Below are 53,090 nucleotides of genomic sequence, written 5' to 3' on the forward strand. Positions count from 1 at the left end.
GGAAACTGAACCCTTTAAATTATCTAGGCTGAGTCAGTACACAAGCTCACAAGATGTATTAGACCCAAAGCCAGATAAACAGCACTTTATCTAGAAGTGGGCACTGTAAAACCAAGCTCAAGGATCAACCAGAAATTAAAAAGATAGAGGCTATTCTGTGACATCCAAAGCCCATCTGCTGCCTCAGCAAGTGCTGATGCTCTCTGTTCAATCCTGCTTGGTAATTACACCTTCACATGAAATCATGATTTGATATTTCTCCAGTCCTCATATTCAGTAAGCAGATGGGATATTAATTCCGGTTTGAATTTGCAACCAATACCGAACAGGAAGAAAACCAATTAAGCAATTATGAAACGTGATAACAGTGTTTAGCAATCCAGCTCTGGAGCTGTGTGGGAAGGGGAAGGGTGTGCAGAAACACTCCCTTCCTCTTTTTATCTTGCTCTATTTTCCCTCTGGGCTTGCTCCTTCCCTCTTTTTAGTCCTGTCTGTGTTGGCACAGCATTATCTCCAGGACTTGAAAGTAAGGTGGAAGGTATGGGGGAAGAAGAGTGTGAGAAAGCATCCCTTTCCATGCTGTAGTTCTCCCTACCTCAGGATAATTTCTTATCTTGGGAAGGGAGCAGCCTCTGGTGCTGCTGTTCTCATGCTAGCTGTAAGCTGGCTCAGACATCATCACTTGGTGAAGTCAGAGCTCACCTTATTCAGGCTCCTGGGAGGCAGCTAGGAAGCATGCTTCCCAAACCCTCCTGGATAAGCTGAAACTCAGTGAATAACAATTAATTCCATTTCCAATGGAAACACAACCTTCAGAAACAAACAAAAAAAACCACAACAACAACAAAACAAACAAAGCTCTAGAGGACAAAATTATTTCAGACAGACCAAATTGCTGAAATCCAAATAGCGCAGAAACTTCAGTTTTGACAAAGATTTCACAGAAAAAGCTTATGAGGCACAGGAACACTGATCAAAACAAATGTGATATAACCGTGAACAATCAGGAGGTACTAAGTGTCTGTGCCTCATCTAGTATTTAGCTCAGGTCTTGAATCTTGTCTGTTTTTGTACCCTGTCTTACACATCACTACCGCCCCCAAAACCACCACCTGAAACAGTGACTATTTAGAGTACTCTGGAGATGTACAAGTTGAATTTCTAACCCTTACCTGGGACAAAACTTCAGGAAAAGCTCATTTTCATTCTCAACCAGGTAATTTTGAAGCCTTAAAAGGCTTTGCTGGGCAGGAGAACTGTCTGTTGTGCAGCTCCCCTACCTGCTAACAATTCAGATAAGCAGAAACAGATGCCTGGTAAGTAAACACATAGTAACACCTACTTCAGGTTCAGAGCAAATAAGTTATTGCTTTTGCCATGTTCCTTCAGATGAAAGCAAATAGCTACATATTTGAATTCATTAACTAATGGATTAAATTAATATTTTGCTTAGAGCCAGTAAGCTAATTCTAGAAAGTGAAAAGAAGCAACATGCTTTCTTTAGCACATACTGACTAATAAAAATAGCCTGTACGACCTTCTTAATTATTAAAGTCTTATTTTTATTTACAAAATGGTAAATTCTCATATTCCCCTGAAGAACAAATGGAAGATAGAAAAACCTGCAACAAAAAATAAGGTACAAGAATTACAACATGGTTAACAGGGCAAGGGGCTATGTTTTGGTGGCAGTGTGAATTCTGTCTTATGGCTTTTGTCCATCTCCTTTTGTATCGTAAGCTCATTTGACAACTTTAGATGATTTAATTTTCTTTATGTCACCACTTTGTAGAATCAAGGTTCCATCTCTGAATTTTCCGACTTGTCCAGCAGCCCAAATGCTAGGCACTGATTTCTTCCTTTTGGCCTTCCTGAAATATGAGGGGGGGAAGAAATGAATCAAGAGAAACAGCAGAAACTCATGAAAATACTCAATTTAGTGAAAAACATCACTTATTTATGCAGTCATTGTTGATATTATGGAATACCAAACCAGAGCAGGTAACAACCCCAAAACATTTATACTACCATTCCCCATCCAAACATGTAGCACATTACAAAATGAACTACATTAAAGTGAGCTTAAAACCACAAAGACTTTCAGATAGACAAAGGAGATAAAGAGTTTCACATGTCAGTGAGCCTGCTGCACTATAATTAAGGATGTCACTTTACCTTCCAAGCCTCTCTATGTGGCAGCTTGTGTTTTGCAAAAGTTATTTCTCAGGGCAAATGCTCTCAGTGGCATATTGTAGGTCCCCACACAGGCATTCCCATCCATCCCACTTCCAGCTGCAGTCTTAAACATGCCAGGGCAGAACTGACACATTTTCAGTTAAGCTGCATACCTACAGCCTCTGGAGCTGCTAGACACGGAACAAGCTCATCATTTTGCAACAAAGAGTTCTGCAGTTTGAGAAATGCACGTGTATGACTTGTGGTGTAAGACCGTGCATAGTTACACGGGAGCAATACACTGGGAAAGCTATACGAAATAAATTTACCAGCCTTAAAAATGTCTCACCTCTCCTTCAGGTCTTTCTTCTTCTTCTTCTTCAGAGAATCTCCTTTGTGTTCCTGTGTTTAAATATACATATTCTAATGGCGAAGGAACCGAGCATCTCAACTAAACAACCCTTGCACAAACAGCACACAGTTCTCTTCGCTTCAGAGCGCAATGCATTAAAACAGGCTGGGAGACCTGACAGGACAAGTGATGCAACGCATCTGGAGGCACCACACCATGCCCAGAGCCCTTCTCATCACCATGTGGAAGGCACAGCCCTCTCATGGCCAGAACGCTGCCCCTGCCACATTGAGGAGGTGCAGATCCAGCTACACAAGGGGAGAGACCTGCCTTTTGGGTATGTGATAGATCTTTGGGTCAGAAGAGCCACTTGCTAGCAGGCGAAGACACCTAGCTGCCTGCCTGAGTGAGCCTGTCACACCACAGGGCTCGCCAGCGTTTGGCCATGCACTGGGTTGTGCTTTGAGCCACGTGACAGAGGAGGAGAAGTAGGTCCCCTGGAAAAGGTGGCAGGAGACAGGCTGGTGGAGCAGAAACCTGCCCTGCAGCCTGCTCCCATCTACAGCAGAGGCAGGAACAGGCTTGGAGCCAGAGAGGCCATGCTACGGGATGGATGCAACAGAAACCTCACCCTTGCTTTAAATAGTGAGCAAGATCCTAGATGGAACTGTGCTGATAGAAAACCAGCTGAAGATCTGGCTTTCTGTGGTTATTCAACAAGCACTAATTGGAGGTAATATGCCCTTGAGAAGCATGAAAAAAATAAATAGCTGCTGACTTCATGTCATCAGTCTACCAGCCTCCAAAGATGGGGCACTGTAGGTGCAGAATTTTTGCCTGCACTTTCACACTGCCCACAACCAGCTTGGACTGACGAGGTGAGTCCTGCTGGAGTCAGGAACCCACTCCATAGGGAGCAGCAGACATCAAGCCCAGGCACCCCTCCTGTGCCTGAGGCATTATCTGTCAAGCTCTTGGGCTAGCTCTTACACGCTGAATTGTTAAAGACAAAATTTCACACAAACCTTTTCCTTATCGTCTTCCTTCGCTGCTTTTTTCTCTTTCATTTTCTCTTGATATTCCTTGTAGTTGATGTGTTGCTTTTTGGGGGGCTGCAGAAAAGATTGGGAATGATACCAGCAATGAAAATTTTCAAATAGATTCAAAAATATATTCACATTTGCATGGAAATAATTTTTCAGGTGGTGGGGAGGACAGAAGACATAGTTTATTTCATTTTGGATGAGAGGAAATGACTTAGGGTAGATACATAGGAACATACGTTTCTTGGCAGAGAGGGATGTTTATGTTATGTAGCAGACCTACAGAGTTTCCACAGTAACACTGAGCCTGAAAAAAACACAGTCCCTTCCCCACTCCCAAAGACCTAGGAAAACTGTTAACTCACTGGGAGAAAGAGGCTTTAAAAAGCTTAAGAATAAGTTCCTCCTCCAGCCATTTAGTTTTGAATGGCCTGATTAAAAATTGGTAAATGCTGTTTTCCATCCCAACCAGTCCTATTTCACCTAAACACCTCTGATAAGACAAGCATACTAATTTTCCAAACGTCTATAGAAAATAGGCAAGACTGAATAAAAAATGTAAAGTCAGCATGAGGTGGGAGAAAGGGCATGGGATGGAATCTGGTGTTTTAAAGTAGTGCCCAAACCCCACAGTGTTTATCACCTTCCTGCATTGTAAGAGCTGGGTCACCTCCGAGCACAAAACAAGCAAGAATTACCTTGGCTCCCAGCATGATGGCCCGTTCCCGTTCCCATAAACGCTGCTCTTGCTTCTGATAGCCAGTGATCCCAAACTTGTGCACTTCCAAGCGAGCCTAAAACATCATAAAAAAATTGCAAGCATTTTGTAATCGTCTGACCTGTTGTAAAATACTTGGCAGACCACAACAAAGTCACGCTCCCAGAGAAACCTTAGCTAAAACCTGAATTTGGCATGCTATAAAATAATACTGAGTTTTGAATTATACTGCAGAACACTTAACTGCTGTCCATCTAATCTCTGGACAATGAGGACTACCAGAGGGTCAGTATTTGATTCTCATTTCACACAGAACTAGACACATGGGAGGGACCTGCTTTGTATAAAAGTGAACTATGTTGTGCTGTACAGACCTGAACAATAAAACATGCTACCCACAGCACCCAGCAACTGCAGAGCACTCCCATTCCTTGGCTGCAGAGCTTTTGACCAGTGAGAAACACAGATGGGCATCTGGTGCAGTGGTTCAACTACGTAAATACACGTACAGAGTTGCCACTACACCAGAACTCCCTGGCAAAACCAGCAAGGAATTCATAACCTTTAGAGAGGTAGTAGTTAAAGCCCCAGTGTTTCCAGCAGTACCGCCCTCCACACAGAATCTCCACTGGAAGGTCTTGCTGGATCACAGCACGACCCTGGGCAGAGATTGGGCATACAAAACAACTCGCACAAATCTGCAAAAAAATCTGTAGCTAAGAAGGCAACTGCTTGCTACACTTACAGAACAGCACAAAAAAAATAAATGGAAAGAAGTCATCTTTTATTTCAAAAATGGAAGCCAAGCTGCTTTTTTTTTTTTCTTCATTTCCATATGGGACCAGAAATGCAAATTTAGCACCATGTGCCTAAAACAGCATATGCTACGCATCATGGATCCTCACAGAGCTTCACACTGCTGACATACAGTGCAGCTCCTCAAATTATCAGTGAGGGATCAGAACGAAAGGACACCAAGTTGTAATGTGCCTCTGTCCATACAGAGCTGTCCACACAGTCCTCCTCCAGCACAGCACATGGCCAAAGTAACATGAAAAGCTAACTTTTTCTAGCAGTGTTTCTCCTTGGTCCCACCGTAGCTTTTCCAAGCATATAGATACACAGACATGCACAATAAAGTGCTGAGATTTGACAGATCCCGGTGACTTACTTTTTCGAAGTTAAATTCCTGCTTGTTCACGGTCTTCTTTTCAGCCACTGCTTTGGCCTATAAGCAAAATAAAACATTTCCATTGAATATGAGAAGTAAAATCAATTTAAAAACCGATTCTGATGGATGTTCAGAAAGCAGTGAAATGCTAAAATGGGTGGTTGTGGTATCTTTTCCTGGTTTTACTACCCTGATTTATTAAAAGACAAGTCTCGGGTATTTTAATATGTAGATATTGTGGGGTCTTTCTGGAGCAGCCTCGCACAGTTAGCGGGGTACCACCACAGCCTCCTCCCCGAGCTGATGCTGGGGCAGCTCCCGAGAGCCCAGGCACAAACAAACAAACATAAAAACGAGAAATAAAGAAAGAAATCCACGCTTCGAGCCCCGTGCCTACCTGTGGGCCGCCGTGGGGTGGTGGCGGCCGCCGCTTGCCCCCGCGGAACAGCACCACCTCCACGGGCTGCGGGGCGGCGGGCGGGGGGGCGGCGTTGCGGAGCTCCTCCCGCAGCCCCTCGAAGAAGCCTCGAGCACCCCGCTGCCCCCCCGCCGCTCTTCCTCCTCCTCCTCCTCCTCCTGCTACTGCTGGTGCTGCCGGCTCCTTGCTCTCCTCCTCCACCTCCTCGCCCCCATCGCCGGGCTCCTCACCTGCGCGGAGAGGAAGCCATCATTCCGCTCCAGAGTGAACACCCCCCCTCCACACACACCCCCACCCTTAATTTTGGGGAGCCTCCCGCCGCCCCCCGCTCACCCACCCAGGTCGTAGAGAGCCCCGAGCACCGCCTCCAGCCGCCGGCAGGGCTCCCTGGCCCCCATGGCCGCGGCGGGGCGGGCGGAGGCACCGCGCGGTCGCGGGCGGCTGCCGTCAGCCCTAAGATGGCGCCGCCCATGGCGCGGCTCCTCCGCCCTCCCCCGCGCCCGCCCCAGCCCCAACCCCAGCGCTGCGGGCAGCCGGGCCGGGACCGGGGCCGGGACCGGGGCTCCGCGGGGCCATGGGGGCCGCAGCCGCAGCCGCAGCGGCGGGGTAGGGCGAGGCGCGGTGCTGCTGCTGCTGCCGCTGCTGCTGGCACCATGGCGGCGGCGGCGGTGCCCGGGCGGGCGCGGCGAGGGACGCCCATGTACTCGGTAGGCTGCCCGCGGGGGGCTGCCCGCCTCGCCCCCTCCCCAAACGCTGGGACGGCCCCCCGGGGGGATTTGGGGATGGCTGCGGGGGCAGGGCGCCCCGTCGGGTCCCCGTGCCTTCTGGGTGAGGGGGATGGAGGGCAGGGGGGGAGTCGTGGTGTCTGCGGGGATCCCCGATCTCCGTGTCCCCTGGTGCCACATGGGTGCGTCGTGAGTGCTCCCATTTTATTGTTTTGGAAAATATGGGGAAGGCAGAGGTGTTCCTGGCTCCCACCGCCTCGTTTCTGTCACTGCCGGTGCATCCATAGCCGCCTGCCCCACTGGCTTCTTCGCCTGGAGGCTCCCGGGGGGGAGCCCACGCAGCGCCTCGGCTGTGGGGCACGAGAGGAGCGAGGCGCTTCTCCCGGCATTAGCTCAGTGCTGCCTCAGGCCGGGACACGAAAATACCTACTGCTGTGGGAAGAAACCCGTGGCAGGTCAAATCCAGAAATCTGAAATGGAGACGAGTGGCAGGGAGGTGACTTGGCCTTTGGCTGTGGCCTTGGTGAAGCCCCGCTCGGCAGACGCGTCCTGCAACGGCTGTGGCAGCGCAGCGGCTCCTGATGAGGCTGACAATACCGGGGCTGAGTGCTGGGTTGCTTCCTTTTTTGTTGTTTCTTGTGTTTTTATCATGGGGTTGCACGCTGTAGGATTTAAACTTTGGTGATTCCAAGAAATGTTGCTTAAATTTTCTGGGTAACGTCTTGTCTCGTACTGACCTAAGCAGGTGTGTGCTTAGAGCCGACCACTGTTTGCTGAGGCTATTTTGAGCTATCGTTCACTGTTATAAGGCATAAGTGGTTTTTTTTTTTTTTTTTCCTGTTTTATTTTTAATCAGGAGGGTTGATATAAGGTATCAAGGCAACTGATGACTAATACCAACTATTTCCAGCCTCCTTGTCACTTTGTGGCTTGCATGGCTCTTGCAAAATATAAGCCAGGTGAAAACCATGGGAGAAGACAGATTGAAAGCTGTAATACTAAACTTCCACGGTATCTCATGCTGATGAATGGACAGGAGCAAAATGTTTGCTCTGTCCTCACTTTAAATGTCAGCTGCTCTCGATAATGTTGCTGATGTGGCTGCGGTCAACCAGCAGTGAAAGCTGACTCCCTCTCCTGAGGCTGAAAACCTGGCTGCTGCTGCTGCTGGGCATTTTGCTTATCTGTTCCTGGAGTTCTCCTGTGCGTTTGCTGGCCAGGCTTTCATCTTGAGGCCAGTGAAGGTCACTCTGACAGCCCGTGAAGCAATGTGTTCTCTCCTTCGCTTTCAGACTGGTTCTGCACAGGTTGTAGAGGGGGAGAGAAGGCAAAATGAGTGGAAGGGGTGCCTGTGCTGCCCTTCAAGTTGTGCTGAAGAGGAAGACGCGAGCATTGTTATCTTAGCATCTTCTACTAATAAATGTGCTTAATCATAACCATTTCCTTTGTGTTGTGCTGAGCCTTGCTTGCCTGATGACTGTTGCTGCTGTTCTGAAGTGTGAAGGAATACGATTTAAAGACTAAGGGGTCATTCACGTGATCTGTGCTGTGAGAGGAGATAATAGGAGACATCTCTCTCCAGCATGGGAGATGCCCACTGACTCAAGGAGAAGAGTTTTGTCACTGAGATTTCTCAGCTAGCTGTGCATGTACTGCTAGCTTTCCTACTTACTAGTGATGCTGGTCACTCAGGGACTGTGCTCTCTTTACACCATGTTGCTTTTTGGTCTTCATGTGGCTGGTAATGTTTTTTTTTTTGGTTCTGTTCCTACCTGGCTATGCGTTCTGTACCTTATGTCCAAGCCTGGTGAAAGCCAGCAGCGATCACCGAGATCCCACATCCAACTTAAAGCAGGATTATTTCTGGTGTTGATGATTGTGTTTTTATAATGTCATGCATGTTATTGCATTCATGCAGCTGCAAGAGTAGGGATCAAAGCTGTTTCAGTTAATACCTCTTAATCACGAGGAGGCTGGAGGCAAGGCATTTTAGCTTTAAAGCTTAGGTGTTTCCTCAGCCTCTTCCTGTTGGACAGAATTAAGTAATGTGGCATATGGTGATTTGGGGACCTTTGTGGAGGGAAACGGTAGTTTATTTTGTCTTTGGTTTCTTTTGTTTTTAGTTTCTAATTGCAGCATTGTTCCAAGCAGGCAATATTTGTTCATGCACACAGAGCATGGAAAGGAGATGTTGTAGAAAGGTTAACAAAAAAAAAAAAACATTACAAAAATTGTGCACGCTATTATTTTACTGCTGTAGGCAAGCAGATCACTGAATCTCTCGAGACAGTGTCTCATTCTTTATTTGTATGTTCCCAGCAGAAAGAGCTCACGTCAAAGAAAAGGGATGAGTTTGAAGATATCTTGGAGGAAAGGCGATTGTCCAGTGACTTGAGATATGCAATGAAATGTTACACTCCTGTGATCTACAAAGGACTTTCACCTTGCAAGCCAAATGCTATTAAAACTGCTGTTCTGCAGTCAGAGCAAGTTCAGTATGTTATCAAGCAGGTGAGTCTGAACACTGAGCTGGAAGACGAAGTAGATTGAACAGAGCCAAATTTTGTGTGGCAATGAGGGAAAAAAAAAGTTATTGCTGGTCTCGTCAAACACCAGAGCTGTAGTTTGAAAGGCACTCTGATAAATCAGTAACTAGGGAGGCACACTCTTTTGGCAAGAAGAACAAATACTGGTTTACCAAAGAGTTGCCACTAAAGTTGTTGTGTCGTAGTGTTTTCATTTTCTGTATACGACATTTTACATCCAACTTAACCAATGTGCTTGACTTCTTTTTTTTTCTCCTCCCCTGTCCTTGATACAGAGCAGCATTGAAAAAGATTTTACTTAGTAGTTTTTGTATTTTGAGGATGTTGTAGCAATTTTATAGGCTAGTGATTTATTTATGAATAAGTCATATTCCCTAAAATGAGAGTTATATTTTGACAGAAATTTTTCAGACAAGTGTCACGTGGTTAAAGGAAGTTAGTTCTGCCATTGCAATCTAGTTCTCAGCTTTGGACTAGAAATTACTGAAAGTATTTCTGGCCTCTAAACTGAGCTGTGCTGTTTGGGAAGCTTTTTCTTCTGTCACTCTTCTTCTTTCTTCCTACTTCATGTGCTATAAAAGGCATGTTCCTCATTCTATAACAGCAAAAAAACCCCAAACTTTTCAACTAAATATTTATATATTTAGGAGAGAATGTAAATCTATCCCTCTATGTAAATAGAAGAGATAACCGTTATTTAAGTCCGTTTTAAGAAACTTCAAAAGGGAATGTGTGTAAGGACAGAAAAAAAGAACATTGATATGCAAAGCTGGTAGAGACAGCGCTTTGTATGCATTTCAGCTAGCAATTGCAACAGTAATACTCTACAAAGAAAATCAAGCTTGATAGGGCCGAGGTTCTTCAGCCAAGTTTGAAAATCCAATCCAAATGCACTTCAGAGATTTACTGAAATATCTCTGCAAACATAAGTTTCTTTTTCCTGGATAAAGGAAATTGCACACAGCCTTCTTTAGACCAATAGTCTATGAAATATTCTTAGGACTGAGCCTGCTCCAAAGACGCTACAGGCTAAAATATTCAGATGGCGTGTTTGGGGGGGGAGGGGAGGAAATGTTACTACCCACCCCCCATTGACAGCTAAGCTCACCATGGATTTTGAACAGCTTTAACTTGGCTTTCACTTGCTGGTTGACAAAGAACAGATTCTGTGAGATTAGAATGTCCATATGAATGTCCTGTCCCATAAAATAAAATCTTCCTGGCTATTGCATTAGTGTTGCCATAATTGTTGTGGCACATTGAAAGGTGTGCACGGGCAAGGAGAAAGAAACCACATCTGACTGCTCTTTTGTTTGTTTTCTCTTCAGTTAGCAAAAGAGATGGGAGAATCACCTGATATTATTCAAGAAGAAGCCACAGAAATCCTGGATGAGATGGGTCACAGTATGCAATTAGGAGCCGTCAGATTTTTTGCCTTTACTCTGAGCAAAATATTTAAACAGCTTTTCCAGAGGGTTTGTGTGAATGAAGAAGGAATGCAGAGAGTGAGTACTGCTGAGGAAAAATAAAAAGCTGTAATGTTTTCATGCTGGTTGCTTAGGCAAAGAATCCCATCTTCACTTCCACTAAAAAATACAAAAAAAAAAAAACAAAAAACAAACACTACCACCAACAAAAAAGACTGCACTTAAGTTTATTGCAGCTTTTCTAAATAAAGGGAGGGAAAGACAGATGATATGTAAGTTTTTGAGGCAAACAGTCAGCATCGGTTTTTGTACGCTTTTCCAAATATTTCTTGTGGTAAGAAGATGTTTTACATAAAGCATCTTGCAGCTTTTGCAGAGATTATACAGGCCTTCATTTGGGATACATTTGGCAATGAGGAATATACGATCTGTAAGATTTAAATGAAAAATAAAATAATAAAAAAAAAAAATATATATATATATATATATATTGCTTGTGCCATGTATTTTGATGCTTAGAAGAAATTTGTTTAAAACTTTTTAGTAGGATAAGAGTAATTGTGATTTTGCAAAAGTGAACTGTGCACATTATTTATGTTTGCATTTTTTTCCAGAGGGTTGTCATTAAAGGTAAATAGTTTTCAAAAGAAGACACAGGTGACTGTCATCCTCTCTCTCTTGTTGCTTTTTTTTCACTTCTGTAATTCTTTTGCCAGCTCTTCAGGGATTTGAATTCCTAATTTTTTTAATAAATTTCTCTGTATGACTAATTTTGGTCAAGTGATTTATGAGATGTAAGATGAGAAACCTGTATTCAACAGTTTTGTTTCGAGAATACTTTGACCTCTTTTCTTTTAGTTTGATTTGCCATTTAAAATGGCAATTAATACAGTACATTCTTGAAGCAATTTCCATGTGGGTTGGAACATGACAATAGCTACCTGAGCAGTAGATAAATAGAAATGCTGGAACTGTTTCTGGAGGGAAAGAATGGTATGTGGCCAAGAATATAAAAAGAAAAAGTTAAAGTTTTTTATTGCTTAATTCTATGTGGCTGAGTGGGTTGGCTGTTCTGCCAAACCTTCATGCAGCTAAGATCCACGAAACACTGTGTACCTCTGAGGCAGGAGATGCCTGAAGTTTGCCCCAGTCCGGTGGGGATTTGTTGTGCCCTGTTTCATTGCAGGTTGTCACCCCTCTAGAGGAGGGTACAGTCTGTGTCCTGAAAGACTTAACAATGTCAACCCTTACAAGCCCTACTGGGTTTCCCGTTCCCATCAAAAGGGATTTGGATTGTGCCATCATGTAATGAGGTGGCCCTGCCTTTTGAGTCTTGTGCCTACAAATCACAGGTTGCTATTCTGGAAGCTACTGCTCCAAATTTCCTTCGACTCCATGCTGAAAAAGTATGAAAAGTACGTGGATAGAGAAACCACCCGCATCAACAAATCACCTTTTGTTTGTCTGAAGCCACGTGAAGATCTGTATTTGCAAATTTCAACAGTTGTTCTGCAAATATTGGAGCAATATTGTTTGTTCTGGTCTTATTTTTCAGCTGCAGCATGCCATTCAGGAGCACCCAGTTGTACTGCTGCCCAGTCACCGAAGCTACGTAGACTTTTTGATGCTGTCTTACTTGCTGTACACGTACGACTTGGCTTTGCCTGTCATTGCTGCAGGAATAGGCAAGTATGTTGTTTGAACGGTGTTTTCAGGATTCAGAGTACTGATAGCAACTGGTCTGGTATTTGCTGCTATAAATACTTGTGTTTAACTTCTGTTCCAAATACATTTTGTTAGAACCCCCTTGAGTTAGATGTTTGCAGTGTACGTGCCTCTCCTCTGTGCTGAGTGCCATCATAAGTGAATTTTTTCATAGCAAGTTCAGCCAGAAGCACCTCACCTGCAGACCCAAAGCTGGGCAAAGAAAGGTGTTTGAAGCAGACTTCTATATTACTGTCCTCGCCCAGAAACAAGCAAAAACTTGGCCATGAGCTCCTGTGTACACAGAAGGTTTTGCAATACCTGATATAGTTCTAAGCACAGTCATAGTAGCCAGATACGAAGTGCCAATCGCCTTGTGCTGGTTGGTGGTGTGACCGACTCCCTTGAAAGCATTGGCAGAGCTTCATTATGCCAAGTGCTGAGAGCAGAGCTGGCTGAGAAACAGAACTTTGTCAGAGGGCAAACTGGCAAAGTTTTGAACGTAATTCTAAAGCAGATTAAGCTGGTTTTATTTGTGGGAAGCAGTTACTGAAAACCAACAGTATCTTCTCAGTCAATGTGCTTTTTGAAACTCCTGTTTCTATGGCAGCATTTAACCAAGAAGCCTGATCTTGGAAGTCTGGAGTGTCAACCAAGTCTTCTAAGCAGGCATTCTGGGATCTGGTGCAGTGCTGTGCATGCACAGGCAAGCTAGCAAAGATCTGGGAACCTAGTACTCTCCTCTAGTTTGCTAGATTCTCTCTCAAAGACTGGGGAATGAATGAGCTTGGAATAAACAGATAAGGTGCTCCTCCCCATGTCACTTTTGTCAGATGAAAAAATGTTGCAGTGCTTTTGATGGAAAAGTATGTGAAGATGCTGCCATCAGCCTAAACTGCTTTCCATTTTCAGTAGATGATGTTTGATATCAGGAGCTTTGAGGAACCTCTCACACAAAAGGTGTCACAGATTTTTTAGAACTGTTTTAAGTAAGCACCTGTAATGGTGAGAAGTTGTCTGTATTTTTTTCAGGTCTGTATTATGCTGACCTTTCCTCCCATTAAAAAGAATGGGGGCAGGGGTAATTTATGCCATTTTTGGAACAATTTCACCTAATCTTCTTCTGATGCTGTAATACAGATTGGATCAGATGGGAATCTTCCAAGGGTGCAGGCTAGATCTTTACTGTTTTTTCCAGTTGGGAGATTGAGAATACCAGTAAAAAATCAGAGGAAGCTGGGAGAATAAGGAAGACAAGATGCTGCTGATATGTGAAGTAGGGGTATCCTGCCTTCTGTGTGATGCAGGTTAGCTTCAGGTGACTTCAGAATTTGATGTCTCATAGCTGCCTTTATCAAGGTGCTACAGCTACTTACCTGTCACATATTATTCTGAAGCTGCTCACATGCCAACGCAGATATCGGTGTGGTGCTTTGTTAACTTTTGGATTAGACCCACTTTAAGTTTGGGGCCTCAGAGCAGTATCTACAGATACTAGTACAAAAAAGATATTGCGTGTGTGTGTTATTTTAAGTTCCTTAAGTGAAAATACATTTGTCTGATTGTAGTCACATGTACAATGTGTTGTTAGAGGTTCACAAGATGTGGTACACAAACTAACTCAAGGTGGTACTTGTGCTGAGTCTCCTGATTGAGGAATAAGTGCCTCTGCTTTGTTAGTTGTTGTTTGGTTTCAGGTAGCGTACACCTAGATCTGTGGGGATTTGCTGCTATTGCCACCCAGAGTCCTGCAGCCAATTTCCTTTTATTTATTTTATACAGTGAGTGAATCTCCATTCTCAAATCTTTCATTGATTGAGGTAGCAAGAAGGCTGAAGCAGCAAATAGCCGGCTGCTGTGTAGGCTCATTTTAAATGTCTCATGAATAAATTTAAATGTTTCCAAGTTTTGGCAAGTTAAACACTGGTTATGATTGCTTGAAACTAGAAAATTACCAAAAATTTTAGCTGATTTAGTCTACCGTTCCTAAATTGATGAGTGAGGCTCTCAAATGGTATAATGTAACATAATTGGTCAGTTAATTTCCAGGGTTAATTTCTGTGTCTTCCGGGATATGTTCAATGGTAACTGAAGATGAGTGAGACAATGTACTTGAAAAAAAAAATACATAGTCTTCATTAGGGCTGAAATCTGGGCATCTAAATTATTGAAACAAATTGCTCTAAGTGAATGCTCTTTCCAAAAATAAAATATAAAACATTGAAAGCATCTTATAACATGACAATCACGTCTTCCAAGTACTTGCAACAGAATCCTTGAAAGAGATCTCCTTTATCCTGGTAATTGAATCACTTTATTACATAAATTGTTTGTTTCTGCTGAAAGATATTAATCAATAAGTTTTGCGTTTGTGGTTTTGTTTTTTGTTGGATTGTTTTTCAGATTTCCTAGGAATGAAAATAGTTGGTGAGCTGCTGCGAAGGGCAGGTGCCTTTTTTATGCGGCGTTCCTTCGGTGGGAACAGGCTCTATTGGGCAGTTTTTGCTGAATACGTAAAAACTATGTTAAGGGTAAGTAAATTACTGAACTCTCAAAGTGTATGCTTCAGAAATAATGTATTGCAGCGATTCATGTTAAACGTGCATGATGTGGGCAGGAGATTGAAAGTCTTCATCGTGGTCTGAGGAAACGGATTTTACCTCAGAATTCATTTGTGAAGAGCATGTTTGCAGTCTCTTCCTGCAGTTCATCAGTGGGTGATAAACAAATTGCTGAGCTTCAGTTTCCGAGGCTCATGCGTCCGTATCTCATAACAGACAAAATATTTTTATTAATTTAACTGTATGTTGTGGCAAATACAATAGATGAATATAAGCTTCAAAATGACTGAAGTTAGAGATGCATGGCTTCCATTAAAAAAAAAAAAGATTACTTTTTAAGTACTTAAAATTATTTGTGAGTGGTAAAGATGAAATGTTTTTATGTTTCTGACAAGCTTTTTTGTTTGTTTTACTTTTGTAGAATGGTTATGCCCCAATTGAGTTTTTTCTTGAAGGGACAAGAAGCCGCACTGCCAAGACTCTGACTCCAAAGTTTGGTGGGTTTGTTGGACACTTGGAACTTTTTATGATTAATGTTTTCCGTAGTGGTTATGTTATTCTACAGTTCCTCAGATAGGAAGGGATGTTGAAGTGGTAGGAAATTGGCGAAGTCTGTCATAATGGAAAAAAACACTATAGCTTGATTTCCAAGGCCAAATAAAGAAGGGCAATACATGCCTCTTGCACTCTGTTTCTTTCTCTCCCATTGTGTAACTAATTGCATAACTCTTCCCTTTTTTCTTTCTGGAAAATAGGCTACCCCGTACCTGCACAGAAGTATTTTGAGCTGTTTGTAAAAGACAAGGGGAATCTTTAGAAAGATGATGATGAGCAAGTGCAGAGAAGTGCTGTTGAAAAGAGCACAAACAGCTGTCCAAATGCATTGCTTAAATTTACCTTCTGTTTAAAGCTTGGACAGTGTCTTCTGCTTCTGCTTAGTGAAAGAGAGAACAAACATAACATTCACCTATTTACAGTTTCTAAAACTTACTTAACTTTGAAAAAGATATCTTGCAGCTGCTTTTCACTTGAAGACAACTGTTTCACCTTTTTTTTTTTTTTTTTTTAATCCACTTTGCAGGTCTTCTCAGTATTGTGATGGAACCATTTTTTAAACGTGAAGTCTTTGACACGTACCTTGTTCCCATCAGCATCAGCTACGAGAGGATATTAGAAGAATCTCTCTATGCATATGAACTCCTAGGAGTCCCAAAGCCCAAAGAATCTACATCTGTGTGTAAATTCCTTAAGAACAGAATATAGGTGAATGCATACACACCCTGCAGCGCTAGAATGTTATTTCTGCTCTTCCCATTTTTTTAGGGGTTGTTAAAGGCCAGAAGGATCCTCAGCGACAACTTTGGTACCATACACATCTACGTTGGCCAGCCGGTGTCACTTAGAACGTTGGCTTCTGGGAGAATCAATCTCTGCCCGTATAACTTGGTTCCCAGGTACCAGATCTTTCCATGACTTATGCACAGGAAAAACATTTGTTTATGTGTAGTCCTCAGCAATGTAAAAATAATTAAGAAGGTTTTTTTTTTTTCTTTTTTTTAACTTTGGTTTAATTTCTCTCCTCTGCCCTCCATTTGACTACTGAAGATGTTTTGTCTGCACTCGTAGCTATCATGTTTGTGACTGGCTGTTTCTGAAATAGGTTGTTACTTCCATTGCTCTGTTCTAGGTTGAAAAGGTGCCATTTTAAAAGTTCATGGTGGTGTATGAGTCTGGCAAAACTTTATTTTCTCAGAATTCGGTGGTTTTGTTACTTTAAAAATCTACTTTCTTTCCCTTCTTGCTTTATTACTGCTAACAGTTAGGTGATTGTGTACCAAGAAGCTTCAGCTATGGCTAGAATTGGGTGAATTTGCAATTTGTTATATAAAATTATAATGCTTTCGAATGTTTTTCAGGATAGCAAGTGTATAGCATCAATACAGAGTTCTGTTTCAAATATTTTTGTGAATCTACTGATGTTTTTCTCTGTACTACATAGTGCATAGGTAGAATTACCCTCCAGACATTAGGTGCTGTAAAGTAGTTATGGATCTTGGAGCAATACAGAAGAAATCTGTAATATAAATCATACTCTTCCCTATTTTGGAGCTTTTTAACCTTGAACTGCATGGTTCTTTTCAGACATCTTCCACAAAAGCCATCTGAGGATATCCAGGAATTTGTCAGTGATGTGGCGTATAAAATGGAGCTCCTGCAAATCGAAAACATGGTTTTGAGCCCGTGGGTGCTAGTTGCTGCCGTCCTGCTCCAGAATTTGCCAGCTATGGATTTTGAACTTCTAATAGAAAAGACACTGTGGCTGAAAGGCTTAACACAGACTTTTGGAGGTTTCATTGAATGGCCTGGTATGCACAGAATGTGTTATTTCTATTTATTTATTTTTTTGTTTGTTTGTTTATGAAGGATAAATTATTTTTATGTGGAAGCAGTGTATAGTGACAATGTTACAGATTTGTTTTCATGGGTGCTGAGTCATAAATGGATTTCAGGATATGCCAAAAATGATGCTAAAATAGAAAGGGTTTTGCCCTAGGGCTATAGAAGATGCTACTCTGAAAAACAGTTAGGTTGAGGCAGGGCAGGTATTTTACTGTTATTTCCTGAAGCGTGTAATGAGCGAGAAATTATAGACTGTTTTATAACGTCTTTCTGAAGGTGGTCTTAAGTCCTAGGCAATTAATTACCAAGTCTGCAACAGTACCTCAGTAAAATGCTACATTTATTGCTTGATATTGGCTATGAGTTGGTACTGTGATAAAGAACTAGCGTAAACAAATGTGTGAAATAAATAAAACCAAAGCTATAATCTATAGCTATTTATTTTTAAATTTGACTTCACCCTTTCGGGGATGCAGTGATGACTTTTGAGGTAGTGGCTTCTGTGTTTTTATATTATACACACACATACATAAATAAATATATATATATGTATTTGTGGAAAGGTTGATTCTTCTTCCTCTTCTGAACACTTGTTTTAAGCATCTCTCTTTGAGCCAAGCTGACACAGGTAATTTGGTTTGGAGCCTCAGGACATAAGTGGATTAGCTGGCAAAGAAAAATAGTGTGTGGTGCAAAAACCTTTTCACTGTAGGTATATTTAAACTATGGATCTTCACTTTTGTACTTGTGTATAATCAAGGATCACTCTCAGTATTGCAACAGAGAAATATGAGCAGGCCACAGTTATAACAGAGCTCTCAGTTCTGGAAAAATATCACTTCTCCTTTCAGGTATCTTCACTGTAGTAAATGGGGATGCAGTCTGCTCCTGCCAGACTGTGAAAGGAAAAATGTCATGGTGGTGTTTAACATCATTTAGAATCTTACTGCTTAGTAAACTGAAGAATATACTGCATTTGGGTCTGCTTATTTATTTTGTTTTCTTAGTAAAAATGAATAAGCTTTTGCTTTAGTTGCAGAGAACGGAATATAGGCAAGGTATTGAGATGGAGGAAAAGATTTTGTTTGAGTGCGTTGGCCTTGCACTAGGTGTCATTTGCATAGAAACAGAGTTGTTTGTTCATTTGGTTTGAATTGTCAATAATTTGAAAGAATAAATAATTTTAAAGGTTAGTTTGGAGACGTCACCATGTCAGCAGCTACATGCATCCTGTCTGTGCTGTTTCTCCTGCTACCGTGCTGGTTGTTGGTTACAGGCAGAACATTGGCTTAGGTTATAGAAATTTTATATTAGAAACAGGAACTGAAAAATGGCCCTCTCTCAGTTATTATTACAGAGAAATTTGTGAAAACATTGCCAAAGCTGGAATACAGTAGGCTGAAGGAACAAATAAGGTGCAAAGAGGTTCTACGTGAAAGCTAGTGTAAGGGGAAAATATATTTTTGTTTTCCAGTCAAAGTCTGGATTGATTTGATATGCTTGTGTTGCTCTGGTCATGTAAATGGTATTTTCATGTTCAGTTAAGTTTTTGTTGCTTCTTTCCTTGCTTGCTTAGTGGTTCACAATGTAGGGAATTTTGGTAGAGTTTAAAGCCTAAGATATTCTAAAAAGATGACTGTATTTTAAGACTTGAGGTGCTGTTCTTTATCTGCCTAAAGTTCTTTGAAGGACTAATGTAAAAAAATATAAAAAATAACAAACCCTAAACCCACCCAGTTCCTTGCTTTAGAGTTTTTAAAAGGATTTTAATGAAACAAAAGTATACTTGGGTTTAAGTGCAAGCTGTTTTCTTTTTGAGCAGGTACATTATGCAATGAACCCTCAGTTAGGATTTTTTAAACTTAATTATGATGAGGGATTCCTTGTTTCTGAGAGTTGAAGAAAAACATCTTAAAGACTTGTGCATCTGATTCAAAGATTACAGTGTCAGGAATTCCTAAGCCAAAGTGTTTCCTTAACGATGACTGTTTCCATCAAATAGTTCTAGCCTCTTTTATTTGGAGGCACAGAACCTTTGTTCCAGAGACAAAGAAATTACTTGTTACTGTTAGCAAGTGGAAGAATTTGACAGAAATGTTTGAAATTTGTTCTCTCTGTTGTATACAATGCCTGGGCTGAGAACATTTTTCTAACTGAATGTTTGATGCAATAATTGGTCCTAAAAATAAATCTTGATGAAATACTAGCATACTTCAGACAGTGTCAACACAGACATATTCTCTTTTGCATCTTCCTGAGTCTTGCGTTTTCTTGCTAGATAATCTTTGTGCCAAAAAAGCAGTTACGTCTGCCCTCGCCCTGCATTCCAACATTGCTCGCCTCGTCAATGGCCACGTGGTCCTTAATGACAAAGGAGAGGAAGATGGAGCCGTAGGGGAAATTGTCTTCAAGCGAGCTCTGGCCATCCTCATGTGTGGTAACTACAGAAACCAGTTACTGAATGTCTTTGTGCGTCCCTCTCTGGTGGCACTCGCCTTGCAAATGACGCGCAGCTTCAGGAAAGGTACGTTTGGGTAGCTCGGGGAGCCCACTGGCTTTGCTCCCTGTCATGTCCTCAGTGAGAGGAGCAGGAGATTCCTGTGATTAATAGTGGGAGCTACTTAACAGCTTTGTGCCAGGACTCTGAATAAGGTCCTGTGGCATAAATTGGGTGTGTTGGGAGGGGACTTTGTTGTTGTTGTTTTTTTTTGCCATTTTTGTTTACCCCTTGATACTTTTGAAGTATCAGGGCATATTCCGGTGAGACAGCAGGCACGAGGTGATTCCAGTTCTTATTTACACTGGTCTACAGTCCAGAAGTAGTTGAGTTTAGAAGCACATATTTGGGAGTGCTTAGGTTGCTTCCCTCGTGGTATACGTTATGAAACTGCCAGAGGGTGAAATGGCCCTGAAAGTGGCAAAAATCACTTCTTGTATTTCAGCTGTTAAATAAAAGCATGCTAGGAAGTGTCTCTTGTCTCTGTAGTGCAGCTTCCTTTCATGGCAGTGTAAAATAAACTACAACTGTTAAGTTTATTGTTTTGTTGGCATTTAGCAGACTGGCTTTTTAGGTTACATATTACACAAAGCTCACATTCACATACAGTGCAGCCAGTTCTCAGCCTTCGTTCTCTTCCCAGTGCTGTTCCTGAAGTGTTTCAGTGCTTTCCAATACTTGGATCGTTAAGTAAAACTTCAAAATATATACCTTGGTTTTGTGCAGCATCTGATAGTATGGTATTTAATGTATGTTCTTAGAAGCTACAGTCCCCTGTTTTTGCCTTCGGTAAAATCTGAACCGAGTACTTTGACTACTTGCTGTTTTACTGTGGTGATTTCTGTTGTATATGTACTCATGGTTTTAATGTCAAGTTCAAATTTTATTTGAGGTAGATATTCTCTTTCAGGAATAATACTAGAGAGTAAATATTTTCTCTAAAATAAGGAGTGAACGGCTTTTCAATGGCATCTGTTTAAATTATGTTTTTTAAAACAACACTTTTACATTATTTTTTTCAGAGGAAGTCTACAGCTGCTTCAGCATCTTGAGAGATGTGTTCTCTGACGAGTTCATCTTCTTTCCTGGTATTTCATTGAAGGTAAAAGCATCCTTTATACAAAAATACTGATTGTGCATAGCACAGCCAGTTAAAATAGCATCTGATTTTGGGGCTCTGCTTAACACATGCCTTGTGATAAATACCTGCAGAGATATCAGCTTAATCGGTAAGTGGGAGGGAGAACTTAAAAGAGGGTCATGGTGTAGGTAGTCATTAGGTTAGTTGCAAAACATTGTGTGAATCCACAAGGTTGCATATGCAGTCTTTTTTTAATTCCTCCACTGTGTTTAAAAAAAAAAAAAAAAAAAAAAAGCCTGAAACTTCCTAGGTCTGAACTATTAAAGTGAGCTGTAGCAGAAGTTTGGCTTTTTTTTAAAAAAACTACCAATCTTCTAGAATGGATATAAAAATTAGTAGAGCAGTCTTTTTTTTTTTTTTTTCTTTATAATGAAGTGTAAATACTGTCCTGTTCCTTTGCAGTTATGAAAGAGACTTTAGGCTATGAAGAAAGTGTTAATGTAGGTCTAATTGTCTAATTGGACTCTTTCGCAGAGTGGGTATGTTCTGTCAGCACAGAAGCAAAAGAGGAGTTTTCATTGAGGTTATAGCAGGGTCATTTTTCCTTAAAGCTCTTGCAGGCTGTGTAGCAGAGGGGGCACTGCTGCTCTTTCAGAAAGTTAAGCTATGGGTCCTATACCAATTACTGATCAACCATTGTATGTCCTTGTTATCTTTGACAAATAGAGTATGCAGTTCTAAATTTAAGTCCTTATTGTCTTCTGGTTGATTATAGTCCTTCTAGTGCAGCTGTGATCGGCTGCTTTGTGTAGCGCGATACGTGTGGTCTGTGCTGCTGGGGCTGCCGGAGCACTGTGCCAACACCCAGCACTGTGTGTGTTAGAGCACATCTCCCTACCACCTCTCCTCCAGTGCTGTATCTACCTCTGCAGCATTTATACAGCAGCTGGTGTTCCTCTTATACCTTGAAATCTGAACATTACAGTGCATAGGTACACTTTTTTCTAGTGTATAGTGTTAATGGCTTTGAGCTCTTTTAGACTTTTATTACTGGCAGTGTCTTGTGTGGATTCAGATATTACTCTATGAGCACTAAGAAGGAAGTACTTAGAGTAAAGCCTGGTTTAAACCTCTGCAGATGAAATCTTACAGAGCTAGGAAGTACAGCCTGTGAAAGTTTTTGAAGTGAAAGCCTCACTAATTACACAACGGTGTCCCTAGCAGAGTCTTAGGGAAGCTTGAGTTGCATTGTATTTGCCTGAAAGCAGCTTCCCCTCATTCCACCCGCCTTCCCATATCAGCATTACTGAGACAAAGCCGGTATTGTTCATGCGTGCTGCCTTGTTACAGCACTCTGTGTCTGCACGCTCTCCGAAAACAGCTGGACACAGAAAAGATGTGAAAACTGCAGGCAGTACTTTGATCCCTGCAGGACACGCTGTGTCAGTTTGTACACGTCCTGCAGGGTTGGACCTGGCTCTGGTCCAGCCAGCTTGAAAAGCAGGTGAGCACAAATTTATTAGTGAAAATTGGTTTGACGTCATACCCAATACAAACTGTAAGTCCAGGTGCAGATTTTATTTGGGTTTAAAACAGCTTAAATGTGACTTTTGTTAAATGTTAAGGCCAAATATCTAATAGCGATATTTAATTGTGATCTTTCCTGCATTAAAAAAAAAAGAAGGTAATTTACGTAACAATATTCAGGATGCACGACTGTATTAAAATCTCAGCAAGACACCCCTCTAGTCACCCACGTGTCTGTCATGTCCATTCCCTCCCCCTTCTTTTCCTCTGGTAACGGAAGGAAAATAATTTTGTCACTGACATTTCCACAGTCTGTATCTTTTGGCCATTGTGTTGCCCTTTTTTTGTAGACAGCAGGTCAGTGAACTGTGTTATCATTTATTGCTAACAGTGTGCATGAGATAAAAGAAAGCCCTGACTTAAAAATAAATAAATAAAAAAAAAAATTAAAAAAAATTCAAAAAATCCACCACCATCACCAAACAAAACAAACAAACAAAAAGTCCTTAAAATAGACAACTTGTCTGTATTCCGACAGAATCCAAGGGAATACAAGCTGGCTGTTACAATAGCAACCACAGCATCTTTCTAAGGTCCTAGGCTTGTTGTACTTCCAGATTTGCTCTAAGATTGTGTTTCCACTGCCTTTTTTAGAAGGGTGTTTCTGGTGTATAGGAAAATTTTGGTTCATGCTTCCAGAGAACCAAAGTGAGAAATGGAAGAAGTGTCATGTTGTGTTTTTGTTGTGGTTTTGTTTTGATTTATTTTTTTGTGTTTGTTTGGTTGATTTTGTGGAAAAAGTCTCTGCACTTGCTGTAGATGTTAACATTTCAATTGTGGTTCTCTCTCCCAGGATTTTGAGGAAGGATGTTTTCTACTCACAAAATGTGATGCAATTCAAACAACTCAACAGGAAATCTACCTTACTGACAAAGGAAGTGTTATAGTATCTTTCTTGTCAGCTATGTTCAGACCTTTTGTGGAAGGTTATCAGGTAGGCTGTTTTCCAAAAATTACCTTTTTTATCCTGTGTTTTATATGAAAAGTAGTAGAGTAGTGATAGTTCTGCAGTACAAGGAGCGACTGTTTCCATGGCTGGAGAATGGAAGAGTTGAGAAATAGCAGTAACAGGTATCTTAACATTACCTTCCCTCTAGGAACCTGATTTCAACTTTTGGCTCGGACTTCTCAGAATGACTAAAGCAGTAAGCTGCTTTGTATTGTGACGAGCTATTGGGGGTATATAAGCTTCACAGGGAGTATGCTGCTGGCAGGCTCCCTTGCTCTTTCATAGAGGAACTCTTGCTTAATTCATTTTGTGTCTCGTGTCTCATATCTGGTAGGATTGTGTGTGTGTGTTTGTTTTTTCCCCCAAAGGTTTTAATATGGCTAAACACTTACAATCCTGTAATATATAACCTGCACAAAAAGAGGAGGCTAAAATCTCTATGTCAGCATAACATTGGTGGGAATGTAGATGTTTGAACCTCGTAGATGAGGGAACTGTTAATGATCTGGTGTATGACTTAGGCTGGTCTGTACTGATTTGCCTGATTTTATTGCGATCTGTAAAAACAGATAGTGCTTTAATAGAATTATACTGGGTTTGATTGCAAGAACAGAAATGTTAAATTGATGTCTAAGGTAACCATTGCAGTAATGTATGCTGAGTCTTTTAATATTAAGATTCTAATGCACGCTAAACAGTAATAAATTTTTCAGATGTGCTATTTAACGATACCTTTTGATTTCCTCCCCTATCTTTTCAAAGTGTAATAACGTTATTTCCTCTTGGGGACGTCTTTGTAACTAATAATAAATTGACAATCACAAGGAAAGAAGTGCTGATGTTTATTTTCTTGTACTGTTAGTTAATTTTCAGATACCTATCAAAGGAAACAAGAGAAGCCTTTACGGAGAAGCAATTTGTACCTGGAGTCCGCAACTTTGTTTTTCAGCTTCTTGAAAAGGGTGTGTACAGCTGTCATGCAACATGATTTTATGAGCTTAATCTGTTAATGAACAGTGGTAAAACTTTTGTTTTTTCTGCTCTCTGTAGGGAATACGCAGTGTTATGAAGCGCTGTCTTCTGACATGCAGAAAAACGCCTTAGCAGCTCTCGTGCAAATGGGTGCAGTGAAGAAGAAGAAAATGTGAGTAACGTTGGCTTTTTGGTATATAAAAGACAATGTGGGGTTTTACTGGAAATTCTTAATGACTGATCTGTTAGCATTAAGCAGTACAGCACACACCTGATCACCTGAGCATCAGTCAACTGAAGGTTGATTGGATTTACCTGAGTCGTGGTGAAGACCCAGGTAGTTGCTTTCTGTTCGCATTGTGCAAGCAGAGTGGAACCCCTCAGAGTGAAAACAGTCCCACAGGACACAGCAACAGAATTTAATAACTCACTACTGGGCTTCTTCTGACTCCCTTTTCTAAACCTTTTGGTTTTCAAAATCTTTACCAGGGCTTTGATAAGCAAATGGAACAGCCCTGCTTATTCTGTGTGTTACAGTAAGCCTCATCAGGCAATGTAAGCAATAATCAGGAATACTAATACTTTTTTGTGTTTTGGCACTGACATCTCAAATCAACTCCAATGAAAGCTTAGACGTTAAAGTTACTTAACACAGTTCCCCAGCCTAATATTAAACAACAGCTACATGTATGCTTATACAGAAACATGGCTACATATATTTCATGTTATCAGATTAATTTGTGTTGAGGTGGTACTTCTTATATTTAAAATTATAACCATAGAAGACCCTGCTACAAGTCCCCACATTGTCTTGACTGTTTCATAGAACAGTGTTGGCAGCTGATGACCTAATTTTTTTTTGTCTGTCGAGGAAATGAATTGGTTAAGGTTTGTATTGCTCTTGGAAAGCGCACAAAGTGCTGTTGTTGTATGTCCCCCTGCTATGTCATTATGCTAACTAAATGTCTGTAGCTGAATTCCCCTTTCGAGTAAATGGAATAAATCAAGTGCAACAGATTTTGAGATCAGCAGAAGGTTTGATTCAGTTTCAGTGACACAGTCTTGAAAATTGTACCACTGAAAACAAACAAACAAATGTTCTCTTCTTGTGGTTATCCCCAATAAAAAAACGAGGGAATACAGACACAGGGGGTGTAAATGAGAGGAAAGATAAACCCTAACATACCTTGAATACACTTTTGTTTAAAAGTCTGCTGTGACCTAAAAATTGATAAGTATGCTGGTAGGATGAAGAATGTGATGACATTATGAAAATGTTTCATTCAGATTATTTGTGTAGAAATGACTGAAATAAGAGATATTCATTGAAGTAACAATTTTGTGTTTTTTTTTGTTTTTGTTTTGTTTTAACTGTAGGTCCAATGGATTCACTTACAGTGTAAATCAAGAGGCTGTTAATAAAATCCTGGATGTGTTTGGTGAGTGTCTTGAGCGGTCTCTAGTTCATTTGAAGAGAACTTCTGAAGTTACAAAGGAGTTTGGTTGTTAGGCATTGGAACAGGCTGCCCAGGGAAGTGGTTGAGTCACCATCCCTGGAGGTCTTTAAAAGACATTTAGATGTAGAGCTTAGGGATATGGTTTAGTGGGGACTGTTAGGTCAGAGGTTGGACTTGGTGATCTTGGAGGTCTCTTCCAACCTAGGTGATTCTGTAATTGTGTGAGTTTGGACAATGAACTCACATTGTCCTAGTTAGACCTAGTGTTTTTCCTAAAAAAGGATAGACCTAGTGTTTTTTCCTAATAGCTCCTCATATAAACCAAAAGGTAATTTAATGGAGCAGTTGCAAGTAAGTGATTTTTTTTTTCCTTCTTCTTTTTGTCAGATGCCAGGATACCTGTACAGAAGCCTGTGGCTGCAAGACTTTAAGTGGTTTTTGATGCTGTGACTGGACATGAGTACCTGCTGGGGGCACAGACCACTGCCGGAGTGGAGCGGGGACGGCAGCAGACCAAGCTCACGCCTTGTCCGTCTGTCTGGACGTTGTCAGCGTGCGAGGCAGAAGCAGGCACCAAGGCTGTGGAAGGGTGGTCTTCACCTGGGGTACTTCCCCTAACCACTTAGAGACTGCTGCCGCCGCTGGCTAGAGTTGTATTTGTATACTCACCTGTGGTTTGCTTTGTAAAATGGATTAAACCTTTTTTTTTTTTTTTTTTATTTGGATACCTATTTAAAGAGAAGCGCACAGTAACAGCTACTTAAAATACATTTTTTAGACTCGTAAAGAGCCACCTGGTCAGTCTCAAAGCTTTCCCTGGCGAAGCTGTAACGGGGGGCACCGACGGCTGCGCATTAAAACGAGCATCCAGACAAACGCCTTGCCGGCTGCCTGTGTGCGGGACGCGGCCCGGGGGGTTAAACCCTTGCGGGGAGCCGCGGGTTTTACCCCGTTGCGGTGCCGAGCGGGGCCGCTGGGGGCTCGCTGCGCTGAGGCAGCGGGGCGGAGCCGTTGGCGGGCGGCCGTTGGGCGGCCGTTGGGCGGCGCTGAGGTGCGCTCCGCCCGGCCGCGGCGATGGCGGGCGGCGCGGAGCTGGGCTTCGCGGCGGAGACCGGCCCGGAGGACGCGTGGCGGCTGCGCAGCCCCTACTTCCCCTGCAAAATGGGCGGCCGGCCGGCCTGGCTGGGCGAGGACGGGCTGCCGGGCCTCGGCGACCTGCGCTGCGCCCGCTGCCAGCAGCCCCGCGCCTTCCTGCTGCAGCTCTACGCGCCGCTGAATGACCGCCGCGACGCCTTCCACCGCAGCCTCTTCGTCTTCGCCTGCCGCGGCGCCGCCTGCTACCGCCTGCCCGGCCCCGGCGGGCCGCTCTGCGGTGAGCCCGGGGGGTGGTGGCGGGGCGGGGGGCGCCCCGCTGCCCGGCCCGGCCCCGCTGCCCGGCCCGGCCCCGCTGAGCGCCGCCTCTCCCCGCAGTGTTCCGGAGCCAGCTGCCGCGGCGGAACCGCTTCTACCCCGAGGAGCCGCCCCCCGAGGATCCCCCGCCGGGCCCCCTGGCTCCTCCCGAGCGGCTCCACAACGGCGCCCGCCTGTGCCGCGTCTGCGGCTGCCTCGGGCCCCGCGCCTGCGGCCGCTGCCACCGCGCCTCCTACTGCGGGACCGAGCACCAGGCGCTGGACTGGCGCCGCGGGCACCGCCGCACCTGCGGCCAGGCCGGGGATGCAGGTGGGTCCCCAGCGGGCCCCCAACCGGGCTGGCTGTGAGAGCTCGGGGGGGCCGCTGGGGTAGCGCTGGTGGAGGGCTGCGGATGGCGGTGCTGGTAGGGGTTGGCTGCAGGATGGAGGGGTGTGGGGTCGCTGTTGTTCCTGACACGCTGCTTGTGCCCTCTGCGGGTTGCCTTTAAAATGCCTTCGTAAAGGAGCACACGAGGTGATGACTAAAGCGACACTGTGCAGGTCAGTAGAAAAAAAGTACTTCAGATTTGTTTTAGAAGACACCCTTTTCTTACGCCAGCCCTTCCCTCTCACTCTGACATCTCATTCACACTTCTGGGATGTTCCAAGGACAAGTACAGAGTGTTTAAAGTATTTGATAGTGTGATGTGACTTGGTGAGCATGTGCTGTGGCTCTGTTCAGGCATTGAGCTAGTCCCTCCAACCGGGGCTGCAGGAAGTGGAAGCAAGCAGTAAGTAAAAGAAAGTGATTCATGCAATTCAAGTAATGGGTCAGGCTTTTGAGTCACGTAACTGGAATTGTGAGAATATGAAACAGAACACAGCTAGTGCTATTGTTACAGAAGGCATTGTCGATGCATCTGTGGAAACTTTGGCTCCTCAAAATATGCAGTGGGCAAATATGAGGAATAGTGTGGCCTCAGAGTACCCAATGCAGACTTGACTTGTGTGCATATGCTGCTTAGAATGGGATATGCACAGAGGTGTCAAACTGCAGTTCTTTGGGATTTTATAAATGCAGCCGCTAATACTGTCTGTCTTCCATGTCACGTGGAGTTACAAAGGCTCAGAGCAACACATCATTTACTGTAGGTTTTCTACTCTTGTTAGAATTTTTCTTATTTTCGTATCAGATTTAACAATGATGTAGGTTTGTTTTTTTTTTCACCCTTGCTATGTTTGGGCGGTATTATCGCTTCGCAGCTTGCTGTAGATACTTTTGGTGAGAAGAACGTGAAATATGAATTGGTGTTGTGAAGTGGTGTTTTCTGCTTTGCAGATAACTCTGAGAATGCGGCGACAGCTCCAAGCGAGGACAAATTCCTGTTCCCAGAATATGAGATTGTGATAGAATCCGAGGAACCAGAATTTCCTGCTGACGATGATGATGACGAAGGAGCTGCAGGTACATCAAAGGAAGCGGAAGAACAGGAGGAACACAGAGTTAGTAGCAGCACAGGTAAGAAACATGACGCTGCAAGTCTTCTTAACGAAGCCTGTATTACCTCTTTAAAATACCACATGCTGTTATTTTTAAGTGTTCCATCTAAGCTACTGGTGACAAAAAGCTGTAGTCAGTAGCGGTGCAGGCTTTTTGTATACATCCCATATTAATTAAGTGTGTTTATGGGAGAGACTCACTGGGCCCCAGCCCTCCTGGGAGTTGTTAGAGCAGCTGCTGCAGATAGCTGGGAGCATACTGTGCCCTTGCGTGCTTTCCTCAAGTAAGGAAAAACTTCAGTGAAGTGAGCAGGGTCCTGAGCATCTGCTTCTTTCTGGACACTGCTGGAATCAGGAGACTGGGTTAGAGGCTCTCAGTTTAGCGTGTTTTAATACATGGAAAACGCATACTGAACCTCATTATCTTTGCCAGAAGGAAACTGTCCTGAGGTCATTTTCGTTGCCCTTGAATTCAGAACTTGAAGTGCAGGCCCTTTCTCCACAAAATTAATGTGTTTGCAGTCACCACACAGGCTTTGCACACACCCAAGGTTTGCAGTTACAGGGGAAAGCTGCTGGGTTCCCAGCTGGCCCTAAAGCTGGCTGGAGGCTGCTCGATGCTCCACATTGATGTGAAGGTGGGAGGGCTGTGGCAGGAGTGCAGCAGACGCCCTCCTCAGTGATAGAAACTGGAAGTGTGTCCTGTGTGCAGCATGGGCGGCCTTTTCCAGACATCACATGCTGAAGGCTTAACGCTTAGTGATCCCTGCTGGAAGCTATAAACGTTGGTAGATGACCTCCTTCCCTTTCTAACGTGCAATTACTCATGTCTATGGTTAAAATGCTACTAAAACTAATAAACGGATGTGTGCCAGGATCTTAGGTGTCACAAATTAAAAAACGTGTCTTAGAGTGGTGTACACTGGGAATGGCTGCGAACAAAATACACTTACAGATGCAACATTGTTTTAAATTTTTGGCTGTCTTGCATTAACCTGTAATGTTTGTGGGTTGTGTTTGTTTGTTTGTTTTTTCTTGCTTAGGTGAAGGGAGTCAGTCCTTAGATGAAGAAACACTAGAGGCAATGGCAAAACACGAGACTGAAGACGACAAGATTTTCCGCATGTTTAAAGAGCGAATAGCTGCTGAACCAGAGCAGGTCAGAATATAGGTATATGAGGCATACATAGAACTTGCAGATTCTGGCACAGCATTGTTCTCCACCTGTTTCCCTTCCATGTCTGTGATTATAAATGGTGATGGAAATGCCTCCTCCTTCTCTAAACACTTTAACATAGGCTAATCTTCTGTAGGGGCCAGATCATATAAAACATGCAACTATTTAAAACAAAAACACAGTTCCTGGTTCCATGCAAAGGAAACACATGAAAGGAAATCCATGAAAGCAGAGGAGGAAGCAGCAAGTCTCTCTGTTTTTCAGCTTGCAGCTCAGGCATTAGGGTGAGCGTCTAAGAAGTAGGAGACCCTGAGTCTGTTTTCTCCTTGCTTGGGGTAGGTGCATCATCTCCATGCATAAGTGCCCTCTTGCTGATAAGGCCTGATTAGCTATGTAAGTATTTAGATAGTAATAGAACAAAAAAGAATACAAATGCCTGAAAATACTTAAATCTTGGACAGTAGGACAATCCCCTTGCGTTTAGACTCAAAACTGCAAACAGAAAGAGCTGTGCTGCATCCCTGACTTCTCTGTACACTTCTGTGTACTCATCTAGCAGTCCTCTCTGCCTCCATCTCAAAGCTAAAATACCTGTCTAGCATTTATGGGTCCCTTAGTTTGAGAAATACAAACTACAGTGATCTAGGGATAAATTGCAAAGAAGGCTACGTGAATACTTACACAAGTTTTCTTAACCAGCTGAGTCCATGCAAAGAACAGTTTTGTTTAGAATTCTGCATTTGCTGCTGATTGACTTGTTTCTACACCCATCTTACGCCTTTGTCTATGTCAGTAACCACTCATTTTATAACCAGCTGAGAAGGCAGTCTCGATCACTTAACCTTCTGCTTAATTCTAGATCATTAGATACTGCAGAGGAGGAGAAGGCCCAATCTGGGTATCAAGGGAAAATATCCCCAAAGAACAAGATATCCCAAATTGTGCATGTGGTGCCAAAAGAGTATTTGAATTCCAGGTATGTAAATTCATTTAAAGGTAATACAGGTAACGTAGGTCAGACTTAATGGGTCTAATTATATAGGTATTGACTTATGCTTAGAGCAAAGGAGTTGAAGTTGCTACTAAATAATGATGCCAATTTGTACAGAGCCCGTATTTACTATTGCAATTGCTTTTCCCTATAGGATTTTCACATTTAAAAAGTATGTTTCCATAGAGAGAAAGAGGAGAGAGCTGTGGGCTACCTCTAACCCCCTTTTTTTTCCCCTGAAGATTATGCCACAGCTCCTGAACTACCTCCGGGTTGACAGCCTTGGAGAGAGCATCGACTGGGGAACGCTGGTGGTGTACACATGTGCTGAGAGCTGCGGGGATGAAAATGAGTACGTTGAGGAATTCATATGGAAACAAGACTTCTCCACATCCTCTATTGAATTTCCATCAAGTTCCTAAGTTGCATCTAAATGTTACGTTTTCCTTGTTTAGTGCATCTGTGCATTTTGTAAGTAGGTAACTGAACTAACATCAGTGACACCTTTCTATCCTTTAACAATACAACTACTAGGAGACTGTGACAGCCTCTTTATGGTGCTCCAGAGGAGCAACTTCAACAAGCCAGATGCAATTATTAATTGAATTTTGGTTCAAATCTCAGTTCTGAATGTTTAAATAAAGCTGAGATGTTCTTGGACTGGTAAGCGTCTTTTGTTGGTGGCTGAACTTTAAGAACTTAGATGATTGTCTGCCAGGGTTTTCTTTGGGCTTCTCAAAAATGAACTCACAGAGAAAAGCAGACTGCAGCAAGATGCTCCGCAGGCATACAGCAGTCATAGCGAAGGTGAAACTGCTCAACCACTCAACGTGCAGCCTAAAGCAACAGTTGCTACACATCATAATTCTTGGTAATTCAGTTTGACTTAAAAACATTAGCAGAATGCAGAAATAGTTCAACTCTAACTGTCTGATGCAGAAGCAGCTTAAATGTACTCGGGGATGGCCGGCTTTGCCTGTCTGCTACCTATTGTTTGTGGTGGCTGATTCTCACTCTGAACCGTACCTTAGCACTGCTGCCTTGGCTGAGGCTTAAAACAAGTGCCTCCTGTGGGAATTATTTGGGTATGTGACTGCTGTATAGCTGAGGCAAGAGAAAAACGAAATGGTAATGTTTAAGTTACCATAGTGGCTACCCCTGTGGCTAAGAGCTACGCTTCCAGGAAAGATCAGGAAAAAGCATGGATGGTGACAGAGTTTGCTCAAGAGCTACCAATCCGGAACGTTGGCCAGCTTACGGTGCAGCACTGACGGTGATGCAGTTCTTGGGTGGCTTGCACTTACCTTGGCAAAGCTACATTGCTTAACACTGACTTTCTGGTAATATCAAGAAGATATCAAGAAGACTAGGGATAAAGTAAGTCCACTTCAGACTTGCAAACAGTATGGCAGCAAAACCAGCCATTACTTCATCTTCTATGAAACGAAACATCAATTTCATTAAGTAAAGAGACTGTGGTTACATTGGGGTTAGTTTTAGGTAAAAGCTGTTTGAAAGAATGTGCAAGTCATAGAAAGGTTATTACTGGAAATGTACTGGAGAAAAAAAGTTTATTTTTAGTTCTCAGCCCATTAAGCTTCAAGCACAGTTCAAAGGGAAAATTATGTACATGCTGACTCTAGTTGGAAGGGCTTTGACATTTTACAGGAACACTAATATAGTGAGACTGGCATAGTTGGTAAAATACAAAAGTAATTTAAAGAAAGCCTAGAAGCTAAGCAAGAATCTTTTGTTCCAATTCACTCAAGTGTAGTTATTTAAGACTTGCATAAATCCCATCTGTTGAATGTGAAGCAACACATACTTGAACACAAAATTCTTTAACCAATCACCCCCTGTTTTAACATCCTAGAAATATTCAAGCTAAATGGTGCCAAGGACATGGCTACCGGTAAGCAAGCCAGAGTACTGTTAAGATTCTCCTCAAACTGACAAGTCAGTTACAGTAGTGTATGTGCTTTTTATAAATCCAGATTAAAAAAAAAGTTTAATACATTTCACTCTACCAGCTGCATAATTTTAAAATTCAGTAAGACAGTTCCCGTAATTGTATAAACAGGGTTTATTGTACATGTGGAGCTGAAGGAGGAAAGAGGAGGAATATATATATTATATATATATGTACAGTGAGCCATTTTCATTAATAAATTTATTCTGTCTTGCTTAATACTGGAAAGAGGGAATGTGTCTGGCACAAAAAAAATTAAAATTGAAAAAATTTAAAAGCTTAAGTTCTTAAAATTATAAAAACCATGGTCTTATGGAAGAAAATTAAAACATATATACATGGCAACTTAAGTGGTTTATACACTGAGTGACACAGTTGCAGTTGTCTCTTAAACCAATTTATGGATTTTCTGTTAATAGAACTGGCATTAAAACTATTTAAAAGCTAGAATATAAATAAAACTTGAAGAGACTGCTCCAGGAACAGCCCAGTAAAGCAACTCACAGTAACTCAGTAGACGTAATCAATATAATTCCCCTTGAGCATCGGGGAAGTAGGCACTAACTGGGAAATAGTCCAAGTCCTGGTGTTGCAGTTTCACTGAAGTCCATCTCGTTACTGCTGTGCCATATGCAATGCCTTTTAAAATGTACCCCCAATTTCTCTGAAACTTGTAGAAACTGTTACGTTGTCTTTCTGAAACCCTTTAAAATAGGATAGATGTTTTCAAATGCTTCATAGATTTCTGCTCGAACTTTAGCGCCTAGGAAAAGAGAGGGAACTAAGTCAGTTTATGCCTTTCTCCAGCATTAAATACTTCATTTTAGCTTTTAGAATGTTTATCTGAATGCAGCTTTATGTATGTGATCCCTATTTTTACATCTATTTTTTAAAAAACACATTTCATATAAAGCATACTTTAGAATAAGCAGTGAAAAAGATGATAAATGAAAAAAAAACTTTCTGGACTTTATTAGCCTCTTTGCACTTAATGCTATACTCACAAATGAGATTCTCCTAGGCAATTTCTGAGGAGACCCAACTACAAAGCACAGCCCATGGGGTGTTTCTGCAGAAAGGCCTAACCAGCAGTGTTTTCTTCAAGAGAGTGCAAACCCACGGGGAAGCAAGGTCTGGAAATGGAGGGTGTTGCAGAAGCCTACCACCTGCTATGGCGAAGGGGCATTCTCCTCCTTTCATCTGCGAGCTGCATTTTTCCCTACACAGTAAGGCTCAGCACAACAGGAAAAGGCAGGGTGCAGGTGGAGTGCCTGAGGTGAAGGAGGTCCTTGAGCTGGGCCACCTCCCCTTCCCGGGCTGCTGTGCCAAAGGAAGATGGCAGCAGCCCCCAGCCAAGCTGCTATAAAGCAGTCAGCTCAGTCACGCACCTAACGCACAGAAGCAGGCTTTCAGATTTTCCTAGGCACATTACCTGTGCTCTTAACTGCTTTTGGGGCACCTGCAGTCCCAATTAGGATTCATGATCACTGCTTATACGGCTTTAGCCAAATACACGTGGCTTGCTTTGTGGGATCTCCTCTGCAGAGTGCTGTACTAGCTGTTCTTTCCCAGTACTGTCAACTTTAAAGGAAAGCACCTAGCAAGTTGCAGACTTCCGATATCATTGTTAGCAATACAATCTAACTCCAACCTACTGGAATAAAATGCTGTCTTGACTTACCAGTTAAAACCACTTTTCCAGAAACAAAAATAAGCAGAACAATTCTTGGCTTGATCATTCTGTAGATTAAGCCTGGAAACAATTCTGGCTCGTAGCTGGAAGAGAAGAGAGTCACAGGCTTGCGGACATGTCCTAGCCTTTCATCTGCAGGACTGTTAGAAGTGGACAGAGCAGGGGCAGACTTCACTGAAATTGGGAGAGAGCAGCAAAGGCTATCATTTTGATGGGCTGATACTGGGCTACATCAGCTACACCGGAGGCAGAGCAGTGACAGGAACAGAGGTCTAGGTTCCTCTCTGGTGTAAGGAAACGATCTAAACAGATGCCAAATTAAGCTAGCTGGTATGCAGCAAGAATGAAACATAGGCAAGCTTTTATTTACCTGCTGAACTGCTGGTGTGTGAGTACCAGTCCTTCTAATCTGATAGGAAATTTCACATCACAGCTGCCCACCATGTTCTGAATTTTAAAATCCAAAAATTTTGCAGGAAAACCCAGTTTCTGAACAACTCTCGCATACTTCCTTGCTGCCAGTCTGGATTGTTCTTCACTGAAGGGAGAAAAATATAGCTGTTTTATTTCCTCAGTTAAGTATTACTTGAATCAAATAGCATTAAAGCACAAATATTTATCTGGAGAAAAAATGTGGCGTGCATTAGGATGGGAAGGGGAGTCATATGCAAAATTTTTGCATCTAAAATTAACAACGAACACTAGTTTTTACACTTAGTTTTGGTGCTATGGTCCTCAACACGACTGGCACTGTATTCACAAACAGCAAACACGAAACTGAAAAGCCATGTATTTCACAGACTTCATATATATGTATATGAGTCCCTCCAGTAAGATGTGAAAACTTGGAATTACTACTGCTACAAAATGCTATTCCTATAAAAATCTGTAAACTGCCCAAATTACCTGCTTGATTCAGCCCAGGCACCCAGACCTGGGTTTAACACAACTGCACACAACTGCACGGCCTTACTTGCTATTGCAGACTCAGTTTGCTTCACTTTTGTGAAGCTTTCAGTTGCTCCTAAGGCAGAGTAATACTCCTTGAATTTCAAGCATCCCCAGGCAGTGAAAGTGTTTTCTGTGGGGCTCTATTCACTCATCTCTGCCCATTAGCTTATTCCTTCTGGATTCCTAAAGGACTTCTTCAGAGCAGAATTTCTCTTCTGCTCACTGGAGTTAAGCTTATGTTTAGTTTCCAATTCTCATGCTTCAATGATCACATTAAGAACAGATCAGACTACAGGGACTGGAGACTTGGAGCTCCTGGCCTGTTATGAATGAAACTATTCAAATACCCAATCACTCTTACCCTGCCACTGCTCCTACAGTTTAAATGATTTTAGTGTAGTCTTTGAAATTCTTAAATTATCAGAGAAAAAAATAGGTGACTGCAAAGCCAAAAAAAAGTGAATAATGATCTTTTCAGCCAGTTTATCAGACTGTATGAAAGACGTTCAGAAACACAACTCTCATTTCCTCTTTAGCAAGGAAGTCCTTTCAGTCACAAAAAGACACTTTGCAAAGAACATAAACGTTTGTCTATTTGAAATTATTTGGGAAGCAAGCTTAACTGGATCTGTCTGACTTTATATAAATACTGTATTCAAGCATCGGTATTCTTAAAGCACTGTGGTTTCAAAGGAAAAGACAGCTTTAATTAGTTTGCTTGTAACAGCTAAACATACCTTTTTGCTCCTGTGCACACCATTTTTCCAGAGCTGAATATAAGTGCAGTAGTACGTGGTTCTCTTATTCTCATGATCACAGCAGCAAAACGCTGAAATGTGAGTGTTGAGACTGTCAGTGACACACCGCTGTGATCATCACACTAAACCAGGTTTGCATAACATAAGTCATTGCAAAGAAACACTAAATTCAAATATACTTGCAGATCACTCATGATTCAAGCATTTTGAGTAAATTTTAAGTAGCTTCCCACACATGCAGAGGTGGAGTCAAAGAGGAAGGATTTTTTTTCTGTTGCAATCCTGTTTTATTAAGATCATCTTTCATTACTAAGCGTGTGACAGAAAAATACCGCTAGCATTTGCGACAGAGTGAAAGAGATAATCTTAACACCAAGTCTTCCTCCATGTCTTGGAACTTGATCTGTTATAAGCAGGATGGAAGACTAAGCAAATATTTTATGATCCATTTTGTTTCTTTACCTTAAAAAGTTGGACACTGTTGTATTACTGTCAAACAACAGCCGAAAAGTCAGAATCCATGGTCTGTGTAAGAAGTCACCTCGACCACCAACCACAGTGCAACACACCAGCACGCTCAGCTCTAGCTTTGTATTTTACGTACTGTAACATCTCTACCTGCATTTACAAATATTCTTAAACTCTGAAACAAAAGACAGTGTTAAACTGATCCGGGCATCAGGCACAAACCCTGCTGTTTGTTTGGCACACGTAACCTGGACCAATTCGCCCTGCAGTCCCATAAATGCTCTGCTGACATAGCCAAGGCAGAAGCGTGGGTTACCTAACAACACATTTGACAAACCATGGCTTAGATAACACAGCCAAGCAACCTCTTTTTTTTTTTTGTATATGAACACACTGACTAAAAGTCAGGAGTGTATTACATAACCCTCCTTTCTCTCTGCTGTGGAAAACAGCATTTCCATATTGATCACTCTGGCCCACAAGCTTACACAGACACCTACCCTACCTTAAGAGTATGCTCAAATTTTTGCCTCACTAGCATCTTACTCACATGCAATCGTGTAACAGCATCACTGGTACAAACTTATGGTAACAATTATTTATTATATTGGCCTGCATGCATGCTTCAACTGAGCAGAGTTCAGGCAAACCATAGCAAAATCCCACCTCCTAAACCAAAATAAACTAACACATCCTGAGAAAAGCAAACTCTTCCCAAGGCGAGCCAATTCAATTACACAACATCCACACCTCTATTAGACATAGTGTCCAACTACCGTGGTTGCAAAGATAACATTTCCAAGTGGCGACACCCAGAAGAAAAATGAAACAACATCATTTTCTTGATATGCTGCTCCAGCGCCTCTGCTGTTGCTCAAAGCTCCCCAAATTTACAAAGTCCCATGGCTTAAGTCACTGCTGTTCCAACCTGCTAGTCAGAAGCAGTGGTCAGCTTGGAAGTAGACATGCAAATATAAAAAATTGCCATTCCACCAAACCTAGCCATCAGGAGCAAGGAGATGGTAGGAGTACTGGGGGACAACATGAAAGAAGAGAGCTCGCAGCGGGGAGTGAGATGATAAAATAACCAGTAACTGCACTGCTGCAACAGCAATTTCCAGGGGAGACGCTGGATGGAGGAAGCCACGGCACATGCAGAACCACCGTGGCTCTGGCAGGAGCCCAGAAATTGAATTCTTCCTTCCGTTCTCCTTGTTGGAAGACAGGGAACAAGCTTCAGCGTCAGACATTTTGTGGCAACAGAAAAAAGGAACTTTCTGAGCACAAGCAACACACATGCCCACACGAACAGGAGCTCAGGACAGCTCCGCAACAAAAAACTTTGCCAGTGTATTACACTGTTAGTTTCTCCCTAAGCATGCTGATCTTTCCACATCTACCAAATTACAACCTCATGTAAAACATAGCTACATCAGCATAACAACATTTCTTACTGATTTAAAACAGAAATCTTCAAGAAACTTAGACGATTCTGTTAACTCTTGAATAAATCTGCATATATGTTAACTCTTGAATAAATCTGCATATATATGAAGAATTATTTTTTCATTTGAGCTATTACAACAAAGTATGCTCCAAACCTGTGCTTCTGACATACCTGTTACTGGGTAAGTTCTAACACACTGCTCTTACCTTGGGATTATACTCAGCATTTCGGGCACGAAGCGCAATGGTTTTTAGGTCAAGCTTGCAGCCAAGATTCACCGTGGACACAATATTCCTGAAGATAGTTCACAGAAATACAATTAAAAAGTAAATTAAAGAATGCATGCATCTTACCCATTTTAGCATGCTTGACTGATTTCATTTTTTATTTAATTAAGAGAGTTTGAATGAGATCTTTCCTACTGACAGGCACACTGAACAGTGTTTTGGCTCTGGAACCTCTTTTTTAGGGCATTATCTCCTAAAGCATGATTGAAGATTCCTCCTTTTCTGCCAGTTACTACGAAAAGTGTCTCCTGAGAAAAATCTCTATTTCAGTTTGGCAGGAAAAATTTTTGAGCTTGAGAGCTCCCCCTGGCCCAATCTGTGAAGCTGCTGGGAACAGGAAACAGAAGAAGTGCAGCAGGAATAGAGGAATAATACCAACAATCTTCCTTTGTATGCCCTTCAAGGAGGAAGAAGAGGTACCGGACCAAGCAAGAATGCACCAACAGATAAACCCCATGCCAGGTGACAGGAAAGGAGGTCTCCAAAAAGTTTAAGAGCAATTACTAGATGCAAAATACCCTTTGACGTTTGTTTGCCAGGAAAACTCTGAAATCTAAAGGTCCTCAACAGGGTGGAAGTATGTGTGGGAGAAAGCAGTAGGAACTACTCTTTCAGTGCAAAATTCCTTTGGTTACCACACATTTCTCTTTGGGCCTTCTGTAAGTTGCCATGGAAGTCTCTTTAAAGCTAAGGTTCAGTGAAAACACTTCCAATACCTGAACCTCAACTAGATCTAGGCTGTTATTTCCTCCTAATCACTAACTCAACTGTAATAATGAACTAGAAAATGGAACGTGTAATATTAAAAACTATTCAGCACTAGCTCCTAGACTAACAGCTAGTTTCTTCCCTCTACCCATTTAATCCCTTTTCAGCTGTGATAGTTCCTGCAGTCTGCTTTAACATCCGACTAACAAACTTCTATGCACGATGAAGTGGAGCTATTTACTTTTCTGTGAACCTGCAAGTTACAAATGAGAATATATTTCAAGGTACACATATTTTGAAACACCAGATTATCAACTCAGACTATTTTATAAGTAAAGCATGCTGGACTCTTAGAGTGCATGCAGTTAAAAGTTACAATGCTGATAAATTAAGCACTAAACGCGTCCTGTGAAAGGACACGACACACTCACTGTAGCTGCGGCACTATCCCAGAGCTCTCGGATGCCGGTGTCGCAGGAGTTATGGGAGTCATCGGCGTCATTGGAGAGGGGTACAGAGGCGTGGTTCCCGGCAGGGGGGCTGTGGTAAGAGTCTGTGAGTGGAAGAGCTGGGGGGTTTGACCAGATGTTCCCTGTGTCGCTTGCTGTGATGTAGATTGCTGTGCTGCTTGCTGCTGCTGCTGCTGCCGCTGCTGCTCCTCAAGGATGGACAGGCTGTTGGTGCTCTGGACAGGCTGCGGTGTCAGTCCTGTGCCATATGGCATCATCGGGCTAAAAATCGGAATTCCGGGAGTCATTGCACCCTGTGGAAAAAAGCACGAAAAAGAAACCACGAATCCTGCGGTGATCCATTTTGCTTTTAAGGGAAAAAAGCGTGAAGGAGTAGTCTAAAAATAAATCATCTTAGTTGATCATATCAAACCTGAGGCATATTAGTAACTTGCTAAAAACAGAAAACCCTTGGAAGACGCCCTTCTTCCAGAAAATGAAACACAACCACCACCGCTTTGTCATTTCTAGCGCTGTTTGTCACCAGCCAGCCATGCCAATATGTTTCTCACAGTACCTTGCAAGCATGTCACAAATTTGATCCACAATTTTTACTTAAAATCACTTGAATGAAGACTGTGCCCACTGAACCAAATGCACTCATGGCACAGCTGTGGTCCATTACATGTAAGGTAATTTAAAGGGTTCCAACAGCAATGACCAAAACTAAATTAACATTTACAATCTGTCAGCCATGCTTCAACTCAAGGGAAACCAATATATCCGTATGTTTCTTAAATCTCTGGATACATAAATCAAAGGTTTTACAATTCTGCTTGTAACTAATATTATGCTATGTGTAGTAGAATTGCTCGAATCTGCAAACAAAAACCTAGAGATGACAAGCAAGAAACAGCAGACACTTTCACAAAGCAATTCAGATCACAGTTGCGTATTAAATCATTTTTTTTTTTACCTGAGGGGAGGCTAAGCCTTGAGCGTAGGGCGGCAAGCTGTTGTTCTGATCCATGTTTCCAGTTATTTCTTTGGTATGATCAGAAATATTTCCCTCAATTGACTGAAATTAAATTCAAACCGAAGGGGTTTCTAACCCTTTAAAGCATTCCAGCAGAGCAGCCTTTTAGCCAAGCTGAAAACGTTACAAAAACATCAGCTCCAGAGAAATGCGTGTGGCGAGCCTGAAATGCTAAACAGAACCTGCAAAGAAAAGAAGTAGTATCTTGAGAATATTGGCTAAACAAAAAGCAAACCCATCAGCTGGTAAGTTAGATAAGAGACGCCCACGTACAAATATATATAAGAGCCCTCACCCACGCACACACCATGTACACAACAACCTCTTTCGGGCACGCTCTGCAGCCTTGGGGACCCCTGCAAGTCCCTGAAGCCCCCTTCACAAACAGTGTGAGGCATCCACGTTCGTTCTGCAAGCTTTGCTTTGAAAAACATCGATTTTTTTTAGAATTTAAGTCCACCAGCGACAGACTGGCAAGCTTACAGCCCCACACTGCTTGTTCGTCTTTTCCTGGGCAAATTTACAGCTCGTGCTTCCAAAAATATTTTCGTTTATAGGGGGAGAAGCGTCCCTGTTCAAACCAGAGCTAGGAAGCCCTCCTTTGTCCAGTTTTAGGAAATAAGGCTCTGTAGCGTGCTTTATGGGGGAAAAACCAAGTGAGCGCCAGTTCCAGGTGCGCACACAAAGCGCAGGCGTGATTTGCGCGGTGCTTTTTTCTCCAAACCGTGCCTGTTACTCGCTCCATCCCCGTGCTACGGCACCAGCCGAGGCACGTGGCGAGCTGCGGGCTGCGGTGCGGCGCCAGGCGGCTCCCCGGGACCGCCCGGCTCCCTCAGCGGGACCCCCGCCGCCGGACAGCCCCAAGGTCGCTGCTGGGCCGGCCTCCCCGGGCCGTTACCGGCCGCTCCTCGGCTCCCAGGGCTGCGAGCGGCGCCCCCCCGCCGGGAAGCCCCACACCGCCCCGAGCAGCCCGGCCCCGCTCCCTGACCGTTAACGGCCGCCCCCCGCCCGTTAACGGCCGCTCCCCCCCCCTCCCCCATTCCCTCTCAGCCCCCCGGCCCCGCCGCCATCACGGCCTCGTCCCTCCCGGCTCGGTTTCCCCTCCCGGCCCCAAGCACCGCGTCCCGGGGCGGTTCAGAGCAGGGATTGAGGGGCTCGGAGGGGTCCGCCCGGTACCTGCCGCGCCCGCCGCCGCCGCCGCCCAGCCCCGGCGGGCCCCAGCTGCGCCCCGCGCCCGGCGCGCCCCGATCGCGACACTTCCTCCGCGCCGCCTCCGCCGCCGCCATCTTGGATGAGGGCAGCGCTGAGGCCGCGGGGCCGGGCTTCCGGGGGCTGCGGCCGCCATTTTGCCGTGAGGCGGCAGCGCTGTGGTGCCGGTGCCGGTACCGGGTGCACCGCGGGGATGCTGGCTGCTGATACCGCCACCGCCGGGATGCTGCCGGGGCTCGGCCCGCAGGGGGCTGCCCTGCAGTACCGCTTCTCGCCCTACACCTTCAACGGAGGGTGAGTCCTCGCACCGGCACCGGGCCTGGGCCGCTGTGTGTGTGTGTGTGTGTGTGTGTGTGAGGGGGCCCGGCCGCGCCCGGGGTCCCGCAGCCCTCACGGGGCGGTGCGGGCAGGGCCGGGTTTTACAGCGCCCGGTGCAGCCGTTAACGGCCGCGGTGTTCGCTTCTGGGACCGTGACGGGTTTGGAAACTGCTTGGTCATAGCTGCTGCGGGCAGCTGGTTCCTGCCTTGAGGTGGCAGGGCCGAGCCAGCGTGCTGTTGTTTAGATGTGTTCTTCGTAATATCTAACCACTTCTTAAAGGATATTTGATTATTACTTAATAGTAGCATGTGTATAGCAATCACAATGTTCTTATTTGAAAGTGAATAATGTAAAATAATGTCAAACTGAAAGAGCAATACTAACTCAAGAGGTAATTTAAAGCAGTACTGGTGTTTGATACGTGGCTGGGATGTTCTTGCTTGGAAATCCAAGCACTTACAGGAGATTGAATCTTTCCTTACCACACATCTACAATTTGTAGTTTACTGCCTCTAGTTTTTGTTTTATATATTACCAAGTTTCCCTGTGATTTATAGTCAACACAGAGAATCACGTATGTTCTCTTCAGTGCATCGTGTCTTCTTTCCTCCAATCCTGAGTAATATGCAGGGAAATGCATAATGGGAAGCATACTAAGGAATCTGATAAGATGCTTTACACAACGTGAGTCTGGGTAGAGAGCTCTTGTCTGTTCATCTGCCACCTATATACATATATATATATATATATAAAGGCTGTGTCACAGAAGTCATGATGATGTGAACATTCTTGTTTAAGGACGGTGTTGGCGATTGCCGGAGAAGACTTTTGCATCGTTGCCTCTGACACACGACTGAGTGAAGGTTATGCAATTCACAGCCGGGACAGTCCCAAATGCTACAAACTGTAAGTCCATACCTTGTAAGAACTGAAATGGAGGAAAGATCGATGCGTATTGATGAGCATGTCACCTGCGTGAAGTGATCTGCTACTTTCTTTATGCCAAATTCTCAAGAAAAAAGGATAGTAACAGAATTGATTTTCAGTCATGGTGACTCTTGATGTGATGTGCTGCTCCAAATGCAGTTGGATTTCTTGTTGCATGTTGTTGAATTTTGCTGATAACAATATTTTTAGCATGGTACCAGACTTTGTAATATAAGCTAGGGCTTTTCTGACCTGATAATCAGAAGAACTTTTGTCTTAACTGTAGAAAAACGTAGTTCTGTAGTAATTAGTTCTGCTTTGCCGGGACATGAGTGTGCCCACCACTGTCTGTTGTATTGTGTCCCTCTAGTCAGCCATCTGTCACTTCACAGGGTGTTTATTTTCAGAGAGGTAAACCATAATTGTTGTGTCCATAATTCGTTTTTCAACTTTTCATGTTTGTTTTATGGTTATCTTGACGCACCTAGATAGCATCCTCTTGGTTTCAAAAGAATATAAACAATATGTATTTTAAATGTAGGAGGTGTTTACCTGGTAGGCTGCCATCAGCTGTATAAACAATTTTTTTGTCGATGACACAAAATCATATGAGCTGATGTTTTTCCTGGCTAACTTTGTACTGTGTCTTTGATTCTGTTACTGCCTAAGTGGAAATTGCTTTGGCACAATGTGTATGCAGCACATGGTGAATTTGGGTAGTTCTAGTGTCAGTGAGAGACAATTTTGAACTTATTTTGAAAGTGACTGCTGAGTGTTAATACTATAAAATATATGTCAGTGTTTGTAGGTTGTCACCGATCTGTTAGAGTTTAAAATTCAAGTGTGTGTTCCCGTAGTTAGCATTTACAAAATGCTTTGGGACTGAATGAAGAGCTAACCTACAGTATCTCTGTAGCCAAACAACTTCTGTTGTGCTGACACAGAAAACCACCTACAGTGTAAATGTTATGTAATCATCTCAAAATCTTAAAGCAGTTCCCTGGCCAGATGGAGTAAAACCAGTTTGTCTGATATGATGGAACTTGGTAATAGCTAGGGTTAGGGGTGCGTGAAGGAGTTGAGCATTTTTTTTTGGTCAGTGTTGCTGTGGAAGTCAGTAGGCTGAAGAATGACACCCGTGTGGTCCTGCACTGAATGAGTCCTTCCCAAGATGTAGGCTGCAGTTTCACTTTAGGTGCAGGAAATACCTGTTACTACATTTTATACAACAGTTTCTGATCTTGTTAGAGAAACTGGAAATAACTTTGATGTTTTCATAATCTACTGTGTAAGAAAGTGGTGTATATAGTTCATAGGGAATTAAAGTCCCGACAAAACTTTGTTTTACAGAACAGAACGAACGGTCATTGGATGTAGTGGTTTCCATGGGGACTGCCTGACGCTTACTAAAATCATTGAAGCAAGATTAAAGGTAGCTATCTATCTCAATCTTTTTAGAAACTTCTATTCTTAGTGTTGCGTTTGAGACCCATGATGTGTTCAAATATGGCTTTTGCTGTTTGTCCTCAAGTGTGTGTATCACAGCTGTAGCTGCATTGCTAGTGAAAGATCAGGCCGGTGAAATTGATGCTGTGTTCTTACAAGTGTAACATCACAAATTTAAAGGATGGAAGCACTGAAGAGGGTAATGTTTGTGAGGCAACATCTATTCTGTGCAAAATCTCACAGAAATATTAATTTTGGCCTGTAATAAGACATTACTGTTAGACCAGTGTGTTTTTGCTTATCTTGCTAGTTGATCATCTTGCTAAGCCTCAATCTCTCCTGTAACGAGGCTTCAAAAGTGTAATCCTGACTGAGTATAAAATTTAGTGTGTGACTTTTGCCTTGGATGTGGTGTGCCGTTTGCAGATGTACAAGCATTCCAATAACAAGACCATGACTACTGGGGCTATTGCAGCAATGCTGTCCACGATCCTGTACTCCCGACGTTTCTTCCCTTACTACGTTTACAACATCATTGGTGGACTTGATGAGGAAGGTAAGACTTGAAGAGACGAAGGAAATGTTACTAGTACAACTACACTTACTTTTATTCATGCCTTTCATTGTGGTAGAGATTCTTAAGTATGAAAACCTACTCCAGAGAGGTTCCTCTAAAGAGACTTTTAAATGTTAACTAATCCCTAATGAAAATAATGACTTTTGTGTGGAAGCTACAGTGCAATGTAAAGGACTTCCTTGAGGCTGGCCAGGTGCTGTGTTTTCACCAGTATGTCCTCATGAAACTCTGATGCTTCAGAGAATCTTTTTGGATTGTGATTATGTATTTTTTTTCTTTAAGGGAAGGGAGCAGTCTATAGCTTTGATCCAGTAGGCTCGTACCAGAGAGATACTTTCAAAGCAGGTGGATCAGCGAGTGCCATGCTGCAGCCCTTGCTTGATAACCAGGTAAAATAATTTCAGCGTGTTTGGTTTTCATGATCTTGGTGAAGATTTGTGACATTCAAATTAATGTAGTTTTACTTTTGAGGAGGATTACTTCTGAAAGAAGGTTTAAATGTACTACAGGTATTATTAATCCTACCAAAATAAATTTACAAATTGTGTGCCTCCACCCTCTCAGGAGAAGTCCAGAAGTGCTGCTTTTGGATTCTGTTAAGGTTTTTAATAAGCTACAGTGGGCTCTCTCTGTTTAAAATATAGTTCAATGTTTTAATTGAGAAATGGCTTCCAGTAGAAGCTGATTGTTTTTTCCCTTGTCGGATAATGTAAATATGCCTATTACTTACCGTGAAATAATTCTAAATTAAGATCATAGAATTAATTGGGTTATATAATGCATTTTAACACCTTAACATACCTGTTTGAGATTCTCAAGTTGTGTACAAGTCATTCACTACTTTCTAAGAATGTTGCATAAAACTTGCATAAAACTGCTGGAAACTTATGTTATATCTGTCAAAAGAGTTGAGTATCTTCATGTTTAGTTTAAGCTGTTAATCGTTGAATGAGAGAAATACCAAAGCACATTTTACTCATTTGGTTCTTAGATATTGGTGCTGGTATTGTTAGTCAGTTGAGCCTGATGCCAACACAACTTAAGAGTGCTTACTGCTTTTTTAAGCACTTAGTTTTTTTCAGCTAAGAAAGGAATAGCATCTTTCCAGTTTTCTTAACAATTAAAGTTTCTCAGCTTTGTTTCAGTTTTGAGCTTCATTAACTGGAGAGAATAAAACATTTTCTACCATAAGTTGCGTTATTTATCATTTCTGAATTTGAGGCGTAGTAAATCACTCTTCCAATTCTAACATTGACTTAATGACTAGAATATATTTAATGGGGCAGATCATGTTCTATTATGGGCTATTATTTTAAATTCTGGGTGCATTTAGGAAAACTTGCTTCTAAGAAATGCTTTAACTATGAAATGACTGGAGAAAGGGCTTGTGTGCAGTTCTGATGCTGCTAACCCAGTGAGAAGTTTCTGAACAAACAGATCAGTATCTTGCATATGCTGAATATTAGTAGGAGAGGCTATGCTTTATACTAGATCTGCTTCCGTTTACTTACGTATGAATATCAGCATAGGTAAAGTTCTGATCACGCAGCTATAAACTGTATGGAGGACTGCTTTTGCCAACTCTGTTTTTAAAACAGACTAATCATTTCTTTTGAAGTTGTCTAAATCTGCTCGTTCTAGTGCAGAGATTGAAACAGCTTTTGTGCTAGATGGAATGTACTTCATTTAAAAAGCATTTTCATCTCTTCTTAGATTGGCTTCAAGAACATGCAAAATGTGGAGCATGTACCTCTGACCCTGGAAAAGGCTTTGCAGCTGGTTAAAGATGTCTTTATTTCTGCTGCTGAGAGAGATGTATACACTGGTGATGCACTTAAGATTTGTGTGGTCACAAAAGATGGAATTAAAGAGGAAACCATCCAATTGCGGAAAGACTAATACAGTTCACATACAAACATGTAATCTATGGAATACAACTTAACTGTATCATGAAGATGTTTGTCTTATTAAATTTTTTCAAGAAGTTTGACTACTGTAATGCCGAGTATTTTCTGTCTGGTAGAAGTGATAGTGGTGTTTTTGGTGTGGGGGTTTTTTGTTGATTTTTTAGAAACCCAATTTGTGGCGAGGATGATATTAAATGTTTGTCTAAGTCAATTTGGTTCATCTCATCTTCATCTATTAATCGATCTAATTACATTGTCAATTTAATCCTCTTCTTGCAGTCCCATATGCTACAACATGGAGGATTGTGAACTTGCTAAAATTAGATTGACAGCTTTTCTGATGATGCTTTCTGTTCAGCCTCGGTTTAGTGAGGAAAAGCATTTGTTGTGTTTGTTCCTGCTGTCTTCTCCGTACTTCATAGCTTACTTTTCCCATCTTCTTGTTTATCTTTCTGATGTGCTGTTCTGGCATCTGACCTCTGTATTTATTTACAGATGATAAATCTGAGTTGCCTGAAACAAATTTATCTGCATAAGAGGGAAGAATGTTACATGGAACTTTTCAAAGTTTAGTCCTGAACTCAGCATCTTGACTCACCTCCACATTTGTATTTGGTTGGTGTCCAAAACGGAAGCAGCGTCCTTTTCTGGCTTCTGATGGATAATAGCTTAGCGTGGAGATTCTTGGAAGCCTGTTAACGTTGAGGGTGAAGCTGTCAGTCCTACTAACTTGATTCTCAGGAAATTGCATCAAGCATAGACAGTCAGATCCATGGGAATCTGGCTTGGGTACTAGGACCTTCAGAAAAGCAGAGATGAGTAATCAAGGGCAGAATCATCTGTTGTACAGGAACTTGTTCAGTTTCTACTCATTCAGAAAAGGACATATAAAAAAATATCTCTTTGCTTGAGGTGCCATGCTTGATCTTTATAAAAACAATTCTGTTTGAGCCTGCAGTAAGCTTGTGGCTTGTTTGAAGGTGGCTGACTGCCTTGGGTGCAGCATTGTGGGTGTCGTGCAATTTTTTTTTAGCTTTGGCTAGTCTTCATCAATGACGGTAGTTTCAGGCTTTCTGGACAGTTCAAACAGCAGGTAACTGGCACCAATAGTGAAAGACATGGCACGTTTCAAAGGACTCTGGATGTGTTTAGGAAATCCAGTGAGTGACAACTTGAACACTTTGGGAAGCTGCTACTGCTCATGAAACCCTTTGACCACTGGGTGCCACTGTTGGGCCGTGTCAGGAGGGAACAGCTCGTCCCAGAAGGATCAGCCGCAGTAAAGGGACACAGCATCCCGGGCTGAAGTCACTTGATCCCACAAGTCAGAACTTCCAGGCGCATTCCAGTAACTTACAGGGATGCTTAAGATTATTTGCAAAAGCCATCTTAAACGGGCACAGTTGTAGACTTGATTTTGTAGCTACAGGCTGTGCCTCACTGAGCAAATCGAACACTGTGCAGTAATTCCAAGAACTAAAACCTCACATCTACTTAAAACACAAACCTGGAATGCTAAACTAAATACACACTGTTACTTCAATAAATTAAATTAAAGCACCTTCAGCTCAGCTATCTTTGATACCAATTCCATGCTGATTTGCTAAAGTGTCTCATGAAAAAATGTTAGTTTTGCACAATTGCTGGACTCCAGTGAGACTGGATAGTACTAAAGTTGCAGTGGTAAGCAGCTCACGCTAACAAGTTGACGTGCCTGCCTTTTGGACAGCTCTGTTTCCAATATGCAAGATCTAAACGGTTACTAAGGAAAGGCAACAAACAAGGATCTAATTTGTACCTGAATGAATTTAATGTTCTTGATAGATGCCAAATGTGTAGGAGAGTTGCACTGATTCAATTTAAAAGACTGATTTCGAATTTGGATGCTCGTATAGTCAAAGGTGAAGTTTATATGAAAACTAAATGCACGTCCAACAGACGTAAAGAATTACGTGTTCTAGTTCGAGGTGTCTAGGCTTGTCGGTAAGTTGTTTCAGGAGGAACGCCAGGTGATTTGAGTGTTCAGGTCAGAGGGGAGATACAGCAGGTACTGGGGATGCAAGTTTTCTTGCTACTGGGCACCAGTGCTGTCCAGTTGGAGCACTGGTACAGACGAGATGGCCATTTTGTGTCCTCAGTTCTCCTGTGGAGTATGTCTGGTTGAAGAACCAACAGGGGATGAGAGCTTTTACACAGGCTTGTTGGACTGGAAATACCAATGCCATTTTTTTCAGGAATACCCTGACTTTTCACAACCCTCCTTAGTTTTGTGCTGGTACTTTGTGTATATAAATCAGGTCAGTAGCCGTGTTGCACTGTCTACCATGTCAATTAATGCTTTATGAAGTACTGTGAGCACTATCTAGTTACACAGCTGCCCAGGGTAGTACACTGTGGAGGTACAGCTAGGCAAAACAAATAGAAGAATAAAATAATAAGAAGAATAAATAGAAGAATACCACTTACAGTTCCTAGAAGCAGAGCTCTGGCATTGGCAGTTCTACTTGGCTAGGGATGAGATGTCTCAGACTTTGATGGAAGAGAAGGGAGAAGAAAAGTGTTTGTCTTGCAATACCCTTTCTTAGTATTAAGTTACACGTTTATTTCAAAAGCCAGCTGTGCTGCAGAATTTGGTTAATCTTGGCACGAGCACTTTTAACCACCTTGATCGAGTGCTTGCAAGTGACATGGCAAAAGAAGAGCAAGTGCACAAAGCCGCGACAGCGAGCTCCTCTTCGTCTGGAGCAGTACTAACCCAGTCCTTCAGATGGCAATAGTTAGCTGCTCTAGCTGGCCTCACCACCGTTACACACGGGGTGGGTAAAAATAGTCATGCAGACTTCACCCGTTTCCCACTGTAACATGCTTCGCAGTAGTGTTTATTGAGGGGATGGGAGGCTTTATTTTGATCCCAGCCAAATGGCAGCACACTGTTGCTTATATAAGGGACGGCGCAAGGTCAGAATCAGCCCTGATGACTAGGTTTGTAAGGAAGTAGACCCTGCTTTATTTTAGACACATGTTTTCAGCAGGATTGTTTATGTGGCAAATCCATTTTGTGTACAGGGGAGGGGGCTTGTTATTATGGAAAGTGAAAGTGCTTGACAGGGCATATATACTGCATCCATGCTTCTAGAGCTAGTTCGCTGTGTCACTGCTGCGTGGAGGATAAGTTGAATTTCCCTTTATTAAGGTGATCTCAAGATTGTTCTGTAAAACAACATTTTATGATTCAAGCACTGGGCTCTCTCACTCCATGAAGACATTTCTCCTTTTTACAGAGAGATGTCTGCAACACTACATGCCTCTGTGAGGGGGGAGGCAGGAGCGGGGCTGCTTCTATGTTATTGCTGTTTCATGGGGAAAAACAGTGATATGGGAATTATAAAACACGATTTGAAGTATAGCAGTCTGAAGCAATCCTACTGCAACTCGCCCCTTTCCACTATTTATATGCTTACGGGGCAAAACTGTAATTTCCCACACTTGGAAAAACTTTTTTTTTTTGATACTGCAGAATTATCCAAACTGGAAACCAAGAAGAAGTAGGCTTTCCAAGTACTCTGCTGAGTGACTCTGGGTTTTACAAACCTAAGCTTGGGGAGAAGTGGCAGGAGCAAGTAGGGAATGATTAAAAAAAGCATTCATACGAATCTGAGCAAAATAAAGCAATTCTGTTTCTCCTGAGGCTAGTGGAAGATAGTTTTAAGAGCATACAGTAGCTGCTGCCCTGTTCGGGGCTCCTGATGTGGAGTCAGGAACCAACTTTTGACTGAAAAGGATTTGGGAGTGACAGCTTTCAAATTCTTTCTTTCAGTCAGCTTTTGTTTAATATGAATGTCCTTTGCTTTTAGGCCAACTGGGGCAGTTGTAAAACAGACAATGTGGCACATAGGCCTGAAGTTAACCAAGATTTGTCTCCAGAACTGCCTTCTCAGGACAAATTCCTTTTGAGGAGGGGTTTTGTCTGTGTGGGTGCAACACAGTGAGACCAGCCTTATATTCTTTCAACTCTAATATGTAGTTAGTTTAATTGTATGGACCATTTTATGTGCACTTCCTTTTCTAAGCAATCTCAACAAAGTCTTCGTAATTACAAAAACATGGTTTAACAGAAAAACAAACAAAAAAATCCTCAGTATCTTTCCTGTTAGATTGTTCTTGGCCCTGTTCCGAACAGTTGCTGGCAGAGTTCAACTTCGCTGTTCGTTTCGGAGGCTCAAGTGAGGGTAGGGATGGACTCTGTCAAGCTGCTCAACTTTGCTGTGGCCTGCAATAATTAATTTTTCTGGCACAAGACAAATGAAAGGGATATTAGCAAGGGGATAAGCATGGCATCCAAAATGCAGCTGGTGCTTTGCTCTTTAGCCAAAGAACCCTAAGAGAGGGGCGAAGCAGGATTCTCATTCTTGCTGAAGAAGAGAAACACGGTGTATAAGACTGGGAGTTGTACTGCAGCATTATAGATGCTTCACTCTTGGTGTAGTGTTTATTTGGCTGACACCTCTGAAATGTAGGTATTTCTGCTTAGCTTTCTCCAGCCACAGGGGTTTGGTGACCTCCTCGGTTCTAGTCCAAGCAGTCACTGCTGTGCTGATTTACCCAGGGCGCACCAGACGAGGTGGCTTAGCCCAGCAGGGTCATAGCTCCTCTGGACCGATGCCACGTTTAACCAGGCCTTGTGCAAAAGGGCTGTAACCAGCTCACCAGTCAGGTCTGGCGGCTCACCGAGCTTCTTACTGAGCTCTCGTTGCTGTACTCTTGTGTGTGAGACCCGGGGTGGATCAGCTGAACGCCGCCTCTCTTCTCCATGACCACCTGGACCGCTGATGGAGCCGTTCCTGGGAGGTGGGGATGCTGCAGGGTGCCTCGGGAGCGTGTCCCCTGCCAGGAGCCCGTCCTCACGCCGCCTGTTTCTGTTTGCAGCTTGCTTCCGCAGCCTCTGCGGAGAACGTCATGCACCAAGCCTGCAGAAAGTTCAGAGGCCTGATGGCTGTGGGGAGGGTTAGAAAAATAAAAGAAGAGCGGGGAGCTTTTTCTTAGGTTTTGTACGAGCAACCATTTTGGAGAAAGCTGCATTCCAGTGTCACTGCCTTGCGCTTGATCTGAACTTTTCTTGACATCTCCCCTTGACTGCGGAATGGTTAACACAATCTCCATTAAGTCCCACAGCAAACAAACAGTTTGGTGCGGCTGGTATTTGTTTGCTAGTTGCAGACAAGTCGATCTCATTAGAACTGCATTTACAACTTCTGCCAAGCGTTTTGAAACTGGTTGACATGCTCAACAGCTGCCTGAGCCGGGGCGGCATTCCATTCCCCGCCTCCATCTTATTAGCGCAGGGGATGGCTTGATTAATGACAATTAGATGGGATTTTAAAAAAATGAAAGATAATTTGTCTTTGGAAGAGCTATGCAGTGTGTTTTCGTTCTCTGATTTGAAATAAGCCACAAAGTCTGGGGTTTTATGTCCTTTTGCGAAAGCCAAGGGAAGGGCTCACCCTGAGCTAACCCACAAAATCCGAAGTAAAAGCATTGTAAAGGGTCATGCAAAGCGTTTTCAGCTGGTACCTAGCAAGGCTTTTACATCCAACTGCTCTTTAACAGTGCAACCAAACGAGAAGATTTCAATGGTGGCACTTAGATTTTTCTCATACAGCATCGGGAGGCACTGCGTGAGGTGGGGGAAAGGAGAGCCTTGCTGTCCACAGCCTGTTAACTGCTGCAAGCTCGGTGATGCTGAACAGAGTTCACACAAGCTCACGTAAAGACTGGTCGGATGTGTGGCTCAGCCTGGACTACACAATTTGTTAGACTGGTGCATAACACTGTTCATCTTATGTTCCTTAAATCCCCAAAAACATGACCTGGGCAGCCAGTGTCTCCTGGCCCCGGCCTGTTTCAGCACTCACTTGGTCACAGCTGAAGCATTTCCACAGGAAGGCGATGGCCCATTTCTACCCCCATTTCTCCAGGCCCTTAGCACAGAGCTAGTGAGCTTACAGCCTCAGGTAGATAGGCTGTTGGTTCAGCACAGGCCGTTCCACCTAAACGATCAAATGTATGTTATTTGGCTATGCAGCCTTTAAAGTCAGGGGCT

At 42.8% G+C, this 53,090-nt stretch overlaps 5 protein-coding genes across 7 annotated transcripts; 3 read left to right on the forward strand and 2 right to left on the reverse strand.

The window, feature by feature from the left end:
- Positions 1-1,538: 1,538 nt before the first annotated feature.
- On the reverse strand, positions 1,539-6,425 carry FSAF1 (40S small subunit processome assembly factor 1). The gene is made up of 7 exons (XM_027454197.2): positions 6,215-6,425; positions 5,857-6,107; positions 5,460-5,516; positions 4,269-4,364; positions 3,553-3,639; positions 2,525-2,577; positions 1,539-1,871 (listed from the first exon to the last, which is right to left on the reverse strand). The coding sequence occupies exons 1-7, from the start codon at positions 6,273-6,275 to the stop codon at positions 1,742-1,744; spliced, it is 735 nt and encodes a 244-aa protein (XP_027309998.2). The 5' UTR covers positions 6,276-6,425; the 3' UTR covers positions 1,539-1,741.
- GNPAT (glyceronephosphate O-acyltransferase) lies at positions 6,334-26,570 on the forward strand. Of its 2 annotated transcripts, none has more exons than XM_027454195.3 (16): positions 6,334-6,584; positions 8,922-9,113; positions 10,477-10,653; positions 12,131-12,260; positions 14,683-14,810; positions 15,262-15,337; positions 15,922-16,073; positions 16,164-16,294; positions 16,983-17,206; positions 19,519-19,764; positions 20,760-20,839; positions 23,199-23,339; positions 24,217-24,316; positions 24,405-24,498; positions 25,704-25,765; positions 26,171-26,570. In XM_027454195.3, exons 1-16 carry the CDS (start codon positions 6,336-6,338, stop codon positions 26,212-26,214), a joined length of 2,226 nt encoding a protein of 741 aa, XP_027309996.3. In that variant the 5' UTR covers positions 6,334-6,335; the 3' UTR covers positions 26,215-26,570. The 2 variants fall into 2 exon arrangements, with proteins under 2 accessions (XP_027309996.3, XP_027309993.3); XM_027454192.3 differs by having other exon boundaries at positions 8,925-9,113.
- A 218-nt stretch (positions 26,571-26,788) lies between these two features.
- On the forward strand, positions 26,789-31,499 carry PDCD2 (programmed cell death 2). Its single transcript, XM_027454196.3, has 6 exons — positions 26,789-27,155; positions 27,254-27,502; positions 28,511-28,690; positions 29,715-29,830; positions 30,708-30,824; positions 31,082-31,499. Exons 1-6 carry the CDS (start codon positions 26,858-26,860, stop codon positions 31,259-31,261), a joined length of 1,140 nt encoding a protein of 379 aa, XP_027309997.2. The 5' UTR covers positions 26,789-26,857; the 3' UTR covers positions 31,262-31,499.
- An 894-nt stretch (positions 31,500-32,393) lies between these two features.
- Positions 32,394-41,921, reverse strand: TBP (TATA-box binding protein). Of its 2 annotated transcripts, none has more exons than XM_027454201.3 (8): positions 41,782-41,921; positions 40,546-40,787; positions 39,552-39,883; positions 38,332-38,419; positions 36,190-36,281; positions 34,872-35,039; positions 34,490-34,584; positions 32,394-33,571 (listed from the first exon to the last, which is right to left on the reverse strand). In XM_027454201.3, exons 2-8 carry the CDS (start codon positions 40,597-40,599, stop codon positions 33,492-33,494), a joined length of 909 nt encoding a protein of 302 aa, XP_027310002.2. In that variant the 5' UTR covers positions 40,600-40,787; positions 41,782-41,921; the 3' UTR covers positions 32,394-33,491. The 2 variants fall into 2 exon arrangements, with proteins under 2 accessions (XP_027310002.2, XP_071891898.1); XM_072035797.1 differs by lacking the exon at positions 41,782-41,921 and adding an exon at positions 41,335-41,577.
- Positions 41,922-41,972: 51 nt separating this feature from the next.
- On the forward strand, positions 41,973-47,073 carry PSMB1 (proteasome 20S subunit beta 1). The gene is made up of 6 exons (XM_027454202.3): positions 41,973-42,108; positions 42,932-43,039; positions 44,411-44,492; positions 44,933-45,062; positions 45,366-45,472; positions 46,797-47,073. Exons 1-6 carry the CDS (start codon positions 42,008-42,010, stop codon positions 46,980-46,982), a joined length of 714 nt encoding a protein of 237 aa, XP_027310003.1. The 5' UTR covers positions 41,973-42,007; the 3' UTR covers positions 46,983-47,073.
- Positions 47,074-53,090: the final 6,017 nt, after the last annotated feature.

The sequence above is a fragment of the Anas platyrhynchos genome, chromosome 3 (assembly GCF_047663525.1).
Source record: "Anas platyrhynchos isolate ZD024472 breed Pekin duck chromosome 3, IASCAAS_PekinDuck_T2T, whole genome shotgun sequence".
Classification (NCBI taxonomy): Eukaryota; Metazoa; Chordata; class Aves; order Anseriformes; family Anatidae; genus Anas; species Anas platyrhynchos.

Excerpts from the sequence above, each read along its gene's own strand:
- FSAF1 (XM_027454197.2), bottom strand. The coding sequence starts at position 6,275 with ATGGGGGCCAGGGAGCCCTGCCGGCGGCTGGAGGCGGTGCTCGGGGCT. Across the intron at positions 6,108-6,214 it reads CGGGGCTCTCTACGACCTGG|GTGAGGAGCCCGGCGATGGG; the intron begins GTGGGTGAGCGG and ends CTCTCCGCGCAG. Across the intron at positions 5,517-5,856 it reads CACCCCACGGCGGCCCACAG|GCCAAAGCAGTGGCTGAAAA; the intron begins GTAGGCACGGGG and ends TTTTGCTTATAG.
- GNPAT (XM_027454195.3), top strand. The coding sequence starts at position 6,336 with ATGGCGCCGCCCATGGCGCGGCTCCTCCGCCCTCCCCCGCGCCCGCCC. Across the intron at positions 6,585-8,921 it reads GAGGGACGCCCATGTACTCG|CAGAAAGAGCTCACGTCAAA; the intron begins GTAGGCTGCCCG and ends GTATGTTCCCAG. Across the intron at positions 24,317-24,404 it reads TTTTCAGCTTCTTGAAAAGG|GGAATACGCAGTGTTATGAA; the intron begins GTGTGTACAGCT and ends TGCTCTCTGTAG.
- PDCD2 (XM_027454196.3), top strand. The coding sequence starts at position 26,858 with ATGGCGGGCGGCGCGGAGCTGGGCTTCGCGGCGGAGACCGGCCCGGAG. Across the intron at positions 28,691-29,714 it reads CAGAGTTAGTAGCAGCACAG|GTGAAGGGAGTCAGTCCTTA; the intron begins GTAAGAAACATG and ends TTTCTTGCTTAG. Across the intron at positions 30,825-31,081 it reads AAAGAGTATTTGAATTCCAG|ATTATGCCACAGCTCCTGAA; the intron begins GTATGTAAATTC and ends TTTCCCCTGAAG.
- TBP (XM_027454201.3), bottom strand. The coding sequence starts at position 40,599 with ATGGATCAGAACAACAGCTTGCCGCCCTACGCTCAAGGCTTAGCCTCC. Across the intron at positions 35,040-36,189 it reads GTGTGCACAGGAGCAAAAAG|TGAAGAACAATCCAGACTGG; the intron begins GTATGTTTAGCT and ends TTCTCCCTTCAG. Across the intron at positions 33,572-34,489 it reads TGGAAAAGTGGTTTTAACTG|GCGCTAAAGTTCGAGCAGAA; the intron begins GTAAGTCAAGAC and ends CTCTTTTCCTAG.
- PSMB1 (XM_027454202.3), top strand. The coding sequence starts at position 42,008 with ATGCTGGCTGCTGATACCGCCACCGCCGGGATGCTGCCGGGGCTCGGC. Across the intron at positions 45,063-45,365 it reads TGGTGGACTTGATGAGGAAG|GGAAGGGAGCAGTCTATAGC; the intron begins GTAAGACTTGAA and ends TTTTTCTTTAAG. Across the intron at positions 45,473-46,796 it reads AGCCCTTGCTTGATAACCAG|ATTGGCTTCAAGAACATGCA; the intron begins GTAAAATAATTT and ends ATCTCTTCTTAG.